A 72,089-nucleotide genomic window follows, 5' to 3' on the forward strand; every position below is an offset into this window, starting at 1 on the left:
GACTTTTGTCTTCTAGAACTCTGAGAAACTAAATTTCTGTCCTGAGCCACCAAGTTTGTGGTGATTTGTTGCAGCAGTCCTAGGAAACAAATGTACCTCTTAAATCTGCTTCAACCCCAGTCTTCAGGGAATTGCAACTCTAGTCTTCTGGCTCATGCCAAAAACCTGGGAGATTATCCTTGACTTCTTCCATATTCTTGATGACTTCTTCCATTAAATTCCATCTAATTTACCAGCAAATACTGCTCCTCTACCTTCAAAATATTCTAAGGAGTCAATTCTCATTGCTTACATTACTACAGTCATCATTCAAGCTACCATTATATCTTGCCTACCATTTATAAAAGCCTTTTATAATAAAGATATAAAGCATATCTTCCTTCTTTGATCATGAAAATCACTACACCTTATTTTCAACATTATAGCAAGAGTGGTCCTTTAAAAACCAAATCATATCCTGATATTTCTTTATTTAAATACTGGCTCTCATTTTCCATTTTACTCAGAGTAAAACCCCAAATTCATAACAGTGGCCTCTAAAACCCCAAGTCAACTTCTTTACTCTTAATCCTCTGTGAGAAATGCCTAGAATATTCTCTTAAAACTTGCAGCCCTTCCCCTTGCACACATCCAGTTCCTCTCACCCTGATTGACTTCACCCATGACAGGACACTTTCTAACTATGGAATTAACTTTTTTATTAAGCCAGTTGTCTTCCTGCATTAGAATGTAAGCACCAGGAGGGCAGAGATCTTTTATTATTTTTATCACTGCTGTATCTCAACCCCCTAGAATTGTGGTCAGCAAATTCTTTTATAAAGGGTCCTCATCCATTTGGGCTGCTATAACAAATTACATGGATGTGGCTTAACCAACGAATATATTTCCCAGTTCTGGAGGCTGGACATCTGAGATAAGGCTGCCAGCATGGTTGGGTTTTTGGCAAGGTACCTCTTCCTTATTTATAGACCACCGTCTTCTCTTTGTATCCTCAAGAAAACAAACTCTTTTGTGTCTTTTATAAGGGCAGTAATCCCATCATGAGGCTCCACCCTCATGACATAATTACCTTTCAAAAACTTCAAATACCATCATATTGGACATTAAGGTTTCAATATATGAAAGTCTATAGCAAGCATCTTGTATTTGTACAGTGTTTTAATGTTGAGCATTTTCATGTGTATTACTTCAGAGCATCCTCACAGAAACCCTCTGACATAGCTGGAGTAGGGACCTTCATAGTTTATGTGATCTCAAAGTCACTTGGCTGGAGCAGGCATATGAAAATCCTAGCTTGGGTTTCTGATCTCTTTTTATCATCATGGCCTCAATTTATTAACAGGTGATTCCATTTGAAAATAATGCTGTTCTTCTAAAAGGTGAACTATTTCAGCTTTGTTCTAGCCCATAGTTTTGCTTCACAGAGTCTATGTGCTGGTGTTAAGAATGTTCTTCCAGTTCACTGTGGGGAATTCTGGGAAATCAGCTTGTCAGTGCGGGGCAAGAAACCAGCATGATGCCTGGTGCCCCCTATCCAGTAACACTGCCCAAAAGAATAATCACTGTGGCTCCTCCATCCCTTATTTATATCCTATTTCCACAAAAAGGAAGCAAAAGTACATCATCTTGCTTCTTAATCTTCTGGACACCTGTCTAGAAAAGTGTCATCAAGACAACTTGTATGTTTTTATTTCTCAAGTATTGTTTTCTAAGTACTATTTCTTAAGATCATTTCTTCCATCCTACTTGCTTTCTTCCTTTTCCAATCAAAAGAAATGCTAATTTTTTATTGGTTTCTGTAACCACAGCAGAGAGGTCCTTTGTAATTTATGGATCATTGCTCCAGTCCAGCCTTGTTAATTTTCTGTGTCACCTAAGTCCTGGGGCCCATTAATTTTAGGATTATTTACAGTGGGATGCAGTCACTTTTTAAGTTATTAATGCAGTCTGAATGGGCCTTTGTGTACTAATTTAGATTTAGTAAATGTAGTTAGGGTGGGGAAGTAAAAGATTAAAGGGGTGCAAGGCCTAAAAGGTGGTGTCAGCCAGGAGCTATGTTGGTAATAAGATCATTTGGACATATTTTGGTAATGTGCAGGCACCAGAAATGTTTGAAGAAGGGGATGAAGGGAAAGGATAATATTGGAAATGGCAGGGGAATGATTTCCTACTGTATCTCAGCCCTGCCAGCAATGCAACTAGGGAAGAGAGGGGCTGAGTGAACACAAAATTTCAGTTGCTGAACAAAATAGGATCAAAGAAAAGGGAAGAATAATCAGAGGTAATGATGGTAATTTGTTTTTTAGTTCAGAGATAATTGACCCATGCTGAAGACATAATTATGGTACATTAAGGAGATTAAAAGAAAGACAAAGACAAAGGCATGGAGTGATGACAAACACGATTCAGAATCCTATAATTATGATGTTTTTATAACCACAATATTTTGATATTAGCCTTTCAACCCACAAAATGCAGCAACAGCAGAAAACCAAGCAGATTCCTTTTTACTTGTCCGATACGTTTTCTCTTTTCTTCTGGTTTCTTCCCTTTTTGCATGTCTAACAGCTGCCAGTACTTGAATGGTATCTGCTGGTTATAAGGATGTGGAAAAGTAGAGAGAAATGATTGTCTATTTAGATGAGAAGAGTGAGTCTGCAGTGAGAGTTCTCCACTCCAGCCTTTTCCATCCAGTTCTAGCGTGGATATTTCAGCTTAGTCTGAAATTCTAGCAGCTCTTAGCTGGGATTCCTTTCAGTTGTGAATTTCCCAGAGTGTGATTTTATGAGGTGCCTTAAGATGATTTAGGGGCTTTTGTGGACATGGTTTTTTCCCCCCATCAATTAAGGATTTGAATGAACATTAAAAATGTTATTTATCCCTTAAATCTATGCTGTTGTGGTAGTTTTTAGGATAAAATAAACAAAGTGAGTCTATTTAAGGGATAATGCCATTGGTGTAGGTCTTTGGTACAAATCCTGATAGAGGCTGAGCAATTACTGACTTTGTGAAACATTATTTTACTCCCTCCTTTCCTTCATCCTGCAGAGCTGTCTCATCATTGTCTCCTGGCAATATAATGGGAGAGAGGTAGGGTGGCAGTTCTGAAATACCATCAGAGCATGGAAATTTGGGTGCTATGCATTGACTATACTGATATTAATCCCAGCAATCTGTAATCTCCAGAAATAGACTTGAATTCTGCAACAACCTATTGCCTGCTGGCAAGTCAGCTAACAATTTAGAGAGAATGCAAAGAGAAAGCCAGAGATACCACCCAGGCTGTGTTATGGTAGGGATTCATACATTTTATCTGTTTTTGTGAGCATTTAGTGCTAGGCTGACTACAGGCGTAAGATCAGGCTTCAGTGCGGAATGAGGTGGTGTGCTTTCTAGTACCGTGTGGCTTCTTAAATAAATATGGTCTCCGTTAAGAAAAACATATAGAGCCTATTAAAAGAGATGGATTCCCCCCCCCCCCATTCAATTCTCTCCTTACCCAGCTTCACCTATTGTATACATCAAGGTACAGTTTTTCTTTGATCCAGGGCTCAACCCATCACTTGTGTAGGTACAATTCACTGCTTGCTTAGTTGAGATTAGTATTCACCAGCCTCTGTACTTTGTAACTCAATTCCAAAAAGTCTTTCCATTTACATGGAAACTGGAAGTGACATCCAAACTACCTTCTCAGAGTTGAAGAGCGTTTTCTAAGCACACAAGATAAGTGGGTTGCAAAGTCTAGAACAGAAAAAGTTTCCAGGTTGGAAAAAAAAATAAGCATAAGAAATACAGGAAAAATTGATACAAACTCTCTTATCTTTTCATGTAGACCTCAGAAATGCTGTTAATTTTTTTGTTTCAAATTATACAACCCTCACACACCTTTCTGCATGTTGTGATGGGCAGCTCTCTCTCATTTGGAGCACCCTCTGGTGCCCTGGTGTTCAGCTCACCAGCTTATTAACTATACTAAACATGACCCTGAACTGAGACAGAAACAACATCTGTGCCATACTCGGTTCAGTGTGCAGCCAACACCTGACATCTGTGTCACCATGATCAACCCATAACCTCCCTGACCTGCCTGGATTGTGATGCTCCAGTTTCAGCCCTGGGGGTGGCCTCAGACTCCTCAGCACAGTGCTTGACACTGCCTGGTACTCAGCAGGGGACGCTAATCTTCAAAGGGAAACTTATTTTCATCCTTAGGATAAAACCATGGACGGAAACCCTGTATAGAATCACACGGGCATTTGTAGAAGGAAATAATGGATCATGTAATAATTCCACTTGCCCCCTGACCTCCCAGGGTATTTTTAGTAGCTTAATGTGTGTTATTTTTCAAGTGCTTTATAACCCAAGAGAAGTGCAAGTGCCTAGCTATATTAGTCAGTTTCAGATCTGTAGGGAAAGATTTAGTATTAAACCTTTTAAGCTTGACAGCTCCATTTTAGACATGCCCAATTTACCATACTTCAGTTTTAAGCAACCTGGATTGGGATAAAGGCTGAGTTCTGTTCCTGTTTGACATCTTCTGAGCATCCACTGTCAGCTTTAACAAGCTGTGTATTGACACTATTCAATATACGTTATCTGCCAAGATGCATTCCAGCCACTTAAACAGGGGTGTACTTTTTAACTGGCAGCGAGAAGGGCTGTTACAGTGCTTACGGTGTCAAACTTTGAGCACGCAGTGTCACTCAGTGGCTGTGTAGGTATTGGGAAGATGCAAGATGCAACTTTTCAGTCTCCAGAAACTTTGCAATGAAAGGCAAAGACCCCAACATTTTAAAACCAATTTTTTCTTTCACAAGAAATCACTTGCACACAAACTATTTGTACCTATGTTTCTAGCATCTATATATGTTATGTATATTAATATTGGTATTTCTGCTATCTGTTCTTATTTTGCATCTCCTCTTACATTCAGCAGGGAAGGGTTAGTTTATATTCTTCTTGAGTCATGAGTTATTCATGAGATTGTAGCTCTTTAAAGGCAAGTGCTCTGTGTGTCACCCTGCTGAGCACACGGGATCTGCCATAGACCATCAACAGTAGTATGCTTGGCCCTCTTCCTGGGCATCCGAAAATCACGCTAGCCTTTACTCTTGCTTTGTTGTCCATAACACGGTTATGCAAGCCTTTATAAGGGTGTACATCCTTTATAGCCTTTATAGTGGGAAACCTCTAAGAAATTCAACTTTTGAGGGATAACCGTTGATTTTTGAGTGGGATGGGGTTCCTTTGGAATGTTTCCTGTTCCTATCTGAATCCCTGTTTTCACATACATTCTTTTTGGGACCACCACTTTCTTGTAATAACTGTTGTGCTTCAGGTCATTCATGCTATTCTCTACCAACAGTGAGCACATATACTAACAATTAAATTATTTGGCTTAAAATTATACCTGGAATAATGGCTCTGGAGTCTCCAGCAGGATAGAGCCAATGGCCCTCCTCTCTTCAATCCTATTGAATAATGTGTTAAAGAGCAATGGAGTATGTGGGAGATTTTATTACTGAAAACATACCAAATAGTGCAGGTAAGAGTTGCAGAATTATCTCTCCATTGTTTAGGTTGTCCAGTAGCTAACTATAAAATTACACAAATATTTTTCAGAAAGAAACAACTCTTAGGAAGAGTATATACTACAAACCAGAGGCAACCAGTTCTGTTGATCATATGGCCGAGTAATTAAGTTGACTGGTTGAATTGGGTAGGGGTTACGGGAAACTGAAGACTAATTTTTCTTTTTCTTTTTTTTTTAAATTTTTTTTTATGTCTCATTTATTTTTGAGAGACAGAGAGAGACAGTGCGAGCAGGGGAGGGTCAGAGAGAGATGGAGACACAGAATCTGAAGCAGGCTCCAGGCTCTGAGCTAGCCGTCAGCACAGAGCCCGACGCGGGGCTTGAACCCATGAAACGTGAGATCACGACCTGAGCCGAAGCTGGCGCTTAACCAACTGAGCCACCCAGGTGCCCCGAAGACTATTTATTCTAAAGGTATCTTTTGTAGATATGGGGACCTTAGGAGTTGCTCACTTCCAAGCAGTAGCTTATTTGTATTACATGGGTACAATTCACTTGTATTTTTTTACAGCTTATTTATTTTAATGGGGGTGGAAGGAGAGAGACAGAGACAGAGACAGAGAGACAGAGATGACCTGAGCTGAGATGAAGAGTTGGATGCTTACCTGACTGAGCCACCCAGTTGCTCCATACAATTCTTTTGTATTAATTTCACTTTGGATACAAGCTAAGTGGTACTCTGAGTTTATAAGAAAACCTGGCTCTGTGACATTATATCTCATTTCGAGTATGTGAAAATACAAGCTCAGAGTTGTCAGATCTTTCCCTATTTCTCTTCTCTCAACTGCAATTCTATGTGAAATGTCCCAATTTAATTTTTTGCAAGTAACTCAAATAAAAAACAAGTCTGCATAAGCCAACAAAATGTCTGCAAGCCAAATTTGTCTTATAAACAAAGATACTGCATTCCATCTGAATCCTTAAGGCACAAGAAAAACATTTTCCTAACTGCCCTAATAAGTTGAGAGATTGGTTTTTCTTCCAGTAGGGATAGTATTTCTCTTTATAATGACCGTACCTCAAGTTTTGCCTGTAGCAGTCATGGTTTATGGCTTTAATCTTGGTATCCAGTTTTCATCTAGAGTTTTTATTTTTTTTTAAGCGTAGGCTTATTGATCACTACATTAAAATAAGCACTGTGCATTTGGTTGATTTCTACTTTCAGCTTTCACCATGTCAGGTGGGCAATGCATGTGTAGTTAACAGAGTTCTTAAACACAGAGGTCATCACTGGCCCATTTTTCATATTAACTATTTCTCTTTTCTGGCCATTTCCATATGGCCAGTAACTAACAACCTATCACCTTCCTTTAAAAGATAACATTGAGTGCTTGTTGGTGAGCAAGACTGCACTTTATTAGGAGAAACTAAAGACAACTAACCCCTACTTTTCGGTAGTGATGGAAGAACTGCTTATTGCTGCTGGTTCTTCTGGCTGTTGGGTGGATTGCTGTGTTCCTGATTTGGGATATTGGATACACAAAGCATCAGGCCACTAGTTGCAGACACTAGTAAACCTGCAAAAATTAAAAGTTAGATATATGTGAAATATGTATGGAAAATAATTGTTGGAATGTGTTGCTACAGTAATTTTTGTCTTTAATTCCATATAACTCTACAACAATGTATTTAAGTTTTTCATTAGACTTAAAAATTTTTAATACATTTTTTGGCTGCAATGTGCTTAAGCAAAAGATTATATTTAATAGAGATAAAACATGAATTTGCTTCTTAGGATATTTACGAATAGGAAACTTTCATGAGACTGTTGAAAAATATTTCTTATGGGTGTTGTCATGATACTGATGAGCATGTGAAAACCAAGTGTCAGAAACAGGCTAAAGAAGCATCAGCCTCTCCTTGAAAATTTAATACTTTAAGAAGACTAACCTGTTAACAATGATTGGAAACCTACAGGTTCAGAAAGAGCACTTACATTTCATTCTGTGAAGCATGACTTTTCATTTAGATCAAATGACAGTTCTAAATTAGTTTCTTTCATTGTTGATTCCAACTTTCCCTGTGAATACACTAAAAGTAAATTAGTAGTTGTTAATAGAATAGCTTCATTAGCAGAAGAATTTTACACAGAATTAAACAATGTTTTTTCCCCCTCAGTGTTAAGTTTTTGAAGTAGAACATACATGAACTTAAATTCAATAATAGCCTCTTTTTAAATTCCAATTAATGGGATCAAAAGCATTCTAAGTTACAACATAAAGTTAAATATGTCAACATTTAAAATACTGTGTGGAGAAAATAGGAACACAGATTTTACTGGCACGCAGTGTAGTGGTAAAAATAATGTTATTAAATTATGAGGCAGACCCTGGAGCAGAAGTGTACTTGAAATTGGTTGTGCACACATAGTTTGTCACTGCATCTTAACAAAATGTGTTATTTAACCAATCAAAATGGAAGCTGTAGATATCAAAATAACATACTATGTATCCACTTAGAATAAATAAATTGCAGCTTTATTTTGTAATGAAGATATTAAAGTTTTAAATAGCATGCTTAGTATCAGATGTTTGAATTTTCAATGAACAGCATTAGAAAACAAACTAAATGTTTTATGATGGTAGTGGTATTGAGCTGCTTTTTTCTTAAAAATGTTGCATTTTGTTTAAAATCAATTGAAAATCTTGAATCAGAACATCTAACACATGCCAAAACCTGCAGCTTTTGATGTATTTGGCAAGTTTCAGAGAAGACATTGTGAAATTGACCACTCAAAAAGGAAAGAGGAGGCACCTTGGTGGCTCAGGTGGTTGAGTAGTTGAGCATCTGACTTTGGCTCAGGTCATAATTTTAGGGTCCTGAGTTCCAGCCCCAAGTCAGGCTCTGTGCTGACAGCTCAGAGTCTGCTTCAGATTCTATGTCTCCATATCACTTTGCCCCTCCCCAACTCATGCTCTGTCTCTCTCAAAAATAAAAATAAACATTTTTAAAAAATTTAAAAAGGAAAAACTGAATAAAGAAAACATTGGCCTCACCTGTGAGCTTGTTAGAAATGTAGCTCCCAACACTCAAGACCTACTAAATCATAGTCTTTGTTTTAATAAGATTCCTGAGGCATTTGTATTTACATTAAAATTTGAGAAGGACTAGTGTAAAATATTTTGTTTGGAAACTTGATAATTACATATTAGAATATTTTGACAGATGAGAAGAATACTTTGACACTGTTTTTATTGGAAAAATCTATATTCTCCACTAGGATGATGATGATATGAAATTGAAAAGGCCTAGAAAGTTGCAATATCTAAATTTGGAAAGTATACGAGATAAACAAAAAGAAATCAGATTTGATGATTGAAGAGAAGTATCTAAATGGAAGCAATAGTACAGTATTTATAAAAGTATTCTGATGTATTTACAGATCAATAAGATAGAAAGTTAGAATGGAGAATAACATACATTTATGAGAAGTTGGTTCTCAGCTTAACAGATACTTCAGTGTCTGCAGAGAGTGATGTTCTCAATTAAAAAAATTATGGTCTACAGGGAAGAGTCAGCTGAAGGTGTCAACAGTTTAAATCTCCTACATATAAAATGCGACATTGGGGATGGTGTGTGAAATTAAATTAAAAAATTAAAAAATAAGAGCATCTTCAACTTTTAGACAAATACTAGTGACAAGACAATTAGGGATTATTATGGCTAAGAAACGAATTAAATTAATCTGTGCCAAAATCTACTCATGTTATCTTTACTACTTTTGCTTACAACATCAGTCAGTGACTATAATACTGTTTTATCTGTATTTACATGAGTAGATATTTTCATTTTATTATTTAAGTGTTTGTTGATTTATTTTGAGGGAGAAGGAGAGACAGAACAGGGGAGGGAGAGAGAGAGGGAGAGAAAGAATCCCAAGTAGACTCTATGCTGTCAGCATGGAGCTAAATGTGGGGCTTGATCTCATGAACCGTGAGATCATGACCTGAGCCAAAACCAAGAGCTGGACGCTTAACTGACTGAGCCGTCCAGGTGCCCCAAGTAGATATTTTAATTTTAAGAATTAGATTTTGAAAACAATTTTGAATAAAAATATTTTAAAGGTCCAACAATATGAAACCAATTTGACAGTAAATCATTTTTAAAAATCATATAACTTTAAACTATTGAGTGTCCTGGTTTGGACAATAAATCATAATGCAAAACCTTGCTAGTTTATTTCCATTTGTTCTTTCACCTTACCCATTCCAAATTATGCCTCTGACTTATTGAGAGAAAAAAAAAAGGTGGCTTTACATTGTCTATTTTTCAAGTGTAAAAATTTGGAAAAGCATTGAAACTATCACTATTTAAGGGCTTCAGTAAATTAGTTTTCAGGCAAGGGTAATAATCCTCTCCAGTTATGAGGGGCAGAGGGAAAAGGCAATGATAGAGTAGAGCCAGGTGGTTTCAGAACTACAATGTCATATAAATTCATTTACAATACGGTTTTGTTAACTCAATGCATTTATATTGGCATTATACCTATTATACCACATTTATATGTAGTATGTCTGTCTCTACTGTCACTGCCCTGGTCCAAGCCACCATGTCACACCTGGATTACTGAAGCAGCCTTCACATAATTCATCTTCTTTTGCCCTCTTACAGTTAAATGTTACATTGCAGCCAGAGGACTTTTTGCATTTTAAGTCCACTTTACAATATCCTTCTGCTTAAAATCCTCTGATGGGTTCTGATCTTCATAAAAAGCCAAAGTCCTTACAGTACCCTTCATGTTTACTTTCATCTAGATTGTACATATAACAGTGAATTTGGTAATGTGGGAACTACCTACACCGCATTTGGTTTCCTTTCAGAGGTCCTTGATTACGGTTTCCCTTCGTGGGGATATTGCTGTTGCTACCTACCATTGTTGGGCTCCATCTCATGCTTTGCTGTCATTGATCTCTCTCACCTTGAGACTCATCCCACTCAGTCTCCACTTCTACCTGCTGCTTTTTGAGAGAGTTCAGTTTAGCCACCCTTTCCCTGGAGTTCTGTGATAATACATTTTTCTTTCCCATTTTACTACATGAGATTATTAGCCAGTCATCTGTTTCATTGGTAGGTTGATTTTTGACAAGAATCTGTCCCTGGTTAGACTTCATCTTCCTAATCTAGGACTTGCTTTTCTGGCTACCAGTGAATACTAGAGTGTACATATCTGCTTGAATATGAGAAAGAGCAAAATGTAATATGATGGCAATTTTGTTAAATCCCAAAAGTCATCCAATTTTCATTCAAAATTCAGTGTCTTTTGTTCTGACCTTTTCAGTGATTTGTATTGTGACTCATCCATGTATATATTTGAGAACTGATTCTGCTACAAAGATGGTCTTTCAGGAATAATATGGCTTATGGCAGTTTCTCCATATTTTGATATCTAAAGCTATTTTTTATATCATGCATTAGGGTACTGGAATATACACTGCATTTTCTGATGCATAATCCTTTCACTCGTTAAATATTGTGTTCCTACTAGATGCAGCAGACTGAGCTCACTTAAGATTCAGAGCTGTTATCAGGGTACTATTAGTCAAATGGCAACTTTATGCTAACTAGACAAATGCACACTTTCTGTTGGAACACCTAGCTGTGTGTAAGGTTGCATAGTTTGATGATCTGTACATGGGTAATTTCAGACCTCCACCCACTTCACTTGCTGGCCACCTTGGAGCTGTGAACAACCTGTACTACATTATATGACAGTTCTAGAGATAAAAGGCATTTCCTCTTGCATTCGGGGAGCTTTAATACCTATTGAAAATTTTCTGAAGAAATGGACCGTGGTTTGGTGATCTTTATTCCCACCCATCCCTAGAGGAAGGGCTTGAACACATAGTAAGTTCTTGATAGATACTTACAGGAATGAAATGTCCAAATCAGTAGAAATAACAGGATAGTACACTCTAGAAATTAGCAAGTGGTTTTCACCAGCTTTTATCTGGCTATTGTGGAACTTTTCATTTGGACTGAAAGGGGCATATAAAAAATAGAGAATGAGAGAGGTGAGGAAGAAGAAACAAGTATGCTTGCTTGATGAATTAAATTGTAACTGGGTTTGTGTTGTCACTACTAAAATACTATACAATCTTATTTGGAGAACACAGTAACTCTGATTGCTTTCAGAGATCTAAGTCTCCATGCATATCATAATAGCATTCTTTGAAGTATGGGTGATGATAAAGATTCTTTGATTTCAAACACCTATTCAGCTTCTTTTCACTTTTCTCTGTGGAACAGCAGTTATTCTTGTTAGCAGAGATGTCAGTGGATCCATTTGAATTTTACTGATACCCTCTTAACACTCTATTCAACCAACTCTGGACAGAATTTTGTCTGTCAATTATGTAAAAAGACATGTCACTTGAAGTAAAACCAGTATCTCAGAACAGAGACAAACTTTCTAGTCCCTGACACCTTCTCTTCTTTAGTGAAACTAAGAACAGGCCTTTGGGTAGCTTTATCACTTGTTTATCATCCTTATATTTGCAATCAAAACACACTCTTGTGCCATAATGTCAGTGACTTCCTGGTGGACATAGCTCCTGTTCAACCAGTTTTTCTCTAGTGGGCTGTGGCAGCCTTGTGAATACTCCTTGCAGGCTTCCAACTATGGAAGATGTAATTGAACAGAGCACCAGCTGCCGTGTTCTGAAATCTATTGCCACCATGTACAGATGTCATGCTTTCCATGCTTGCTTCTAGCCAATGGCTGAGCTTGGCACGGATACTAAGGCAAACCTGTTCCTCGGAGACTTGGAACTTCTCTGATGGAAAATCTTACAGAGTAGTCTAGAATACTTCTACTACCAAACCTTTTCCCTCCATCTCTTGGGGGTCAGACTTGCATCATGGCCTGATGGCTTTCCCAGCATCCCCTGTATCTCTCCCTATTTCTCTCTGAAGGCATTTCCCTAATATTCCTTGCAAATCTAATCCCATCTTGGCATATGATCCTTGGATATTCTGAACTAACACTGAACCTAACTTTTAACAGCACCTATTCACAATTATGTTTGAAAATAAGGCATTGAGTCAACAGCCTTTGTTCTACCTCATGTAGACTGTTGGCAACTCATTGAGTGATAAGCCCTGCTTTCTTAGTTTAAGATCATTTTTTAATCCATTGTTTTTTACTCCTTTAAACTCTAACTCTGAATCATAGATGTACTCTAGAAAACCACATTTACCCAGGTCTGTCTGTTGGATCATTTGTACACTGACTCTGTATATGATACCCTAAACTCATGGCTCTGTGGTGTGAGCTTCCTAACTGCAAGCTGTCACATGCTCTTAATCTTCTCTGTGTCCTTGACTGGGATGAAGCCCTATATTGACCTCAGGGCCCATAAAATTTCTACTCAATGTTAAGATTTGTTAAAGGAGCAATTAAAAACTTCTTTGATGTTTTAAAATGGAAACCTTCATGAAAACCATTATATATTAACTTTTAAATGCTTCTTATGTTCCAGGCACTGTGCTAATTGATACACATTCATTATCTCTATCAACACTCACATAAATCCTATCAGACAAATGTGATTACTGCCCCATTTTACAGATAATAGCCTAGCAGAGTCCTCATACTAATGAGTGATGAGCCATAAAGTATGACCTCTGAGTTTTCTCTGGATTTTAATTTGTGTATGGTATTTCTTCACAGTTAAAAGCACTTAGTTGTGGTAAGCCTAGTATTTCACCTATGAAGCCGGAAGCTCATAATGCTACCCACCCTTTATTCGGCTCCCTGTGTTTTTGTCATTTTACATAATTATCTTATTTAGTCCTCACAATCTTAGAAGGTAGGCATTGTTCTTGTATCAGTTGCCTATTGCTAGGCAAAACTTAGTGGTATAAAACAATAGCAGTTAATTATTTCTTATGATTCTGTAGGTGTACAGTCTCAGTGGTTCTTTGCCTGGTCTCGCTGAGAATCATTTCATGCAGTTGCTGTCCTCTGATGGCGCCAGTGGAGCAGGTGATTTCAAGAGGGTGCCAGTCACGTTTTTGTCAGCTGAAGCCGATTATGGCACTTCAGTTCTTCTATCTGTGATTTTATAACCTTTACTAGGCTAGATGGACTTTCACAGCATGATAGTCTCAGGATTCCAAGACAGTGAAGGTGGAGGTTACAAGTTGTCTTAAGGGTTAGGCGTCATATTCATAACTATTATTTCTCTCTGTTGGTGAAGGTAAGTCACAATGCCAGCCCTGATAAGGGGTGCAGCAGTGCCACCACATTCCAAAGTGGACATTCTTATATTCATAGGGAGGTCATTATGATTATAAATGTCATTTTTAAAATGAGGAAGCTAAATGGAGAAGCCAGAATAAATGTCTATATCTATATTATCTTCTCCCTGCTTCTCTTTCCACTCGCCATGCCGTAGTACCTCTTTCTCCTCAGAAGTGGTGTTAAAATTGGATGAGACCAATGGTAGTGAGGTACCCTGCAGACTTGACTGCCGTTCAAAGTTGAAGTCCTCTCAGTATTAAGTGAGTTTTTGTTCTAACGTATATTAAGTGTAGGACACTGTTTCAGGGAATGGAATTATAACAAAATAGGATTGAAACTTGAAAATAGAACCTCTACCAGTTCATTACTCTATCAAGGATGACAAATGCATAGCACATGGGATGCTGCTCCCTGTCCCTGGCAGATAACACTGATTGATCAAAGTTAACACTAAAGATGAAACCTATTTTAAATACCCAATAGGTAGTGACCCTCTCGGCAGTGGGCAGCAGTGGGCAGCCCGTCAGTCTCATAAAATACACAATAGGGAAAGGATAGTCTCTTCAATAAATGGTGCTGGGAAAACTGGATATTCACATGCAAGAAAGACAATTGGACCTATGTCTTAGACCACCCATAGCAATTAAATAGAAATGGATTAAGGAGTTTAAGAGCTGAAACAATAACAATTCTAGTATAAAACATACAGAGTAAGCATCCTGAAATTAGTCTTGAAAATGATCTTTTGGATTTAACACCAAAGCAAAAGCAACAAAAGCAAAAATAAATGAACATGATGTACCAAACTAGAAAGCTTCTGCACAGTAAAGTAAATCATCAACACAATGAAAATACAACCTGTTAAGTCAGAGAAAATATTTGCAAAGCATCTACCTGATCAGGAATTAATACCCAAAATGTATAAAGAACCCTTATAGCTCAATAGCAAAAACACAAACAATCCTTTTAAAAAATGGGCAGAGGACTTGAATAGACCTTATTTTCTTAAGAAAACCTGAAAATGACCAACAGGTCCATGGAAAGGTGGTCACTATCAGTAATCATCAGGGAAATGCAAATCAAAAGTACAATGAAATATCACCTCACATGTGTTAGAATGTCTGTTGTCATAAAGATAAAAGGTGTTGGTGAGGCTGTGGAGAAAAGAGGACCTTGGTGCATGACTGTTGCACATCTAAAATGGCACAGCCACTATGGAAAACAATAGGGAGGTTGCTCAAAAAATTAAAAATAGAACTACCTTATGATCCAGCAATTCCACTTCTAGGTATATAGCCAAAGAAAATGAAATCATTTTCTCAAAGAGATGTCTGCCCTCCCATGTTTATTGCAACATTATTCACAGTAGCCAGGATATGTACAACCTATATGCTTAGTGATGGATGAGTGGATATAGAAGATGTGATATATTACACATACACACAGGAATATTAGTCAGCCATGAGAAAGAAGGAAATGCTGCCATTTGTGATCACATGGATAAACTGAGTGCATTATGCTAAGTGAAATAATCCGTATAGAAAAAGACTAATATTGGATGGTATTAGTCTTTTGGACTTATATGTGGAACCAAAAAAAAAAAAAAAGCCAACCTCAGAAAAATAGTAGAAAACTCATGGCCAGGGACTGGGGTGTAGGGGAAATAGGGAGATGTTGGTAAAAGAATATAAGCTCTCAGCTGCTAAGACAGAGTTTCTAATGTACAACATGGTGACTGTAGTTGATAACACTTTATTGTATAATTGAAATTTGCTATGAGTAGAATTGTTGTCACCAGAACATATATGTGAGGGTGATGAGATGTGTTAATTAACTAGATAGGAGGAGGCATTTCATGATACATACATATATGAAATCATCAAAATATTCACTTTAAATATCCTGTAATTTTGTCAGTTAAACTTCAGTAAAGCTGAAAAGAAAGAAGATACCAATTTGAAGTTCTTGCATTGAATTATATCTACTTTTTTATTTTCAGATAACAACAAAAGTCATTGGTCACTTTCTTCCTAGAGGACAGAACTGCACTCTTTCAAAAACAGCCTTTTAAAATGTACGGTCCAGGGTACTTTGCAGTCAAAAGAACTCTTCTTTCTCAAATTAAGTTATCTCCTATCCTGGTGAACTGGGATGGGTCATATCCAGGGCTTCTCGACCGTTATCTCAAATGTCCTGTTCTGACTGTGCCGCCTTTTTCTCTCGGCCACTCTCACTCTTGTCATTTACTCTTTCTCTTTCTCCTTTTTCCATCTTTGTCTCTCTCAAAGGCATAATTAACACATCTTGCATTTAGAAACGAAATCCTGCAGAGTGCACTATTATACTGCGAATAATGACTGTGCCCAGAGCCGTAAGACTGCCGTTTGGAGGAAGAAGTTTAATGCTCTGCACATCTGCAATAAATAAATCAAATGAATGGTTGTTGATTTTGTTCCATGATTCCTGCAACAAATACCAATTTTGATCAAAGAGGTTGCTTAATGTTTTCTTTCCAGCAAATACCTTACTGCAGTCATGACTGCCAGCATTGGAAAGACATCCATTGTTTTCTTACAATGCAAAGGAAAACACTTCTAGTGAGTTCCAGGGATCTGTTGGTATACAATACATCTCCAAAGAACTTAAGATGCTGAGATTGTAAGGTGTCTGAAAGAAAATTAAAATTCTCATTGGTCAGGTTTACCCAGACAAAATGGACAACACTGGTGACTGTGTGAGAAACTGGATGAATCTAATCAGACAATCTAAATTATGTCATTTTTACTGATTTTTTTTTGTCCTGATGAACATGACAATTTGCCTTACTTACTACTGTTTTAAAACTGTAGAAATAGTGAATTTTGAGGACAATTTAGTCTAGTCCCCTGTTTCCAGAACACCATGTCCTATACCCAAAAACAAAACAAAACAAAACCTTAATAAGCTTTTATCATAATATCAGACCCTGGTAATTGCAGAGGCATTTCAGGATGAATAGATTACACTGCCTTTTATTATGAGTTAGTTATCCCTTTCAGGTCACATGGGTATTTCTACTTTTAGGCATCTTTAGGAAAAGAATTTTCATGACTTCTTCACATTATCCAGATGTTCCAAGAAAGCAGTTCGACTTCACTTATATTTCTATGCATCTGTAATTATTATGAGGGGATTAGCGGGGGAAAGAAACCCTTAGTTCTCAGCTTCTGCCTGAAGAAATAATTGTTATTTCCCTCTGCAACCAGGGAAAAGGTTGTACTGAACTAATGAAAAGAATCAAAATGCATTTGTTACACAATTGCTTAGGATGAAATCTGTTTGGCATAAATTCAATTAGGCATTTATTTGAGAGACACGCTTCTCCATCTGTAGCAGTAGAACTGGCCATGTCAGCGGGATCAGCTACTGGGATTCCCCTGTTAGGTTCCACCTATAACTTTTATTCATTCAACCTAAGTAGGTCTTAACACACAGTAGTGTGTGCTTATATAGTTCTACAGGTATTTGTTTGCTTTTTTCCCCCCAGCAAGATCTTAGTATTATGTACTCTTTAGAATAAATGATATGTATGATTTGTATGTCATTTTAGACTACCAGGGTATTTAAAGCAATGAATTCAAAGCACACTGCAAAGTGAAACATGAAGGAAACAAGGTGGGATTAATCTAAGTGTTCAGTATACAGAATGATCAGGAAATGCTGCCCACTGGTCAGTTTGGTCGTAGGACAGCAAGTCAGAGAATGGAAACAGTCATGTACTTCTATTTTGTAAACTTCAAAGTGCTGAGAAGTTGCTTCAAAAAAAATCTATCTCTAGTTTTTAAGTAGTATAGTGCACAATGACTAACACAGGGACACAGAAGATCTTACATACTCAAAATTGAAGCGTGGGATCAGATTAACATAGGAAAATGAGTCAAAATTCTGTCTAATATGGGAGATAATGTTATTTACCCAAGTCCCTATAGTTTTGTTGTCTTGAAGGCATTTGAGATCATAGGAAAGCCTGTCCATCACACTTGAACTCTACCTTTTGACGTATCTGCCTTCTCCAAGATGGTTGGACTACACATGCACAGGGCTTTCTTCGCTACCATTGGGGGTCTCTCGTGCATTCTTTCAGCAGCTCTGAGTCCTCTCAAATCGCTGTCTCTTTTAGGGCTTTATATGAGGATCAAGGAGTCCTCATTGGATCCTATAGGAATATTTATTTTACATACAAACCAGATAGGTGCCCTTTCCAGAGTCTTCTCTTGGCCGGTAAGTTGGGGTGATTGCTTGTGGTGTTGCATATTGGGAGTCCTTGAATAATTTGGTAGCATATTAAAGATGTAGAAGAGGTGGTGGCAGGGGATGAGATAGGTAACACTCTTGGTTTCTTCCTAAAGAAATAAGAAAGGAAGCTAATCCACCTTTTAGACTGTCGCATACCTTTCTCCTTGAGAGCTGTCTTAAACATTAATTAATCTGTATGAAAATGTTAGGCAAGGAGGCAGGTAGGAGTGTGAAGGAGCAGAGAGAGTGATTTGCTTTTATAGATAGTAAGTGAACTCACAACATGATTTAGTGTCATTCAGACTTGGATTTAAATCGTAGCTCCACTCTTCGCTTCCTTGGGCTGCTTACTCTTTTTTTTTTTTCTTTTTTCCTTCAGTGCCAGGAACCTTCTTGCTACATTTTTCTAGATGGTGGCTACTCAACCATTGGATCTCAGCTTAAATACCACCTCTTCTGAGATCCCTTCTCTGAGCCCCTGGTCTAGGTTAAATCACCCCCCTCCAATAGGGAAGGCCTCCCTTAGCACCCTTTAGTAACCTGCATCATTTGTAAATGAGGGAAAAGATTTTGTTTTTCTTTTTCATCACTGTATCCAGCATCTAGGACAGTAGTTCATATCTGATAGATTTTTCAATTAAAAGGTATTAATGAAGGGCTTAACCTTAGAGAACTTGAGTTTCTTCAACTGTGAAGTAGGTATAATGCCAGTGCTGAGAGATTTAGAATACATATGTAAAATGCTAACATGATGCTTGGCCAGCAGGAAAACTCATTTGAACTTTCAGCTTATCATTCATTTTAAGATGCAACCTTCTCCATTTTTACACCTTTGAACTTGGAATATATGTGTTACTTGAGAGGATATTATAGTTTACATTTTGTCTTTCTTCATAATGGTACATAAGATTGTATATCTTAGCTTTAATAAAATATGGTGGTTCCTCTTGGTTCCCATAGTAAATGGTTGTAAACCTTGGCACCACTTCAATTTTTTTTTTATATAAGCATAGATAGTATTTGTGTTTTAAGCACTCAGTATAAAATAGAGCCTAAAATTAAGAAGTAAGGTGGATGTACAGCATGCACATTAGAATATGCCATCTTAATGACCTCATGACCCCATTTTACAGATCAGGGAACTGAGGCACAAAGAAGGTTGATAACCCATCCAGGTTCACACAGTGAGTTGTAGAGCTGGCATTTGCTCTAAGAGTCAAATCTTTATTATCTAAGAAAGGATCTTATAAGTCAGAAGCTGATATAAATGCATAGACACTTAAAGCCTACACATAAAAAATCATAAACAAAATTGGAATATCAACAAAGTGGTGAAAAAATGCCACTCCACTTGACAGTATGTTTTGTAAAGGAGTAAAAGTGCATTTTAATGTCTGATTTGTATTGAAAAAGATGCCAATTTCGGTCTTTTTCATACTTAGAAAATAAAGGAATCAACCACTAATGACTAGTTAATACTTAAATCCTGCTTGTTCTAGAAGTTACTTATAAAGTACTTATAAGAGGACATAAAATACAGAAAGCTACTAGAGTCTAAGGATATTCAATGAAGCCAGAAACTTGTAAAAATGCAGACCAAAAAATATTGTTGTAAAATGGCCTTCTTAAAATATTAAAATTATTATAGCAATGACTTTCAAAAAAACTTTTTCCTATATAACCCTTGCATATAGTGATAGCATCTCAAAACACAATTCTGTGCATGTACTTCTATGTACTATCAATGAATGTGGAAATTTAGCTAGATACAAGGTAAACATACAAAGTTGGTAATAATTGTAAATGAAACAATATACAGACTACAGTGGATGAAAAGGAATCCTTATTTCATAATTGCAACAGAAGATTAAAAACCCAGCAATAACCTTAACCAAGACCACATGGCATCTGTATCAAGAAAATTTATTAATGCTTCCAGGGGATATTAAAGAAAGACCAAATTAAAAAAAAAAATGAAACACTGGGAAGTCCATCTAAACTGATAGGAAGTTTCAATATGATAAAGTTGTAATGTCATATTTAAATTTTTATTTATATAAAAGCTCAACTTTGTCTATGGTAGTGAAGATACAGGCATATAATATAAATATATTTTGGTTAACTTGACTAAGTGATCCCAAAGTTAAAATGAATATGTAGAAAATCACTATCTTGGAGAGGATTTTATCAACCTAAAGCCAATAAAGCAATTAAAATTCATTAATATCAATAAAATATTTAAATTCCCTTAAAACATTAATGAACAAAGTGGAGATGTCAACAAACTGGAGAAAATAGGCCAAAAAATGAACATTGTAGAACAGAGAAACTGGAGAATCACTTATGTACCAGTTCCAGTCTTTGAGGTTTGTCCTAGGAGGGTTGAATCGTGGGACTTTGAGCTCCCATGAGCTTGGAGAGAGTCTTCAGCAGAAAAGCAGAGAAATGCTAATCAAGATGGGAAGCTGTCCATGCCACTGCAGGTGGACTCAGAGGGTGAGAGTGATATGCGGCAGAGAAAAATCAGTATTTGCTATGAGGGAGAAATGTCTTGATAAAATTCAGCAGAAAATACTAGACAAAAACTATGGAGAATATCATTATGTAAAAAAAAAATGCACTTGTTAAAGACTGGAAAGAAGCAGAGCAAAACATTAGAAGTGAATATCTTGGGTTCTAGGACTGTCACATTTTGTTTATAATTGCAGTAGAAATAAGAGTTGTTATTGTTACTTTTTTTAGAACTAGGGTTGGCAAATGAATCAATCTGTTTTTGCAAAAAAAGTAAAGTTTTATTGGTCACATAGCTATACCAATTCATTTACGTGTTGTCTGGCTGATTTTGCTACAACTGGAGTTGAGTGGTTGCATCAGAGATTAAAAATGTGATATACTTATTGTCTGGCTTTTTATAGAAAAGCTTTGCCGATCCCTGCCTTAGAAAAGTATACTGAACTATACTGAACTACTAAGATAATCTGAGCACAATTTGAGGACCTACTGGAGGTATGTGGGGTAGGGGGAACCACTGTATTTATGTAATGCACATGAGATAATTTAGGTAGATACAATTAATCATCTCTTCTCAGGGAACAATGGAATTCACCTTTCCTATATTTGGATTGCTGACGTTTTAGAGCACAGACTGGAAAAATTTGAGGACATCCACCATTCTTGAAACATTTCAATCAGTGTTTGAGTTTCAAATCAATACTATCTTGAAATTATGTGAAGACAATGAAGTGGTTAATGAGAAAATTCTTTCTCAAAATTGGGTTTGAAAGCTGAATTAAATGATTTCATTAAGAAAATTGGGCCCCTAAACACTCAAAGGGAGCAGGTCTCTTTTGAGAATGGATAATTCCAGAAAGGAGGCAGAGAAAGTAGAAGGTAAATCTAGGAATATTTTGGTGCCTGAAGATAAGGAAGTGTTCAAAAAGTATTGAGAGCATGTAAAATAGATGCAAAACTACATTGTTGAGTTTCCCACTGGCTAAATTTGGGACACTTTAAGCATGAAAAATAATGGTTATGGAATATGATACAATAAAAAATATATGAACCTACAATGATAAAAAATGAGGGAGGAGAATTGAAATACCTTTTTTTAAAAGTCATTTTGAGAGAGAGAGAGAGAGAGAGAGAGAGAGAGAGAGAGAGAGAGAGAGAATGTGTGTGTGTGTGTGTGTGTGTGTGTGAGTGAGCAAGCAAGCAAGCGAGCATGAGAGAGGGGCAGAGAGAGAAGGGGAGAGAGAATCCCAACAGGCTCAGTGCTGTCAGCATGGAGCCCAAAGCAGGGCTCCAACTCACAAACTGAGATCATACCTGAGCCGAAATCATGAGTTGGATGCTTAACTGACTGAGCCAACCAAGGGCCGCTGAAATACTTTCCTTTATAGAAGAATGCCAGTTAATATATATGGAAGAAATGATAGCATTAGAATAATAATCAATTTGGTACTACTTATATGGCAGTTCAGGCCAGAATCATCAAGGATGCTAAAATTATTTGGTAACATGTTAATGAACAGGGTGTTTCATGGTCTCAAAATATCCCCCAATTGACTGCTTCTTAAATGACAGGGAAAGGACACTTTATAATGAAAAGATCTGACAGGATACCACCTTAATCAAATCGTCAAGCTTAGCCCCCATTAATAGAACAAATCAATAGTATGTGCCTTCAAATGTGATTCAGAGAAAATTACCCAACATTACCTATGTAGTATTTTTACCAAAAATGTTTAATCTCTATTTAATCATGAGGAAGTAATGAGACAGATCCAAAATATGGGACAGTCCAATAGTCAAGTGACCTAAACTATTAAAAATGTCAATATCATGAAAGCTAGTTTTAGATTTAAAAAGATTCTTTTGGTTTATGGAAAACTGGAAATATATGACCAAATGAAATGTATGACCTTTGATGAGATTCTGGATTCGATGGGGGAAAACAGATATAAAGGACATTGGGGAAAACTGAATATACATTAAATTTTTTAAATGTTTATTAATTTGAGAGAGAGAGAGTGAGGGAGGGAGAGAGAGGGACAGAGCACGAGCAGGAGGGGCAGAGAGAGGGAGACACAGGCTCCAGGCTCTGAGCTCTCATTACAGAACCTGATGCAGGACTCATACTCACGAACCATGAGATCATACCTGAGTCAAAGTCAGACATTTAACCGACTGAGCCACACAGGTGCCCTAAATACAGAATTTTTATATGACGTTTTTGAATCTGTATTAAGTTCTTGACTTTTTAATGACCTTGTGGTTATATACGAGAGTGTACTTGTTCATGGGAGATGCATGCTAAGGCATTTAGGGGTGAAATATTATATCTGTTATATTCTGCACATAGCTCAGAAAGGAGAAGACGAATAGGACAATGTAGCAGAAGAGCTAACATTCCAAATTTTTCTTTATTTAAATTCCTTATTTAAGTTGTATTTGTTTCTTAATATCTTGGAAAAATATTCTTGGAAATATTTATCACATGACTACCATGTTTAAGGACCTTTAATGGGTAGTAGATCACAAAAAGCCATAAAACATGGGATCCAGTTTTCCAGAAGGCATCTATTTGCATGGCAAATATTTTCTAAATAGTGTATTTTAGATGTTAAATAGGTATGGTAAGAGTTTAGGGGAGAAAGAAATTTCTGGGTTGAACTAATTTGATAGGTTGCAGGTAGTTGGTGAGTCCTGAAGGAAGTTGAGTTGGATGCTTAACTGACTGAGCCAACCAAGGGCTATGCCACCATTTGCTATGCTGGAAACTAAAAAATACTCACCTTCATGGTAAAATCTCTCAAACCTAAATTCGGATGAGCTCACACTGCAAAATCCCAAATGTATTGGCCATATTTCTAAAATTTTCTATTATTCTTCCTCTGGTCAGCTAAAGAAATAATGGAAAATAGTCTTCTAATCATTTGAGGTCTGGGCAGTTCTTACAAATGCAATTATTTCCTATCTAATAAGAGATACATTGCAGGTTGCTCTAATGTCTTGTTGGATCTCAGCAACATTCTATCCCTTCTGTGCTTTTCTCTTTATCAGGGGAGGCTAAAAGCCTACAAACTATATTTCTCAGAATTCCTTGCCAGCTGGCTTCTGGTTAAGTTCTTCCTAACCAGACACTTAAAGGGATATTGGAAAGTAGGAAAAAGGAAGATACAGAAAAAAAGCAGCAGGTACTCCTATGTTTGGTGATTTCTCAGAAGAATGAGCTCTTGAGGTTCTGCTCAGGTAGAGGGTTCCATGAAGTACGGTGTCAGCAGACAATCCAACAACATCAGCAGTATGGTGCTACTTGTTACGGCTTTGGTAAGGGCAGCATGGCTGCAGTAGACACTTTAGTGCCTCAGCAGCATAGCTCTGTGGACTGAGGCTCTGACAGTACCAGTGATGGCAGGCAACAGTGGAGAATGTCTTTGGACTTAATAGCGGTATCAGCAGAAGGGTGGTATCTTAGCTTTCTACCAAGTAGCAGAACCGTAGTTTGAACAACAGCAGTGGATGCTTCCAACATCAGTGACACAGCAATTAGGGGCTTTGAGTAACACAATTTTCCCATTGGTTCCTCCAGTCCTATTATACAAGAGGTTTCTGTCATTATTGATATGTGAACAAACTATTCTCATTTTTTCCTGCAGCTATTCCAACACTTGGGAAAAATGGTATTAAATACTTTCTACTTAAAATACTGGAGCCAATTCTGTTAATTTGGCTAGACACTGAGATATAGGTGTTTGAGCATTTGTATGTAACTGGGTTTAGGACTTGGAGTCCTGGGAGCAGCAGGTTTTAGGCACGATTCTGTACATTTTTCTTCACGATAGCAATAGCATTGCTGGGGATTTACCCAAGAGAGACAGAAATGCTGATGGATAGGAGCACATGTACCCCAATGTTCATAGCAGCAATGTCAACAATAGCCAAAACATGGAAAGAGCCTAAATGTCCATCACCTGATGAGTGGATCAAGAAGATGTGGTATATATTCACGATGGAGTACTACATGGCAATGAGAGGGAATGACATATGGCCCTTTGTAGGAAAGTGGGTGGACCTTGAGGGTGTCATGCTGAGCGAAGTAAGCCAGGCAGAGAATGACAGAAACCATATGTTTGTACTCATAGGTCTAGCAGGAAAACAGGAGAGACCTAATGGAGAACCAGGGGGAGCGGAGGAGGGAGAGAGAGTTGGGGAGAGGGATGCGAAACTTGAGAGACTATTGAATGCTGAGAATGAACTGAGAGTTGAAGGGGAAGGGGGAGGGGGGAAAAGAGGTGGTGGTGATGGTGGAGGGCACTTGAGGGGAAGAGCACTGGGTGTTGTATGGAAAACAATTTGACAATAAAATATTATGGAAAAAAATATTTTTAAGACCTTGAAATTTGGTTAACTCATTTAGATAATTTTCTGATGTGTTTTCTGCTGTGGCAATGGTATTGACTATCAAGAAAGCATGGAGGAAACATTAGCAGTGGGTGTGGGTTGGTTAGATGACACCTATGTACCTTTGGGGTTTCTCCTGATAACATTTATATGGCACCTCCAAAGTGCCGACACTGAACTATAGGACTTCACATTTTTTATCTCAATAGTCTACTTCTTTCCCCCCAAAACTAAAAATAAAACCCCTGGTCCTGTGGGTATTATCATTTCTTCCACGGAGATAAGAAATTATTGATACCTCGAGCACTGTTTAAGTCAAAATCCCTGGCCGCTATCATTATTAGAGTATCTTAGGGTACCTACTAAAAATCAGGGTCCAGGAGCCGACTGTATACCTAGTTATCAGTAATCTCTGAGTTGCACCTTGGAAGTACCTGCTTGTTAACAAGCATCCAAGGTGATTCTTATAACCCCCCTAAAATCTGAGAAGCTCTATGAGAGAGAATTAGTAAGTTACTCCAGGTCAGAGGAGGAGAGATCCCATGTGAACTTGGTCTGACTTGAAATCCCATATTTTTCTCACCCCATTTATGTAGTCCCACCTTCTCACAGAAGGAATGATTTAGCAAAGGTGAGATCCCAAATGCTGTAAACTTAATGTTTTACATTTGATGATCTTTAAGGTATTTAAAAAACTTTAAGGTATTTTCACCCAATTTGCCCATTTACCAAAGCTCATGGTTTGATCAAATAGACTTTTTTGTTCACATTTTTTGTTCAGATTTAGTCTGAGTGCTGTCTCATCTTTCTCTTCTCTCGGCAAGTTTTGAAATAACTCAAATTATCCATCATAAAACACATTCCCAGACTGTACCCCATGTCAATTTGCCACACTTATTACTTCTGAAATGAAAGGCAATTTGCCTTCTATCTTCTCTATTTTTCCAATAGCCTGCTTGTCATTTGTTGCTTTGACTTTTCTGCTATTATTTCATCTAACTTAGCAATCTTGTTCATCAGACATTTATTGACAGCCTATGTTGTTCACACTGTCCTAGGCCCTGTGGGAAACACAAACTCTGCCTCTAGGGGGCAAGTTCTCCAAAGCTTGTGTTGGTGGAAACCTGTATCCCTGTCATGCTGCTTTTGGAATGAAGTTGATACAAATCATCCTCTCACCTTTAAAATTATCTAAATTGACAACCAATGGCTCATCTTTTTCTCAGTTAAGACATTAGTAAAAATGTCACCAAATCTGCTAGGCAAGGAAGTTGAAGTTTCCTGTGTTAACTGTAATTGATGTCAAAGATGTGATAAAGATCTCGTCCCCTGACACAGTCCCCAAGACTGGGACCACAAGCTGATCCGTTTATCTTTCTAGTGTCTTCAGGTAAGCACAATGTTTTCAGAATTTGAAATTGTCTACCACAGAAAAGTCTCATTTTAAAGGAAGAGATCACCGCAGTGCCATGCCTTACAGACCTTACAGAGCTGTGGCAATGATTAAGTGAAGTTTTGCATCTAAGATGCTCAGGACAGTTTCTAGCTGGAAGTAAGAGCACTGTAAGTGTGAGCTACTTTAAAATTGAGGGCTGAGCGGATAGGAAGCATTTTCAAAATGTGGAAACAAGCTTATAAAACATTTAATAAATGTTTCAACACATTTATGGGAATGTGCATGTGGGAGAGAATAAAAATAAGACCTGGTTTTAACTTAATATCAAGCTACTTGCTATCTAGATTTGTATAAATATATACATAAATATATATGGTATAATTTAAAATTTTTTAATGTTTTATTTATTTTTGAGAGAGAGAGAAAGAGACAGTAAGAGCAGGGGAAAGACAGAGAGGGAGAGACAGGATCCGAAGACAGGCTCCAGGTTCTGATGTAGCTATAAGCACAGAGCCTGATGCAGGGCTCAAACCCACACAGTGAGATCATGACCTGATCTGAAGTTGGACGCTCAACCAACTGAGCCATCCAGGTACCCCTATATGGTATTATTTTTAATGATTATAAATAAAGACTCAAGTTCTGGGATGTGTTCAAATGATGATGATAAAGACATGATTAATATAACACAATATTTTTTTATGTGGCTTTATGGTTTAACATGCTTTTACAAACACTTTCACATCTAATTCTTATAATAATTTGGTGGGGCGGGTATTCTTAGGGATAATTGAGAATTGATTTGTCCATGGTTCTAAGCTCTTAGGAGGCAGAGCTAGTATATAAACCTAGGTTATTTTATATTTTGTTATTTCTCCTATATTCCAAGGTTGAATTTGGATAAGTGATATGAGAGAAGTGTAAACTATCCCTTGGCTTTTAAGGGACAGTTCTGCGAAGAAGATGGAGACCATCTGTCTGGATTAAAAAGGCTTCTTAATACACATGCACAGAAGCCATCTTTGTTCTTTGGGTTTTTATGTGATACAACAAAGCATTCTCCACTGCCTGTTAATACACCAACATAAAATTCTTAACCCGTATTCAAGTGTGATTGATGATTATATGATACTATTATGAAAATAATAAGTTAATTTCATTAATTAGTTGATAATATCTCAACTCAGTCCTACTAATTGGAAAATTAGCTTGAAAATGTTGGTAAAAAATACAGCAATATAGTCATGTTGTTTTGGACCTAGTTAAAAGAATTAAATATTTAAATCGCTATATTTTCTAATTAAGCATCTTCCTAGGATACCCTTAGAGAAAACACTGAGAGGAGGAAAATGCTCTCTGGTTTTTAAGCCAATAGTATTTAAACTGTGTTGTCTTTGAGGAAGGGAGGGAGGGGTGTGGGGGGGAGCAGGGCAGGGAGAAGGAGATGAAGAGAGGGAGAGAAAGAAATTTTAGTTTTAAAATTCATAATCAATGATGCCAGCATGATATAGATGCTTAAGGCTGAGTTTCTGGAGAAAACCATAAAACTAAATAATAGTGCCATTGGTTTTATTTTAAAATGATAAAGAACCTCTGTGCAAATATTGTTGAGAATGGGTGGCATTTTTTTCCTTCTCTCTTGAATCTGAAACAGTAAAAGAATCAAACTGTAATCTCTCTTCACAATAAAATTAAGAAATAGCTACAAATTCACTAACTCGGAAGAGCATTTGCCAATAATGGATGTAACAGCTAAAAACTGATATGTGATTCAAATGTAAACTCAAAGTGATATGGTCCAGCCATGGAGTAGGATCACAATCTAGCAGCCAGAAACCATTAAGAATTCAGTGGTACACTTCCTCCAGAAAGCCTAGCTTCTGCATTTGTAATCTGAATTCTCTAATCCTCTCTATCCTCTTAGAACTCAGTCCTACAGTTAACCCACCCTCTTTCCTGCTTCATGTATCCCCCTCCGTAATGGAATCAAGTCAGTGAGCATATGAACGAGTTAGTGCCAACATCCTAACATGTCCTTGATCCTGTAATTCTCTCTAACTGCACTTCATTTCTTGACTGTCTTTCCCCAAAAATGTTTTAGTTTTCCCCCTGACCTCAGCTTTACTGAGGTATAATTGACATACAACATTGTATAAGTTTAAGCTGTAGGCAATGATGTGATATCTGTATATATTGTGAAATGTTTACCACAATAAGATTAATTAGCTTATCCTTCACCACACATAATTACCATTCTGTTGTTATGGTGGCGACACTAAAGCTAACTTACAAGTACATAAAAAAGTATCAATTATAGTAACCATGCTGTACCCAGTAGTTATTCATCTTATAATGAAATATTTATACCATTTGACCAACATTGCTCCTTTTCCCCATTTTTCATCATCTGGAAATTACCATTCTGCCCTCTGCTTCTGGGAGTTCGGGTTTTCTAGATTTTATATGTAAATGAGATTATACAGTATTTGTCTTTTTTTCAGTTTGACTTATTTTCACTTAGCATTATGCTCTCAAAGTTTATCCATGTTGTTTCTAATAGCAGATTTTCTTTTTTTGTGGCTGAATACTGTTCCAAGATATATCTGTATTTATGTCTGTCTTTGTCCATTCACCCATCAGTAGGTACTTAGTTTGTTTCCATGTTTTGCTTAATATAAACAATGCTGCAGTGAACCTATGTCCTTAAGGTAATGATTTCATTTTCCTTGGAAATGTACCCAGAGGTGAAATCCCTGGATCATTTTGGTAGTTCTATTTTTTTTTATTATTTTAATGTTTATTTTTGAGAGACAGAGAGCATGAGCATGGGAGGGGCAGAGAGGGAGGGAGACAGAATCAGAAGCAGGCTCCAGGCTCCAAGCTGTCCACACAGAGCCCATCGCAGGGCTTAAACCTGCAAAACCATGAGCTCATGACTTGAGCTAAAGTCAGACTCTTAATCAACTGAGCCACCCAGGCACCCTTGGTAGTCTTATTTTTAATTTAAAAAAATCCCTACTGGTTTTTGTGTGGCTACACCAATTTACATTCCCTGCCCCCTCCCCTAGCAGTGCACCAGGGTTTCCTTTATTCCACAGCCTTGCCAGCATTTGCTGTCTTTGATTTTTTTAATTATTATTATAGTCATTCTAACAAGTGTGGTGATAGTTTATTGGTTTTTTGATTTGCATTTCCCTGGTGACTTGGTGTTGATCACATTTTCATGTATCTGCAGGTCATTTGTATGTCATCTTTGGAAAAATATCTACTGAAGTCTGCTCATTTTTTAATTGGATTTTTTTCTCTTGCTATTGAATTATGTGAGTCTCATATATTTTAGATATTAATCTCTTATCAGGTAGATAGTTTGCAAATATGTTTTCCCATTTTGTAGGTTGCCTTTTCATTTTGTTGATTCTTTTGCTTTGCAGAGTGTTTTAGTTTGATGCAGTCCCACTGGTTGATTTTTGCTTTTGCTGCTTATGTTTTTGATGTCGTACCCAAAAAAATCATTGCTAAGACCAGTGTCATGTAGCTTTTCCTGTTTTGTTTTTTCCAAAAATAGCAATGGTTTCATGTCTTAGATTTATGTCTTTAATCTAATTTTAGTTTATTTTTTATGAGTTGTATAAGATAGGGGTCCAGTTTCCTTCTTTTGCATAGGAATATCCAGTTTTCTCATTACCATTGATCAAAGAGACTATCCTTTCCCCATTGAATATTACTGTTTCCCTTGTCAAATGTTAATTGACTGTATATGTGTGGATTTATTGCTGGGTTCTTGATGCTGTCCTGTTGGTTTATATGTTTTTATGCCAGGACCATCCTATTTTGATTACTACAGCTTTGTAATATAGTTTGAATCAGGACGTGTGATGCCTCCAGCTCTGTTTTCTTGAGATTGCTTTGGTTATTGAAGTATTTTTATTCCATATGAATTTTATGATTGTTTGAAATGTTTGAAAAATGCCATTGGAATTTGGATGGAGATGGAATTGAATATAGATGGCTTTAGGTAGTACAGACATTTTAACAACATTAACCTTCTGATCCATAAACACAAGCTATCGTTCCATTGACATATTTTCTTCAGTTTCTTTCATCAATGTCCTGTGGTTGTTGATGTGTAGATCTTTGACTTCCTTTGGCTAAATTTATTTCTGAGTATTTTATTGCTTTTGATATTCTTGTACATGGGATTGTGATTATTTGTCTATATTTCCTTTTCCAATAGTTCATTTTTAGTGTATAGAAAATTGACTGATTTTTATTTGTTGACTTTATGTTCTCAAACGGTACTAAATTAATTTATTAGGTCTAAATGGATTTTTGGTGACTACTATAATTTTCTATTCAGTATTCAGTATTCAGACAATTTTACATCTTCCTAATTTGGATGCTTTTATTTCTTTTTCTTTCCTAATTGCTCTAAGGCTTCTAGTACTGTATTTAATAGGAGTGGTGAGAGTGGGCAATTTTGTCTTATCTTAGGGAAAGCTTTCAAACTTTCACTGTTGGGTATGATGTTAGCTGTGGGCTTGTCATATGTGACTTTTATACTGTAGAGATTTGTTCCTTCTATGTCCAAATTTTTGAAAGTTTATGTCATGAAGATATGTGGAAATTTGGTAAATGCTTTTCTGGATCTATTGAGATGATCATATGATTTTTGTCTTTTATTCTGTGAATGTGGTGTATCCCATTTGTGGATTCATAAACATTGAAACATCATTACATCTAGGGATAAATCCCATTTGATCATGCTGTATGATCCTTTGAATTTGGATTGCTAGTATTGAAAATGTCTGTGTCTGTATTCCTCCATGATATTGGCCTTTAGCTTTCCTTTCTTCTAGTGCCCTTATCTGGCTACAGCATTAGAGTAATGCTGGCCTCTTTAGTTTTGGGGGAGAATTTGAGAAGGAGTGGCAATAAATCTTCTTTAGTGTATTTTGTAGAATTCACCTGAAAAGCCATCTGGTTCCTGACTTTCATTTGTTTATATGTTCACTGGATTGGTCCCATGAGAGAGCAGGAAACATGATGCAGGAAGAAGGTCAGCAGTAGGACTGAAGACTTCTAAGACGAGAGGGGGTTAGAGGGATTCAGATTACAAATGGGGGAACTAGACTTTTCTGAGGAAAAAAACAACAATTCAGTACTGAATTAATTCTTAATTATTTCTGGCCCCTAGACTAGCACTACTCTCAAGTTGGACCACATGGGTTTGAGCTTGTATACCATCTGGCCTCCTGCCTTTGTCTCCAGCCTCACCCTGTGGATTACTAGGCCCTCATACATCCCCTCCCTCAATCTTTCTGGGCTGAGACATTCCTTATACTGGTCTGTTCCTCAGATGAGGCAGATTATATCTGGTCTTAGGGTTCATGTCCCCTGGACAGAATACCTCTTCCTGGCTTTTCAAAGGCAAGTTCTATATAATCCTTTCGGATGCAGTTGAAATGTTGCTTTTTCCAAGAGGACCTCATTGACCATCTCACCTGCCCCATGTCTCATTATTTCCATATTAGATTCTTGCTTATTTCGTTTTTAGAATTTACCAGACTGAAGTTAATCTTGTTTATATGTTGGCTTCTTTATTGACTATCTCTCCACCAACTGGGATGTAAACTAGAGAAAGGAAACCTGATGTATTGGTTTACTGCTATGTCCTCATGACCTGGAAAAGTGTCTAACATATTGAAGATGCTCAGTAGATTATTTGACAAGCAAATAAATGGATGAACAACACAGCCTTTGTGGCACTTTGTAAAATCACTTCTGCTGATTTCTCTCCTCCTCCCATTTTTTCCCCCATCTCCTACCACCTTTTCAGTCTGGCTGGTCTGTTTTCATAGTTGCTCATCACACAAGTATAGAAAGTGATCTGGCAAGAAACAGACTTTACTCAGAGTACAGAAAAAGAGAACGTGTGCTTGAGAAGAAGTATAAGCATCTAGATATTAATCATTTGACTTCTTCATAGACTTATATTTTTAAAAATCTAAACAAGGGCAAAAAATTTCTAAATACTAGTGAACTTGTCCTAAAAGTCATAAACAACGAGTCCCTTGTTAAAAATAAAGATGATCGGAGTGGGAGCCTGCCTAGAGAGAAGTAAGAAACACATTCTTAGGAGCCCAGTTTGATACTGTTAGTAATGCATGCCATATTTCCTTTTCCTGAGACAGCCTCCCTCCCCAAGGCTGAGATTGAGATCTTGTTGGAGATGGTAAGGCTGTGGCCCAATGGATTGGGACAAAGATTGAGGTGCCCAGTCACATGACTGGGGTGAAGCAGCACTCTGCTTTTGAAGTCCTCTTCTGATTCAGCTGGGCAAAAATTGATAATATAAACTACACAGAGGACCTGGGATCTTTGATCTTAAATCCAAAGGTGGGAATTCTGGAAATTAAGGTATCCCTCTAAGGGAAAGGACACTATTCTAAGCTCCCCCCTCACACTAACAATATTTTTAGCAAATAATAGGACCAGATAAAAATACATTTATGAATAAACAGTAATGTGTAAAGAATATGGGAATCTATATCATTACTACAAACTGTCAGAAGAGCTGTATACCTATACATAAATCTGTCAATCTTCCTTTCTTTGTCTTTTTCTTTCTTTCCTTCTCCCCCCACCCCGTCCCTTGTCCCTCTCTCTCTCTCTCTCTCTCTCTCTCTCTCTCTCTCTCTCTCTCTCTCTCTCTCTCTCTCCTTACTATAAACAGTAAAGAGGGAAGGACTGACAAAGCCATGAGAAATGAGGGGTATAAACATTTAATCAGAGTAGGTAATTTAATCTTTAGATGATATGGTAGGAAGAATAATGACATCCCTCTTTCCAAGAAATCCACGTCCTATCCCAGGAACCTGTGAATATATTACCTCATATGGCAAAGGGACTTTGCAGGTGGGATTAAGCTAAGGATCATGAGATACAGAGATTGTACTGAGTTACCCAGGTAGGCACAAGTAATCACAAGGTTCCTTACGTGAAGGAAGAAGAAGCATTAGAGAAAATACGGAAAGGTGGAAGCAGAGGTCAGAGAAGAAGGAAGAGGCTAAGCTGCTGGCTTTGAAGATGGAGGAAGGGCCATGAGCAAAGGAAAATAGGTGATCTCTAGAAGCAGGAAAAGATATGGAAACAATTTCTTCTCCAGAGTCCTCAGAAGGAATACAGCCCTGCCGACCCACGCTAGACTTCTGACCTCCAGAATAAGAAAATTTGTGCCATTGTAAGGCACTAAGCTTATGGTAGCTTGTTACAGAAGCAATAGGGAACTAATACAGATGACTTATTTATTTGGAAAGCCCACAATTATCAACTTAAAGTCTCTTAGAGATGAAAAAAATTCACAAGCGTTTGTACCTATAAATCAATATGTGGAAAACAGTAGTTTTTTTTTAATATGCCAACAGTAGTCACTTAGCAAATATAATGAAAGAACAGATCTGATTTACTACATCCACAGAAAATATAAACTTCCTTAGAATTAACATAGCCTAGAAATGGGATACTTCAGTGGTTCTTAATTTTGTCTGTATATTATAATCTGGGAGAATTAAAAATGCTGGTGCTCAGCCCTGATATTGGTCTGTTCTTAAGAGCTTCCCAGGGATTTCAGCAGGTAGCCAGATTTGAGAACCACTGGTAAACTCTATTTTGAGTTGGAGCTGGAGAATGCATGGGGTTATAGTCACTTCAGATAAGATGATCAAGCCCACACTTGAAGGTTGAGCATCTTGTAGAGAAGATGCTCACAGCAGTGAAAGGAGAATTCAATAGGCACTTTGCAGGGAGCACTGAAAAGATTTGGCAAAAAATTAAATGGAAAAGGAAGGCGGCTAATTCGGTGATTATTCAAAAGCTTCAAAACTGGCAGAATTTGATGTCATAGACTAATACAAACAGGTGTGTAAGGGAATAGATATCCATATTGAAGAAAAGATGTTGGCATGTAGAAATGGAAGAGATGGTGAGGAAAATGTGTGCATTCTTTAAGCAATTGACAACAGGCATTTGAGATCTCAGGAAAATTGGCATAACTAGAGACAAAAATTTAGGTATCATCAGCCCATAGATTAAGAAGTAAGAGGGAGAAAAATAGCTTCAGAGAAAAGCCTGTGAGAAAAGTAAGAGGGAACAGTGACCAAAAGAGAACAATAAGTAAATATAATAGGAGGTGTGCTACTATTACATAGAATTGCTACAACCAAGAGGAAATATAATTTTGGAAAGAGGTGTTCTACAGGTTCAAAAACAAAATTAAAGCAAATAAAAAAGAAGAAACAAGGTTAGAGAAAAGTCATTGGATTTGGCACTAGCAAAGCTATAAGGTAATTACCTGGAAAACCAAGTTAAGTGGCATTAGGTATAGAAAAGAAAGTGAAGGGGCACTTGGGTGGCTCAGTTGGTTAAGCAGCTGACTTCAGCTCAGATCATGATCTCACAGTCTGTGGGTTCGAGCTGCGCTTTGGGCTCTGTGCTGACAGCTCAGAGCCTGGAGCCTGCTTCAGATTCTGTGTCTCCCTCTCTCTCTGCCCCTCCCTGCTCCAGCTCTGTGTGTGTGTCTCTCTCTCTCAAAAATAAACATTTAAAAAAATTAAAAATAGAAAAAAAATGAAATCCATTATTGAAAGTACAAAGCATCTTCGGAATGATGGGTTTAGTCAATTGAATCTAAGAAATGGATGGCATTTCCTCTCTGACCAATTATATTCAATAAATATGTATTGAGCATGAAACACAATATGGAAAATACTGAGTTTGGAAAAGCATTATTTATGTTGCCTTAACGTGTTTATGATTTGGAACATGATTCTGTTGCTTTGATGGATATTTTGGTGGCTTTGTAGGCCACTGGTCACTTTGAATATTGTCAGTGAAAAAGTGCTGGCACATGCCAAAAGCCCAAGTAGAATAAGAATTCTCTTTCATCTGTTGCATCTGCAAACTGCCTCAAAACATGCAATATTGATTGATAGAACAACTTTTTGGCCATACTTTAAAAAATGCACTTTGTTTTTGAAGATGTTTCTGTGGGTATGTCTAATAGATTTACACTCTTGGTGGATAAAATTAGGGCTAGAAAGAATAGATGACTAGAATAAAATAGCATTTGGGAAGAGAAAGATCAGATTCTAGGACCTTTTAACGGACTTAAAAATGATGCTTCTATTTTGGTAGTATATAAAGAAACCTATACTCAGAGATCTCAAAATCTGTAATGGCGCAAACCCCCAAAAAGTTTTTCTGACTCATGAAGAAAATATAATAGGTTTGATCAGGGGGAGTCTGTCCTTCTTGTGACTCAGGGACCCAGGCTCCTTCCAGATCTCTGGTTCTTCAGTTCCTATGACCAGTTTCTCTTCTGCATTCAGTTGATGGAAGAAGAAACAGAGTAGTAAGGAGCCACACCCATTTCCAAAAAGCATCTGGAAAGTGATATAAATCATTTTTTTTAATCCACATTCCTTTAATGAGAATTATTTAATGGCCACCCATTGATGCAAGGTGGACTGTGTGGGAAAATGGATTTTATGAACAACACACATTTAAAAATCAATTTAATTCAGCATATTAATAGTAATTCTGAATTGATATATCTAGAAACTAGTTGCTAAGGGAGATGGCTGCTTGATCGCTAAGCCCCTTTGATTGTTTGATTTCATTTTGCAAATATACTGTAACCTGATGTTTTTTTAGTGGTACTTCCCACCTAGTATGTAATTTATTGATATGCACACTTTCTCATTGTCTGTAGAATACAGTGTACAAACATAGTAACATAAATTCTGCAAGTGTCACATCACTGCTGTGATTATTTGTAATGTTCTCACCTTTTCCTGCCTTGTCAGTGCTTTAACATGCAAGAGAGATATTTTTGAGGAAGAACTTTTGCTTAAGCAGTTTTATTAACAATAATAAAATACATCTCTCTGCAGACTTGTTTTGGGTGGGGCAGAGACAGCATCGATTTTCTGTAGCTAGAAAAATGCAGGTCTCAAGGACAAGTGGCAGAGACCAAAGCTTAGGCCACAGAGCAAGCCGCTGTGTTTATACGGTCATTGGCCCAGGGTGCTTGGCTCTGCAGTTTGTGTTGTAACATGGTAGATGCCAATTTTAATAAAGAAAAGGAAGACAAGCAGTGCTAAAATGCAAATATCTGAAGCATCCTCATGAAGTTGAGCTGATTAAATTGCTTATTATGCGGAAGACTCCAACAGAAGTAAGAAAGAATCAAGAATTTGTTGCCCAAAGCAGGTCTGATCATAGACTTACACCCTCCAGGTGGAATATATATCTTGAGTGCTTTTTCCAAGCAAGAGTAGAGATTGCTGTTTTTTCCCCCTGCATAATAATAACTGCAGAATGAAGGTGATGGGCTCATGGGTGCTCCCCATGGGTCAAAAATTCATTCTTTCTCTTTTTATTGCATCCATGCTGATGTATTTAATTTCACATAATGAATTGAGATGAAAGGAAAATAGAAATTGTGATAAAAATAATTTGGTATTTCATGAGAGTCTTTATTTTCAGAGAATTGTAGTCTCACAGGATCCCTGAACTTCATTGCCTCTCTCTCTGTCAGAGAATGTGACTGAAGCCTGGAAAAGGAAATATACTGTGAACATGCTTTGACTTACTAGATACCTTGTCCATAAAGTGAAAATACTTGTGGAGAAGGCTCTTAGAGGAGGATTATGATAGTTTCGATGAGCAGTATTGAATTCCCAGCTTTAAAGTAGAATCTGAGGCCAGCTATACTATGGTTCTCTTTTTTTGCTAAAAAATTTTTAATGTTCCTTAACATTCTGCATTTCATTGTGCTTTAGAGTACATACCAGTCATCAACTTATGGCCTTGTGGTTTGGATCCACTTAAAAAAAAAACTTAAAAAAAAAAAAGGTTTTTAAGTTCCAGTAAGCTAACATACAGTGTAATATTAGTTTCAGGTGTACAATATAACGATTCAACACTTCCATACATACCTAGTACTCATCACAACAAATGCACTTCTTAATCTCCGTCACCTATTTCAGTTATCCCCCTCCCCCGCCACCTCCCTTCTGGTAACCATCAATTCTCTATAGTTAAGAGTCTGTTTCTTGCTTTGCCTCTCTTTTTTCTCTTTGCTCATTTGTTTTATTAAATTCCACACATGAGTGAACCCATATAGTGTCTTTCTCTAATTTACTTCGATTAGCATAATACTCCCTAGCTTCATGTTTTTGCAGATGGCAAGATTTCATTCTTTTTATATGGCTGAGTAATATTCCATTGTATGTATGTGCCAAATCTACTTTTCTTTGTACTTCCTATTTCTGGAATTGAGTAGAAACCTTTCTCTGTGGCCGGCGGGAATAATGGTAGCTGGGTTTTGCCAGTAGAGGGCGCTGGAGGGCCGCTGCAAGTGGACGGGCTTGAGGACCAGGCCTTCCTGATTCTAGTGTTTTTCTTACAGCAGGCTATCACTCCCATAATGGTGAGTGGTTTCCCAGTGAATCTCACTCCCCCCCCCTCCCACGACCAGAGTGAGTGGCTTCCCAGGGAGTACCCCAGCAGCCATTCCCTCCTTGCTAACCTCCACCATTGACACCTCAGTTTTCTCCAGTCGATGGGACAGCCTTACCCTCTTCAAAGAGATCTGAATCTCAGCCCTGGGAAGGAGTGAGGCTCTTTCCCAGTTTGTTTCTCTCCTGAATACTTACTCTCAGCTCTAGAAGTGGTAGTTGTTTCCTGTATTTGCTATTCATATATTGTTTAGATTTCTCTTTACCCCTTTTGACAGTTAATCCCTTTTTCACCAGATAATAGTGTTTTATGTTAATTTTTTCTCTCCAGATTGCTAATGTAGTTTCTGTCTCCTGGATGGACTGTGACAGATATAGAGAGCTTCTAGAATTTTCTTTTGTGACAAGGTTGTCTGAGCGGAAATCTTAGGATCGCTTAGGATATTGGGAAAAGCACATATGGTCAGTTCTGTACTCTGCCCCTGTCGCCAGATGCCAGGAGTGCCTGGGTCTTGTTGGCAGGACCTTTTGATACTAGTGAATGGGTGTTATGTATTTTTTTAGACATTAAAAATCTATCTTGAAGTTCGGGCACCAGGCTGGCTCAGTCAGAGGAGCATGTGACTCTTGATCTCTGGGCTGCGAGTTCAGTTGGAGCCCTGTGTGGGATGTAGAAATTATGTAAATAAATAAAACTTTGAAAAACCTATTGTGAGGAAGTCACAACACTGGATGGGACCCCATGGGAAACCCTTTATTTCTAGATTTGCAGTTCTCTACTCTTTTGGCAAATGCCCGGCTGCTTTATATAGAATGTGGCATAGAGGCAGGAAGAAAGTGAACAGGGGAATGAGAAAGATGTAGTGAATATATTATGTTCATTCCGTCTGACTTGAGCTTATTCATTCCATTATCTACCTTTATTAAACTGGTGGAGACTACTAAGAATCTGAAATAGAGTGTTCTTTGTCTTCACTGTTTATTCTCCTGACAACTAGGTGACCCAAGTCATCTGTCCTCGAGAAATATTGTATCTAAAATGTACATTAGAATTACAACAAATATAGTATCTGAAATGTATATTTCAGAGTGATTTTTGTAAATGACGTGACATAGGTATTTATTGTCTCTTCAGGATAATGCAAACAAAAAACAGTCAAACGCCAAGGGATGAATTTACTAATACAGGAGACAGTATGAAGAAATTCTAGAACTAAATGAAGTACCATTCCAGCTATCTATGTCTGTTATAAAAAATTGCCCCAAAATTTAGCAACTAATTCTGTAACAACCACTAATCATCTTAACGGTTTCTGAGGGTCAGGGGTTTGGGAGAAGCTCAGTTGGGTGTTTCTGGCTTGGGGTTTCTTCTGAGGTTGCAGTTAAGATGTTGGCTCTAAAGACTTGCCTGGGCTTAAAGGATCGGATTCCAAGACGGCTCACTTACATGGCTGGCAAGTTGGTGTTGACTGTGGACAGGAGGCCACAGTTGCTCATTAACCAGACCCCTCTTAAGAGCTACCGGACTGGACTGTCCTCACAACATGGTGATTGGCTCCCTCCAGAATGAGCAATCCAAGAGACAGTAGAAACAAAGTCTTTGGAATTCTCTATTGTGACTTATACTTGAATCTGGAATTCTGGAATCACTCAGAACAACCCAGATAAAACGTAGAAGAGGGCTGCGCTAGGGCATTAACAGGAGGTGCATATCACCAGAGACCATGTTGGAGGCTGGCTACCACTAGGGCTGAAAGAAGAGATGAACAAATTAGGAAAACTACTGTCTTTCTGAAGACCAGTACTCTTAAAAATACCACTTCTCCCTGTGGAACTTGCATGGGATTCTCTCTCTCGGCCCCTCCCTGACTTGCATTTTCTCTCTCAAAATAAATAAACTTACGAAAAAGGAAAACGTTTTCTAAAAAATTGGGAGGTACCTGGGTGTCTCAGTCAGTTAAGTGTCTGACTTCAGCTTAGGTCATGAACTCACAGTTCATGGGTTCAAGGCCCACATCAGGTCCTGTGCTGGCAATGCGAGCCTGCTTGGGATTTTCTCCCTCCCCCTCCTCTCCCTCCTTGATTTGCATTTTCTCTCTCTCAATATAAATAAATAAACTTAAAAATGTTTTTAAAAATACTAATTCTCCCTATATTAATGTGTAAATTTAATACTATTTCAGTCAAATAGTAAATACATTACTTTCCAGTCAAGGATTTTGACAATTGCCCTCATTAATTAACTTGGAAAAATAATTGTCATTAACATTGGATGTACGAATATTGGTTTCTGTCATTGGTAGGACAGTTTGAGAAGACAATTGTAATAAGGACAACCCCACCTTGCATGAAAATTACACACAGGAAAGTTATGAGTGATCTATGTTTTAGTTGTGGAAGGCCAAAAAGCAGAAACCATCAAAGAATAGATTGCAAGATCTTACCATATCACTTTTTTTAAAACCTGCATGGCAAAATCATCATAGCAAGATTAAAAACATAATTGAAAAATTGGAAAAAATAACAGTATAAGTAAGGTTACTATTGTTAGTAAAAATGCTTATAAGTCACTAAGAAAATATTAATATCTTAATGGAAAAATTGGTTAAAAAAAGTATTTCTCATACAGCCACAGACAAAAATGCTGCAGATCAAGAAAAATGGGATAAAATATTTACTCCTCTTTATTATCAAAGAAATATAAATTTAAATTATGATAAAGTGTTTTAAAAGTGTTTTATTTTTTTTAAAGTAAAGATTAAGACTAAAAATTAAAAATGATTAATGCTCAGTGTTGACATGGATTTTGGGAGGTCAGCACTCTATATACACATTTTTTCAGGACCAGTTGTAATTATTCAGTTTTTTGGAAGGCACTATGTGCATGTCCTTTCAATGATCAGTTTTACTTCTATTACTTACACATTAATTTTAAGGAACTAAGTCATTATGTGTAGGATTCTTATTATTGAAATGTCAAACAAGACAAAGTAGGTATCTGTGAACTGATGTAAAAGTACTCATAATATATTGTTTATAGGCTGGGGAGGGGCACAGGCAGTTTACAAAATACTTTTGGGGAAAAAAATATACATTCCAAGTCTCTGCCTCCATTTCTTCTTAGAGTCACTTTCTACTAATGTTTTAGGAAGGAGAGTTTTGTCTTGGACTCACTCCTGGGGTGTCCATCCTGCTTTTCTACTGTTACTGCCCCGTGCCGCCTTTCCGGTCAGCTTTTAAATTTTATTTTCATTTGGGGATCATAATATTCCTCCCATATGATACTGTTCCCATCACCTGCTGGCCTCAACAGAGAAGTAATACAGGAAAGAACTGATTGTCCTACACTAAAAAACTCAAAAAAGATGACTATAAGTCAAAGTCAAGAAAGGGATTAGTATACAGTTGCCATTTTGTGTGTTGAACAGAAAGAGGCATTTGCTTGTTCACAGACTGGCCTGAAATACCTTTCCTGTGGGAGAGTGGAGATTGGTGAGGAAACTGGCCAGCAGAGGACTCCATCTTTTACGTGAGGGCCCTCCAGCTTCCATGGGTGGTTTGGTTCCAGCATATCTTCTCCTCCTGCTGAAGCCTCCTTTGACTCTTGGCAAGGATGTCATTAGTAGAGGGGAGACAACTTGGTCTGACAGATTTTAGAGTTAACGGCGCTGTTAAAATAGCTGTCAGAGTAAACCCTGCCAGAATTCATGGCACTCATGAAACAAAGAGAGTAATTTGTTCAAAATCTTATTATCCCAGGAGCATGTGTATTAGAAAAAGGAAAATGAGGTGCTGCTTAATGTTCCTTGTAACTAAGTATATCTCTTCCCCTAATTCTAACTCATGGCTATAAGAAAGGAGTTGACTTTCAATTGAAATGGACAGCTGGGTATTCTTTGGGGGAAAATAAATCATATATATATATATATATATATATATATATATATATATATATATATATGTGCGTGTATATGTGTGTACATATGTATGTGCATGTGTGTATATATGTGTGTGTGTGTGTGTGTATATAGTATCCTCAGTTTTTCCTTAGCACATACCATACAAATATGTTCAGATAACACCATGATGTTCTTGTGAAATTGAGCCAATTCCAGTCTTGGCTTTGGAGTTAGACTAGATATGGCTCAGTGGTTAGGGACATACTGCCTACTTAGGGTGCACCGATGAAAAGGCAAATCACAATAGAGGATGCTGTTGGGTAATGCTTTTGAGTCACTGGAGCTGTTTTATGATAAATATTGTATTCAGCAGTATGTATTATGCATGCTTTTTGCAAAATGTCTGCAAACTAATCTCTAACAAGCACAGATGACAGGAAATACTTAATGCAGGGCATTGGCAGCTTGTAGACATGCAGAAATCCAGTGCAGGCAGAAGCTCTCTTATAGACAGAGAATGAAGGGCTTCACAAATGAGATAATAATAATCTTCTGTGCCAAGTGAATTTTCATTTATCCAGGGACTTAGAATGCTTCCCAAAGTTATCCTGATCGTCCGTGTTTAAATGAAGCAGGGAGAGAGGTTAAGTGATTTTCTGTAGTCTTCTAGCAAATCTAATGTAGGTGTGTCCTGATATTATATGCACAAAACTCCCCATTAGGCATCTGGCAGATTTGAAATAGTCCAGATCTAACCCAGAGTTAATCCAGATCTTAGAGACCAAACATTTTATCAGGTCTGAGTCTATAGACAAAGGGAAGCCAAATACTGACCAGGAAGGATTCAGGGCCATATACCCTTCAGGGCTCTGGAAACTATGACAAAATGAAAAACTATCATTGACTCAGAGGGTTAGATGGGACCCTAGGGATTGTCTCCCTTGACCCCCCTCTTGTTTTAAAGATGAAGAAATGGAAATCTCATAAGCCATGATGATAAAGTGACTTACCTCATAATCATGCCATGAGCTAGTGCAGAACCAAGAAACACACCAGACCAGATCTCTCTTGGGTGTTTATAGGAGTTAATGAGATTTGATTGTTTTTCAGCCATTTCCTGGAAATAGAGGAATGAGGTATCAAAACTTCATTCTTCAGATTTTCTTCAAGTATTCTTTCAGCCCTACCCTTTATTCCCTTCTGGGATTCCAATGACACACATACTGGATATTTCCAAATGTTACTGTCCTGCAGGTTTCTGAGGCTGTACTCACCCCCTGCCCCCTGCCTTCACCTCCCAGTTTTCTCTGTATTATGATTGGGTCTGGTTTTTTTTTTTTTTTGGATGTATCTTGCGATTATGGATTCTACTCTCTGTCATATCTACTATTTGGTGCATTCCCTGTGTTTTTAAAAACTTTGTTATCATGTTTTTAGTTGTATAGTTTCCTTTTGTTCCTGTTTTTTTTTTTTCACTGAGATTTGCTGTTTTTTAAATTTGCTTCAGGAGAATTTGTAATTGATTCTTAAAGCATTTTTTACGATAGCTGCTTTATAGTTCTGGGCACATCATTCTCACATCTGATTTATCTTGGCCTTGGCATCAGTTGATTGTCTTTTCTGAGCCAAGTTGTGATTTTCCTGATTTGCGGTATGATGAGTTTTTAATCTACTATATTCTGGACACCTTGCCTGTTACATCAGGACACTCTGGGTTCTGTTTAAATCTTGTACTTTAGCAGGTGGTCACCCTGTTTAAGGTGTAGCATGCATGGCTTGGCTAACTCTTCTGGAGGGTGGCTCCAATAAGAATTTAATACGCAGTCTCTACTCTGTGTTTTTGGCCTCCTGTTGTTCCCTGCTGGTGCTGCCTGAGGGGGTGGAGGGCAGAAGGAGCTTCCCGAGTCAGGACCACCTCACGTCCCTTAGTTGGAAACGGGCCTGTGGACAAAACAAGGTTCATCACCCGTGATGCATGCTCTCCAGGTGTTGTCCAGAGACTCCCACGTGATCCCAGAAGAGGAACCAGCCCACCTGGGCCACCTCCTGTTGCTAAGTCGGTGGCTGAGAAACAGCAGGCCTGGTTGCTTCCTCCTGCTGGGCTGTAGAAGGGCGTAGGGTGTGTTAAGAATATCGGTTGCTGTGTTGCTCCTTCAGTCCTGGCAAACAGGTTTGTCTTCCTCGAAACACCCTTCAGAGCTCTCCTCTAATCACCTCTGGCTTTAATTCCAGGGATTCTAGTGGTACTTCCTAGGGGAGGAATAGGGAAAAGAGAGTATAATCATGTCTGGATTATACTCCCTCTGATTTCACTTTTAGTTTCATTTTGTTCTCACTGTGTGTGCGTGTGTGGGAGAGAGAGAGAGAGAGAGAGAGAATGAATATATTAGCAACTGAAAGAAGAGAGAAGCCTGGTGAAGCGTGGGGTCTCAAACAATGATACTGCCCTAATGGCCTTGACTCTGTCAGATCCTCCGTGAACCACGTAACATTTGCTGCAGTGAGCCCAGGAGGTTCAGCTAAATCACTCTTTTAGAAGTATGGGTTGTGGAGGAAGGGATGACAGTCTTGGAAGGAAACATCTCTTTGTGAGAATGTGGTATGATTTCAGATACTTTTGAACCTAGACATTGAAGCAGCTCGAAAATGAGACCATGGTGTGTGTGTGTGTCACCCGAACTCTGCTTATCTTATATGAAGACTTCTGGTAATTTTACAAATGGTTTTGCAGCAATTTCATGATCATGTATGATATAAATTTTTTTTAATGTAGGTCCAGTGGGAAGTCAGACCTAGAGATGGGTCCATAGAGCATTTCATCCAAAAATCTAATTACTTTTTGGAACAATCTCAAATTTATAAAGGAGTGGCAAGTATAGTATCAAGAAGTTCCTTTTTCTTCAAACCATTTGAGAGCAAACTGCCATCACTTCCAAATACTTGAACGTGTATTTCCTATTAACAAGGACACTTTTCTATAGAACTAAAATATAATCATTAAAATAAGGAATTTAACATTGGTACATTGCTACCATTACATTTCCAAATGTTTTTTTCAAATTTTGCCAGTAGTCCTAATAGTGTCTTTTCAGGAAAAAGGATACAGTACAAAATAATGCACTGCACTTAGATGTCATCACTCTTTCACTTCCGGTGGAGCAGTTCCTCAGTCTTCTCTTAAGTTTTAAGATCTTGACTCTTCCAAGAAGCTCAGATAGGGCCAGCTTCTGGGTGTGTGACCTGTCTAGTCATGTGGGGACCCACACTTAGAAAGGCTCCATACTTGGTTTTATGCTTTGATGTTACTTCTTGAAATTTTTAATAAATTTTCTTAGTTTATTTTTATTTATTTATTTATAGATAGTGAGCCCAAGTTGGGGAGGGGGAGAGAGAGGAAGAGAGAATCCCAAGCAGGCTCTGCACTATCAGCACAGAGCCTGATGTGGGGCTGAAACTAATAAATTGTGAGATCATGACCTGAGCCAAAATCAAGAATCAGCTGCTCAACCGACTGAGTCAACCAGGCACCTTGAAAATTCCATTTTAATGCTTGAAAAGTTAATCATATTTCCATCCTCTTAGATCTTTAAAACAATTGAGGTTTGTTTTTCTTCATTTTCTATTTCTTAGAGGAAATCTGGCCAAAGACATTTCAGGTTGGTTTCTGAGTTCTACTTCACAAATTACAAAGTAGGGAAGTTCCATCATCAAATCAGGGTTCAATGATAAATCCAGAAAGTTTCAGTGAATTAAAAATAATGTGTAGGTATATATCTTAGACTAAATGGTTAACCAAGTTTCTGATATCTATTCAGAATTATTGAGCATGTTGATTACACTTTACAGGCTCAGTACTATTCTTAGTAAGATATAGGAGTGCCACATTACTTTCTTCTCCATTGGGACATGCTGTCTACTTCCCTGCCTCATCTCTGTAAATTGTCTAATCCCAAGAAAGGTGTTATAATTTGACTCTCTAGCTTACCTTAAGGGGTCATCACGTTGGATCTCATCATTGTAGTTTCCATGACCTCAGCAGTCCAAGACTACCATCCTCACTTTCACCCTGTTCATCTCCAGTCTGACCTAATCCTCCCCCTTCCTTTAATCCACAGAGTCCCCAGTAAACCCATCAGTAAAACCCCTGAGACCCTCAATCGGTGGTATGAATACTTCATGGGTTTTCTTATTCTAATTGAAACTTTGCTATGCCTAAGGACCTTGCTTCTCTGCTATCCTACTGTTTGAGGGGGGGTATTTTTTTTCTTTATCCTGTGTTCCTTGGAGCTTGGAAGAGGGGATAGGTGTTTCCCTTATGTCTCATTTAGTAGATTGCTTTTCCATTCCCATACTGCTCCTAAATCCTGTTACTTTTTTCTAGTCAAGTCTGTTTTTAACTTTCCTGCTTTCTAAAGTGGCTGTTTCACACCATTACTCAAATTTTTCTTCTCTCCTCACTATTAACTTGACCTTGTTGATGTCACTGATAAGATAAAAGGAGTCATAAGGAACTACCTCATCTAATGTATTTTTCCTCTTCCCTGTTAAGATGGCTACACTTTTATTGGCTGCCTGTTCTATTTAAGACTGATCCTTCCACTTATGTGCTAGATGACATTCTTTATCATTCAAGGGCTTTAATCCTGCACTTATTCATTCCCTTTTATTCCCTGAATTTTAACCCCCTGCCCCCCACAACATGCACTTACTTCATCTTCTGTGATAGGTCGTCTCTAAGATGATCACCCTTTGATTCCTGTCTTCTGGTATTCAGACCTTAGTGTAGTCCCTTTCTATGTTGAACAGGAGCTTGTCTGTATGATCAATAGCCAAGGTGATACTGAAATTAGATTATAAAAGACACTGAAGTTTCTGTCTCTCTCCTCATTCACTCTGGAGGAAGCTTGCTGTCATTGATACTGAATGTCACCCCGTAAGGAACTGATGACATCTCTGGTCAACAGCAGTGTGTGTAAGCTGGAAGTGGATCCTCTATACCAATCAAACCTTCAGATGACTGTAATCATAACCAACATTTTTACTGCAACCTCATGAGTGGGAACTACCCAGATAAATGGCTCTCAGGTTCCTATCTCGTAGAAACAGTAAGGGAATAAATGCATTGCTTTAAGCTGCCAAACTTTGAGATAATTTGCTATGTGACAATAGATGGCTAATATACCACACAAGCATACTTGAATATCTCCCTTCCTAACTGGGCCCTTCCTTCCTTCTGTGTATCCCTTCAGCTCCTGCCCTGACCCCCTATTCTGCTTGCCGTGCCTCACTTTCCTGTAGTTTCTCAGTTCACTCCACTCAGATTTCTCCTGTTAAGTCTTCTGAAGACTTCAGTGTTATATCCAATGGCCAGTTTATATTTCAATTGTGATAATACAGTTGGCCTCTTCTTGACAGTGTTTAACTTGAAGAATTTTCTTTGCTTGGCTTCCAGAACAAGATTCCCTAGCTTTTCTCCAGTGTTACTTGACATTCAAACCCAGGTCTACTGTTCACTCCTCCGCCTTCCCATCCTGAAGAGTGGTCATGCCCCTGGAGTTGTGTGTTCTCCTTTTTTTTTTTTTAAATCTTTTAATTCCCTAATTGATCTTTTAATTCACACCATACGAAATCATATTTGTAAAGTCATATAATGGATAGTTAAAATTTTCCCTGAATGTGACAAATAGTGTTGAATTTTTTTTTTGTTTCTATTTGGGGAACAAATATGGCTGTTTACCAGGACTAAATGTAACTTCTCATTTTTCTCAGAATTCTTTCTGAATGCTAATTACATGTGTACCCATCCATAATTGCCAGGCTAACAATAATATAGATATTTATATATATTTCAAGCTTTCCTTTATCTTGAGAGTCCTGGTTTGAAGGAAGTTTCTATCCAGACTCTGGAATGTTGATTGTGATTCCATATGAGTAACTGCTTGTAAGTTTGAGGCTAGAGATTTACTTTGACTTCATAGGCAAAAGAATTAGTCTGAACTCCTCTGATTCCATGAGGCAACATCTGCTCTCAGATACACATGTAAACACATGACTCACAGCTACTCTACTTGTTAGAAGGACAGTGTAGTGGCACACAGGAGAAGTTGGAGGTGACAAGGGAATAGGTACCTAGAGGGGTGTTGACTCTTTCAATGCTGGCCTTTGTTGTCTCTGATGAATTCCATGCTGCTCTACAAAACTAAAGAACAGCTTTAGAGCAACTGAAACGGAATACAAAATAGAGTGGAAGGTGAATCATTTATATGTTCATAAGGCTTTCTACTTTTTAATGTTTATTTTTTGAGAGACACATACACAAACACAACACAAGCAGGAGAGGGGCAGACACACACACACACACACACACACACACACACACACACACACACACACAGAATCAGAAGCAGGGTCCAGACTCTGAACTGTCAGCACAGAGCCTGATGCAGGGTTTGAACCCAGGAACCATGAGATCATGACCTGAGCCAAAGTTGGATGCCTAACTGACTGAGCCACCCAGGAGCTTTCACTTCTGAAGCAAGCTTATATGGATTCATATGGTGGGAACCATAAATCCTTTTATTTTATGGCTACTCACCCCTTCCTCCAGTCATTTTTCACACATTGGATTTCTCTTGAAGCCAGTGCAGAAGCACTGCTATGCCTTTAAAAGAAACACACAAAGGTATGTAAATTCAAAATTCCATGGTATTAACAATACCATCTGACTGCTCACAAGAAAGCAGCTGTTACACAGGTTAAAATATTATACAATATGTTTTGAATTAAAATTTGGCATTAATTTTAATGAATGAATTAATGTTTTTAACAACCGTTCAAAAGGCCTAGAATGAGAATATATAAAAGTTTTTATTACTGGAGAATGCATAATTGGGTAACAGTGCATGTCCTTAACTGTCTTAGCCACATCAGTGCTCTATAAACTGCATTTCTACCCCACGTGACCCATTAAAAGGAATAAAATTTGTCTTGTCTCTGTTAGGACTAGTATTTAATTGAGAGTAAAGTTAAAGTGGAACATTCTGCTATGATAAATCTAAATATTACATGGAAAACAATAAAAATTTGTGGGGTGTATTTTATCTTATTTAAATCATGCTTAGTCTTATCCAACATGAAATCACTTAAGAGTCATTTTAGTAGTCTGTATTTGGGTTTGTTTATATATTTAAAAAAATTTTTTTTACATTTTTATTATTGAGAGAGACAGAGACAGAGCATGAACATGGGAGGGGCAGAGTGAGGGGGATATGCAGAATCTAAAGGAGGCTCCAGGCGCTGAGCTGTCAGCACAGAACCTAGCGTGGGACTCAAACTCACAAACCGTGAGATCATGACCTGAGCCAAAGTCAGATACCCAACTGACTAAACCACTCAGGTGCTGCTGGGTTTGTTTATATTTGATGAAATTTAATTCAATTCATTAAGCTTTCTGGAGCCTTGTATATTTTGTCTATGAAATGAGCTGGGTGGGAAGTTCATGGTGACCTATACCTTTCCACGTATAAAATTCTCATATTTTAAAGAAACACTTGCATAAAACATAGTAGGCATGATGCAGTGGGCTTGTTGCTGGTGGGGACATGCTGATGTGGGATATAGATATGTTAGCGTGGCGTCTGCTCTCAAGGGTCTCACACTGGCTTCAGAAACAATTTACTACTATAATATAGAGGTAAGCAAATATGTTAGAGTTACAAGTCACATGCTGAAGGATGATTCAGGAGAAAAGAATCCTGACCAACATCCTGGACTGGGCTGCATGTCAAGGTGACGGTGGCATCTGAGATGGGTCTGAAGGGTTTTGGTAGGTCAAGAGTGCAATGAGGAAAAAAAAAACGTTTTATCTGGAGCACACAAAATCAAGTAGAGATGGAATAGCAAGGAACATGTGCAGAAAATTCAGAGAATACTTTTAGTTTGATTGGAATGCAAGATACATGCAAAGAAGTAAGTTTGAAATATGGCTTGAGACCCTGTTCTGGGAAAAACTTAATAGCTGAATTCAGAGTGTGGAGGAGAGCTCTTAAAGTTTTTTTTTTTTTTAATAGAAAATTCAAATGAATCGGAAGATTATTCTGGCTAGGATTTGGAGAGATGATATTGGTAAGGAAAGAGAAAAATGACAAGTGGGAGGAGCCAGAGTAATAAAGCATTCATTCATTAAAAATATTTACTGAGTAAATGCTCACTGCCTTAATGTCTGTTCCTTATTGAATATATTAGAGACAAAGATGTATTGATTAATTTTTAAAATATCCATTTAACTTTGAGAGGGAAAATAGAAGATGTCTTTAATGCGCACGTTTTGAAAACAAGCCTTTTAAAAATTTTTTTTAAAAATATTTATTTTATTATTTTTGAGAGAGAGAGTGTGAGTGAGGAAGGGGCAGAGAGAGAGAGAGAGAGAGAGAGAGAGAGAGAGAGAGAGACAGAATCCAAAGCAGGCTCCATGGAGACTCTGAGCTGTCAGCACAGAGTCCGATGCAGGGCTCAAACTCAGAACTGTGAGATTCTGACCTAACGCTTAACCCAGGCACCCCTTAATATTTGAAATCGAAGAGGGCTGGGCTCTGGGTAAGTAATAATAAAACTGAAGATAAAGTCCATCCAAATAAAGAAGGAATGTTTTATAAAAGATTTTAGTGGCTGATGGTTCTAATATCTTTATGAATAAGAGCTTTTTGTTACTTGGCTTATCTGCATGCTTCAGACTATTATAGGGAATATAAAACTCCTAGTTATGACTCTAAAGCGGATTTCCCAGAGTGGTCTGTGGTGCCAGGCACAGATTTCGCAAATTAAGGTCCGTGAGTTGATGAATGAGCATCTCTGGAATGAGTGGCTTTACACTGCCAGATGAAACAAGAAACAAAACAAATAACACAGAAATAGTGTTTTTCTATCTGGCTATGAAATAAACAAGGCTTGATGAACTGAATTCCTGAGAGAGAGAGCACGCACAGTCATTTAGAGATAAGCGGAGAAGGTGCCTCATGGGCTATCTCCAGGTGATCTGACGTTACATAAAATTTCGCAGGGATGAGGAGAAACCAGGTGAGACTGTAAACGATACTGTGGTGGAGTACACTGGAATCTGTACATAATCAGACGAATTCTAAACGTTACATTCCTTTGCTATGCCCTCCTCCCACCAAAACGTTTGCCAAGCGTGTGTGGAGGAAGGTCTAGAAAGCAGATTAATTTCTTTTCTTTTTTTTTTTTTACAGAAACGTGCACATTCTCAAATTATTTAGATTTTGTGACTCTCTTCATTTGGATTAAATGATGAACCAAAACTATCTTAAAAATGTGGCCCAATTAGACTTCCATTCCAAATACTGCCAAGATCAAAAGGATTGATTTTTGATAGTGTTGCAGCAAGTTAGAGGTTGGGCTAATGGAGTGAGTGAGCTCAGACTGATTAAAACTGCAGCCCCTCCCCAAATTCGAGTGATGGAAATGCTCAACCTTCTGCTGTAGCTTTCAGACATAGGAAAAGAACAAAACAAAAGGCGCTCTTGTCACTGTGCTTTTATATACAGTGTCCAGAATACAATAAAAATTACACGGTATGTGAATAAAGTAAGCCTGGACCACACATGAAATAGCTAAATCAGAATCTGTGGAATTGCCATTTGGAAGAGAATGCTTAAATGGAGGAGGTTGCATGTGATAGAAAAGAAGGAAAATAATAAAGGTGAAAGAAACAAGATTGTCATGAATGCTGGGAAGGTGAAATGAGGAAAGAGGAGAAATGTTGCATAAGAGACAAAGCCAAGTATAAACTAAGATAAAATCCTGTTGGTTTATTTCATAAAAAAGTCTTCTGGTTTTTTTTAATTAAAAAATTTTAATGTTTTATTGTTGAGAGAGAGCAAGAGAGCATGAGTGGGGAAGGGTTAGCCAGAGAGGGAGACAGAATTTGAAGGAGGCGCAGCAGGCCTGAAGCAGGTTCCAGGCTCCAAGCTGTCAGCACAGAGAACAACGTGGGGCTCAAACCTACAAACCCCAAGATCATGACCTGAGCCAAGTTCCGATGCTTAACTGATGCCCCAATAATCTCCTCTTTTGTAAACCAGAAGTCAAGTTTATAAAAACTTAGGATTCAATCTTTGGAAGTTTTAATTTGCCCTTGAGAATTTATAAGAGTAGCTTGATATTTCAAAGATTGCTTGTCTTAAAATGGCCTTCATTTCTCTGAGTTAGGCCATCTCTAAAGACCATAGGAACTTTGCCATGCCTAGAAGATTAGCAATTTCTAATAAAAAAAAGAGAAGACACAAATTATTCCTTGTGACTAATTGTACTTATCAAGCTATTATAATCAGAAAGCTAATGTGGTAGGCTACAAGGAATGGAGAATTAACCAGATGCTCATTGATAATTTAGAAGTGAAAATTCTACATGAAAAAGCAATGAATATCTCCTCTGTTATCCTATTTAAACAGATGTTCTGCCTAATCTGCATTCACTTTTCTTACTATCTTATCTTTGACCTTTCCTTTGAAGGTACTCATGGAAGAGAATGTCAGCATTTACCTACCTGCTGTGCCTCCATCTGTCTAAGCAGCGCATGATACACACAAATTATGTTTTCTTTGTATGACTTTGAATGACAGAAGCATAGCCAAGACTTCATAGACATAGAGCGATCAGATATTATCTTTTTAGTCCCAGGATAAACTATAACATCGTCTTACATCTGGATGGTTTATGCAAGGAACAGGTGCTATCAGACACTTCAAACTAGAAATCCTGATTTCCAGATTCCTCAGAGGTTTCTCAAAACAGATTTTTTTTTTTTTGGCCTAAACATTTGGCCATTTTGTCATTAATTTTCTCTGCCTGAACAGGTGGGCTGTGATAGAAGAGCAACAGTAATTATTTGTGATACGGCTTCGTTATTGTAATTGTCCAGTCAACCAAGTCCTCATATTTGCAGTCTCAGATGTCCATTGATGATTTGGGGTTAAAAGCTCAATCTGAAAAGAGCTTTGGCTATTGGGGATTTGTTTCATTGTTGAAATAGCTTGGTAATTTTCCAAGTGGACATGGACTGAACAGATAAAAGTATCTTTGATAAGGTGTCTTTCTATATCTCATAAATAAAGACATATTACTTGCCCATTGGGAGCTCTAGATGCCAGTTTTTTAGCTGGCATAGAAGAAGAGACATTGCAGCACTAGATTATTTAAACCAGAGACCTTAAAAAGTCAAGAGTCTACCCCCAAGTTAAAGTTTATATGTAGGGGCTCTGGGCAAGGGCATATAATAACATTATGGGAATATTTCCAAGATGATCTAATGATATAGTTCATGGCAGAAAAGAGCTTAAGTTCTTAGCATATACCTAATTTCTGACAGGTATGTTGGGGTTGTAGACTTCCTTCATCAAGAAAAAGGACAAACTTTGGGTTGACGTTGGTATTATTTGTGTACAATTTAGGCATACTATTCCTCAAGACTTATCCATTTGCTGAAATACAATGAAATAATTCCTGATGTCTATATGTCTGAATATCTTTCTCCATAAAATCTGGCATAGACAGCATAAAGCGTATATTTATTATCTATTTGTACATGACAAGTTCTACCACAGCTTAGTGCCTTAAAACAATAAACATGTATTCTCTCACAGATTCCAAATCAGGAACCCAGGAATGGTTTAGATGAATGATATTTCATAAGGCTTTCTCCAGAGGTGAGCAGGGGACTGTTCTCTGAAGACATGACTTTCACGGGGGGTGGGGAGGTTCACTTCTAAGATGGAAATTTTAGAACTGAAAAACATGAAAGAACATGAAATAAAAAATCACTAGATGGACTCAGTAGCAGATGGGAGAGGGCAGAGATTGGTAAAATTGTCTTGTTTTTTTTAAAGCCTAACCCAATTCTAATTTAAAGAAACTGACTTCAAATATAATGATGTAGGCAGGTTGAATATAAAAGAATGGAAAAAGATACACAATGCAAACACTAATCAAAAGAAAGCTGATATGGCCATACTAATATACTGCAAAGTAGATTTCAGAGCACAGAGATTATTGGGATAAAGAAGGACATCAAATAATAATAAAAACTCAGTTTCATAAGAGGATACAATAATTTTAAATATGAGTACCAAACAACAGAATTTCAAAATTCATTAAGCCAAAATGATGGAACAAAGGAAAAATTCACAAATCTACAATTATAGTTGAGGACTTCAATATCCCTGTGTTAATCAGTGGTAGAAACATTTGACGGAAAATCAGGGATCCAGAAGAGCTCAACAGTGAACAACAGGATCTAATTAACATTTATAGCACATGCTATCCAACAACATCAGAATACATGTTCTTTTCAGGTACCCATTGAACATTTCACCAAGTTAGACCATGTCCTGGGCCATTAAAAAAAAAGCCATCGTAAATTTAAAGAAGTGAAATAATTTTTTTAAAAACGCTTTTCTACCATAATGGAATCAAACTAGAAATCTATACCAGAAGGAAAACTGGAAAACCCTAAACATCTGGAAATTAAAAGGCATAGTTCTAAATATTCCATGGGTCAAACAGAAAGTCTCAAGGGATATGAAATCAATATATTTGGAGTGGACCCAAGAATTTGCTCTTCTTACAAGTTTCCAGTTGATGTTGCTGGTTCAGGGCAGGGGTAGGAACAGAGCAGTGGTGGACTACGTTTTGAAAACCACTGATGTGAAGCATTAGAAACACAGAGTTCCTCTCCCAAAAGTACTTAAATTGTGCTTACAGTCCAGCAATGGCAGCTCAAGCTCTCCTCTTCTTGGAATAATAGGAACTTATGTGCCACCTACTTGTAAATTAAGCTTAATCAGAGACAAATTTATATTTATACCCCATGATACCAATGAGGATGTATGTATGTGTGCGTGTCCTTTTGCGTGGTATCCTTGCTGCTGGACACACACATCTGCTCAGCCCCTAGAGACCTTCCGTCTCCTGTTTAGAGAGCGTATTTGCACGACAGTACATAGACTATATAGTGTAATATTTGCCGTCACTTGATATGTGTGAACTGGGAAAACCAAGTCCTCATGCAGTTGTGCCTTTTTGTAAGCAAAAAAGAAAAAGAACAGTGAGAGAGAGGCCTCTTTGCTAACATTACAAGCAAATATACAGTTTTCCAAAAGAGTTTTATGTACTTGTAAAATTTAATACAGATCTACAGATGATACAGATTAATTCAATAATGTGGTCCTATGTGTGTCAGACATTGGATTTAAAATATACATTATGGTCTATGATAGTTATACTATATTTGCAAGTTCTGTAATGCTTTTACTTTAAATTTTTTGATCCAAGAAAAGTAGTAATTTTGTTAGTCATGCTTGCCAGTTAGCTGGGTTAAGTCCGTTATTAACTGCTGGTAAAAACAAAAAACAAAACAAAAACACTGTAGTTTAATTTTTAAATAATTTTTATAGTTTTTAGAATACCTACAAGAATAATACCTACAAGAATAAAAAAATTCTTGCAAGGACTGAAGTCTTTTATTAATGAATCATTGTCACCAACACTAGAGCTACGTTAAAATTTTGTTAATGTTTATGAGAGATAGCACAGAAGAAGGAGGCGCAGAGAGAGAGGGAGACTGTAAAGATAGGGAGACACAGAATCTGAAGCAGGCTCCAGGCTCTGAGCTGTCAGCACAGAGCCTGATGAGGGGCTTGAACCCACGAACCATGAAATCATAACCTGAGGCAAAGTTGGATTCTTAACTGACTCACCTCAGTGCCCCTAGAGCTACACTAAAAGAAACAAAAATCAAATTAAGCGGAAATTTAGAGGTTTTTTTTTTTAACCACACCTTGCTTTCTCTTGTCATATTTAATTAGAAATCTTAAACTTTTCCTTTTTATGAAAGTTTTAGGGCCTCCAGCCCCCTTGTCCCTGATAACCCAAATAAGTGCAGAAAAATGCAGGCCTATGGGTCAGAACCATTTAAATTCTTACTTGTACCTATTTGTTAAGAACAAATGGGGGTCCAGCTATGTCCAGGAATAGAACCAAGGCTGGTGGCTGCCAAAACAGGATGCTGAGAACATCTTCTACAAAGTCTTGACAGTTAATTTTAATGACTATAGTAACTAATTGACTCCATTAACTGACTCTCTCTACTAAACTAATAGTTTAATTAATGTTGATCACCTATTAGGTTTACTCTTTAAGAAGCACAAATACACACACATACAGTCACACACATGCTGTTTTTTTTCCCCCGCTTTAAGATCTGCAGTCCACTTCATTACACATTAAGATTAATTTCTAGCTTTATGACAGAAGGGGTTAGTTTCTACTTGTTAGGAATGAATTCATTTTTTTCCCCCTGGATTATTGGAATGATGGAGTGAATATAGGTGTTTATTTTTCCTGTAGCTATCACGTTTGAAGCACCCAGGCCATGGCAGTCAATAATTTAGGTATAGGATCCCAATTACCATGGAGTCCTTTGGTCATACAAGCCATGCAGGGTACATCAACTTGCTTAGTCCTCAGCACCTATGACATGGACTTTCCGACAGTCTATTGAAGTCTGTAACCTAGTGTCCAGGCTAAGATTAAATGATGAGGTTTTCTGAAACGTTGATGGGTAGAAGGAATGGAGTTGGGACTTTCATTTTAAAGACTGAGGATGCTTTTTTTTAAATCACTAAAGAAAGAGGCTTAACGTTGTTTAAATAAGCTTTTTATTTTCAGATAGTCTAGAGTTGCAGAAAAATTGTAATGATAGTATAGACAGTTCCCATATATTCCACAGCCAGTTTGCTTCATATTTATATATTACATTTATATGGCACATTATTTACAATTAATGAACCAGTGTTGGTACGTTATTCTTATCTGGAGCCCATATTTTATTCAGATTTCCTCAGTTGTTACCCAATTTTCTGTCCCAGGAACTCATCAAGAAAACTATGTTCTATTTAATTGTCATATCTCCTCAGGATCTTCTTGGCTGTCATACTTTTCAGATTTTCCTTAGTTTTGATAACCTTGGGTTTTGAGAAGTAGTCAGATGGTTTGTAGCAGGTCCCTCAGTTGGAATTTGATGTTTTCCTCATGATCAGATTGGCATTATGAGTTTTGGGGAGGAATAATCACAGAGGTAATGTGCCATTCTTATCACATATTAAGGGGACATACTATCAATGTAGCTTATCACTGCTGACATTAACCTTGATCAAGCCTGCATGAGGTTGCATTTAACAAGTGTCTCCACTGTAAAGTTATTCTCCCCTCACCCTTTTCTATACCATACTCTTATGAAGCCACTCACTGTGCAAAGCCCACATGGAAATAATGGAAAGTTAGGCTTCATCTTTTTAAAGAAAGATATGTATGTGCATAAGTTATGTGGAATGTCTCTGCATGGAAGATTTTTCTATTGTCCTCCATTTATTTATATATTCAATCATTCATTATGGGCTGATAGGTACTTATTTTATATTTTATGTTAGAATCCAATACTGCTTTATTATTTAGTACTTCAATGCTCAAATTATTCTGCTTTAGCAATTGAGAACTCTTTCATTTGTCTCTTGTGTCCCTTTGACATAATTCCTATCACTGTGCACGTGTGTGTGTGTGTGTGTGTGAGTGCGCATGTGCATGCACGCACATGCATGTATTTAATTCAGTAATTCTTTACATTTTGGCACTACAGGCTCATTTTGTATATTTTCTGCTCCAGTGCTAGAATCAACTACTTCTCTAAAGAGTCTTGGGTTATTCTCTTTGGAGATGGCATTAGAAATCAAGGTCTGGAGGAGCTTCTGGATGGCTCCGTTGGTGAAGCGTCCAACTTTAGCTCAAGTCATTATCTTGAGGTGGGTTCAAGCTTTGCATTGGGCTCTGTGCTGACAGCTAAGAACATTGACCCTACTTCGGATTCTGTGACCTCCTCTCTTTATGCCCTGCTCAAGCTCTCTGTCTGTCTCTCAAAAATTAAACATTTAAAGAACAAAAAAAAATCAAGGTCTGGATTCTAGGTGTTCTTGTTGCTACCAGGGAGTCATTGTTTGTAGGTCCTCTTAGCTCACAGGGAAAGGAAATATGTATGTATGTATACAAGCTAGTATATGTACACATATCTATAAATATTTTATACGTAGCCATCTGTATCTATATGAAACTAAATATGAGTTCATGTTGATGTCTCAATCTCCACATCTTTAACATGTGGATTATTCTTGCCTTTTCCCCTTGTTTATCTGTAATCTCCACTCCAGCACTGATAAATCTGATTCCATCTGCCATTCATTTGCTTCATCATTTAATTCAAGTGTATGTGTATAGTGGTTTCAGAATTGCTAATCCATACCTCCATGGGAACCATGTTTATCAACTGGAATACAGTGCTTCTATTCTATGTATAGGTCCCTTCCCCCCTCCCCCCCAAGTCTTACGGACTACACTCATTTCTTAACTAATTAATCTATCAGATACTGATTGATACAGTGGTGTTGAAGTTTCCAACTATAATAGTGAATTTTTCTATTTTTCACTTCTATTATTTATTTTGATATTCCTTCGTTACAAGGCTGCCCGCTTATGTTTTTTACATCTGCTTCGAGAATTGACCTCTGTATTATATAATGCCCTTTTTTTTTTTTAATCTATGATGATTTTCCTTGTTCTAAAGTCTGCTTAGTCAGCACTCACTCATCTTATGGTAGTGTTTGCATGGTAAATCTTTCTCCAACATTTTTCATTTAATGTACTTGAGTCACTATCAGAATATAGATTTCTTATTGATAACATATTGATCTTTTTTTAAAAAATTCAGTCTTACAGTCTTTTTTAATTGGTGTGTGGTGTGTTTTGACTATTTGCATTTAAAGAGATTTTTGATGCAGTTGGATATATCCACCATAGCTGTTTTGTATTCATTGTATCTATTGTTTGTCCCCCCCGCTGACTTCTCTGGTTTCAGTTAAACATTTTATATGACTTTATCTTATGGCTATTCTCTCTTAGTGTGTCAGTTACACTTTTAAAAACATTTTTTAATGGTTCTAAAGCTTACAATAGACATTTTAAACAAACCTAAGTCCGCTTCTCTATAAACTCTTGTTTCTCTATGCTGCACATTATAAACAAAAGAGAAAGTATGACTGAATGGCACATTCCCTTTAAGAGATTACCGTCCTTGAACCTCAAATCACTCTTGCTTCCAGCTTCTTACCCTTGGAAAGTTGGATTTGGTATAACAGTTCATCCGGAATGGTCCTTCAGTTTGTTTCTTCACTGACTTCTGCACTCTTCAAGCATTTTCACATTTGCTTCTGATTCTTAAGGGGAACAAGTCTCTTTCTTAAAACACACTTTTCAAAACCACATTTAAGGTAATTAGGATAATGCATGCGGAGAGCTTCTGATTTGCTGGGCATGTGCTGTTCTTGATCTGGGTAAGCATTACATAGAATGTGTTCACATTGCAATAATTCACTTATGATTTATGTGCTTTTCTGTACATGTGTTAAATTGAATTTAAAAGGTTATAAAGTAAAAATATAATACAGAAGAGTAAATTTTTAAGCAGAAATTTATACTGTTTATTTTACACATGTGGGTGACAATTATGATATAAAATAATACACTCTTAGATGCCTTACTGATATTTCTGTTTTAAGAAGGCTATAGGTCTTTAAAAATCTCTTGTATTGTAGTTCATAATGGAATTCCCTAAACACATTTCATATTGTCTTGTTCTGGTTTTTCAGACTCTGCAAGCTTGTTCTTCTCACAGCTGTGTTACTTGACCTTGCTTCCTGATGGCACTCTGTGAAAGTCTTTTGAACTAATTCCTAAGCAGGAGGGATTTAAGGAGATTTAACCTAACCTTCTGGGATTCAGATTCTGGTTACTCTTGCTGTTTTACTCCAGCTCTGATCATGTGTCCCGGTTTTGAAAGCTTTACTTCTGTCTTGTCTATCTAACTCCCGATGTTGTGACCTGTCACTTCCACTGTTCTTGGAAAGATGGGCACCCTGCCTGTCTCTGCTCCACTTCCCCCATTTCCTCAGCTACTGACATCATTTATCTAAACCCTGGTCTGGTTTTTGAGCTCTTACTGCCACCTAACATGCCCTCTTGATCCAGCAGTTAATCTTAGTAGGTTTCAAGATGGTATCTGTATGTATTTTACCTGATACCTTCCCTGCCAACTTTCCTGCAGGTATCTTTTGTCAGTTTTCATTGTCCCTAATACCAATTGCTCTTCTCTATTTCTACCTGCTGTGTGTTTCCATATGGCCTTTTCCTGACATATCCATCCATTCGTTGGGCTTCCTCCAGGGCCCCATCTGGGCACAGAACTTATGAATAGAGGATATTAGAAATGGAGGAGAGCTCAGAGTAGACGTATACAAACTTTTCCTTGTATAAAGGAGGAGACCGAGGTTCAAATAAGTTAAGTATATGGTTGGGTGATATTTTCAGATATTATTCTAACAGGGACAGTATTTTTATAATCCTTCTAGAAACTTTTTTCTTTTATGGTAATCTGGTTTCAGGTTCAAGAACGTGCCTAGATGTGTGGACCTGAAAGCAGCTGTGTGCTTTCCAGCAAGATGCAAAGAACACAGCCCAAATGCCCGAGCCTCCAAGGGGTTGTAGAAACTTCCAGGAAACTGGTGGTTTGGTAGAAGCCAAATTTAGGAACCTCAGTTCTGGAGGCTTTGGCAGGTGCCATGGGTTTTAGCAGCTAGTGCCAGTAGATGCTCAGATGATGAGATGGGGCGAGCCACACCCAAGTGGACACTGCATTAGATGCCTAGTGACCATGCAGGGTTTGAAATGTCTCAGGAACGTCAGCAAAGACTCGGGGAGCAGCATATAGAAAAGAGTGCTCCCCACTAACTACCAGGTTATAATAAGCCTCTCACTGCCACATTGAGAAGAAAAAGGAGGCAGACGATAGTCCTTGAAAAATAAAAATGGCCCTGATAGGAAATTTGAACTTTGAACAAATTTTAATTAAGTAAACATTAGATTTTTAAAAAAAATTTCTGAGAGACAGTGTGAGCAGGAGAGGGGCAGAGGGAGACACAAAATAGGAAGTAGGCTCCAGGCTTGTAACTGTCAGCACAGGGCCCGACATGGAGCTGGAACTCACGGACTCTGAGATCATGACCTGAACCGAAGTCGGATGCTTAACTGACTAAGCCACTCAGGCGCCCCTGAATGAACATTTCAGTCAATAGATACAGAATGGAGAAAACTGAATTACTCTTAAAGAGTTTAACGTTATTTTTCCTTTGTAACCAAAATGGAAATTCAAGAGCAAAATCTAAGCAATTCCAAGAAATTAAACTTGCGACTTTGTGGATGTCAGCTTTGAAGATTTTCACAGGCTGAAGAGAACAGTGTCTGAAGCCATGGGGACTTGAGGAGAGCCCATAGCCCCAGGGAGACTGCAGAGGAGGCGAGGACCCAAGCAACTTTGCAATGAAACAAAACAAAAACAAAAACTGTGTTTCAAGACTGGGTCGAGATGCCCAGAACTGAATGGCTTATACAACAGGGACAATTTCTCAGAACAGGGCTAGGCTGGACAGCCTGCCAGGGACACAGTTCTCAGAACTGCTGTTCCAGACCCACGAACTGTGGCATAGTTTAGGTGTAACCAAGGATTGTTTGAGATTGTCTCCCACCAGCCTAGTGAGAGAAGAGGTTAGGATCAAAATTAAGTTTGATGTAGATAAAATGTAAAAAAAAAGAGATTTAATGTCTCTCTGCCTGTAGATAGAAATTTATACCTGTGAAGATTGCCTAGACATGACAGCTCTCCTGCACTGCCAGAACTCCTGTCTTCTCCCAGACAACCAAGCTAGAACCAGATAGTCTGACTTCCAGGCTAGTATTTTCCTATTACCCACCAATATCTCTCTTTCAACTTCTGTTTCCTCTGATGGTTTTTTTGTTTAATTGAAATTTCTTGTAAAAGTAGGTAAGAATTAGGAATATAAAGGTGTATTTCAGAACCATTTTAATCAAAATTTTTATTTGGTCTTGGTTAATAGTGGCTTTTGCAGATGGGCGTGATGGTCAGAGATGTGGACGTTACTTTGGATGTATAAACTGGGTGTGTAAATCACTCTCAGCTAATACCTTTCTACTGAGTTCCTGTCAGAGAGGTTCTGCCCAGCCCAGAGCTCCGCACAAATCTCCCCCTTCCCAGGGGATATGCATAATTTGATGAAGATTTAGTAAAACAAAAGACTTGAAATTATTATGGAGCTGGACCATATGTTATACCATGTTTGTGAAATTTTCATTTTCTGGTGTTTCATTTATGCATATCTTTGCTGAAATCGACAGAGATTCTATAGATTTCTATATACCCCGTACTCTGAATCTTAAGAAAAAAAATTTTTTTAATGCTTCTTTATCTCTACATTTTGCCTTCCTTAAGTTTGAATTGCCAAGTTTCCATTTGGAAACTGATGCTTTCTTGTTCAAGCTCTAAACCTATGGGAGCAAATCCAGAGAAAGGTGGAAAATCAAAATGGAGTCCCAGAATTAAAAAAAAAAAAAAAAACAGTCCAGTGGAATCAAGTCGGGTAGAAGTCCATCTGAGTTGCTAGCACAATGTGCCTCTGATTCCTCTCAGATGCAGGAACATACCTGAGTGGAAATGTGAACACTAATTGCTGATATCCTGCTATTTTCTTGATTCCTGGAGACCTTTGATGAAAATAAAATTATACATGTCTCTCAGGAATAGAATCCATCTGGTTTGAGGAAAATGACATTATCCCTCAGCGACATAAAAGATCTTTTTATGCCACAACTGCTGAAAAACTTGGGCAGAATACTTCTAACCAGACTCCAGAGGAAAGGGGCATGTTTCACAAGTAAACCTTTTGTCGTCTTTTCTTGTTGAGCCCTGGGCCGAATGCTTCCAGGCTTATGGTGAGTGCACCTGTTGGACTTCAAGGATCTCACCCTACATCATGTATAAGTAGATGACTGCACATCACATGATCTCTAGGAGAAACCATTAGTTGATCCTGAGAAGAAAAATGCAAAGTTGAGTTTTCCTTGTCAGGATTTGTAATAAATGTCTCATCTTCAAAGAAATAGGTATGTGTTTATCAGAGTCCATTGGGGGGACTTTTTCAAAATATGGCCCACCTCAGTGTTTGGTCAGAATCTCTGGAGGGGAGGGACCAGCAGGTATAGATCCTCTTTGGAAAAAGGACAACAGAAACAGAAGCGACATTGGAACCATCTCCTTATTTTCTGTCACTTTCGTCTGAGGTTTTATACTTACCTCTGGTATCCACATCTTTGTGGTTTCATTTAATTTTTTCAACAATTGTGTAAAGCAGGGAGAATAGATTGCTTGAGGATTTTATTAGTCTTTTTTTCTGGTCTACTTAAACTCTGGTTTCATTCCTAGTCTGTGCTTCACACTTAAGAATTGTTTTTCTAACATGTGCATCTCATCAACTCAATTATTTTCTTTTCAATGGCTCCCCATTACCTTTAGCATAAATTTCACCATCAAAGGACATAAAATGTCAGTGATAATCTGGCCTGTGTGAACCTGCCTAGCCTTATCACTGGCCCTCTCTGCATCATATGTGAAGCTTCAACACTGACTTCCCGTTTGCCCCCCACATGCCAGTCCATCTCACAAATTCAGACTACAGAGGGTCTCCCTCCAGCCTCTATTATGGTGAATCTTTACTCAGTTACATTTTTTGCTCAATGAATATTTTGGTTCCAGCAGACAGATTTCTTTTGTCTGTATTTCCCATTTTGGTACTCCACACCCTGTAACCTTAGTATTTTTTATGTTTGTTTCCTACTACACTGCAATTGTTCGGGGTAGGAACTGTGCCTTTTAATCTTTGTATCCCATGCTGAGAACAGAGCCTGGAATATGAATGGAAGGATCAGTAAAGGAATTCCTATTTGAGCGACAGCGGTAGCCACAGAGACCAGGTCTGTGTGGGCATTACCCAGCTTGGAGCGGGCACAGCCTCACAGCACCTGTCTTTCTCCTGGGGGCTCCCATGTTGCCACACAATGAAGAGATAGAGGGGTGGTGGGCTGCTCCCTCCACATGCGTGGAACCTGGATGGAGGTGTGGGGAGGTTAGTATGCACAGAACAAACATTTGACCAGTGGAGGATGGGAGCGAGTGGAGAAAAGGCTGAGAGGACAGCCTTGTGATGCAGAATTTCTGATGAGCACTTGGATCATGGTCGCACCAAACCAAGGAATCTATTGCACTTGATGACAGAGCAACTCAGTAACAGCTCCTTGTTTATTCTCTCCTCTCTTCAAACCCTTGTCTCTCCTTCCCCAATTCAGCAGTGCACATCCCAGTCCAAGAGCGGATACAAGCTGTGGATGCAGGCTTTTCTTTCTGGGAACCCAGGCTTACACAGTTATATATCTAGTGATTGGTAAGGAAGGAACTTAGTTAATACATCATGACGGTTTGTTAAAAGAATGAACAAAATGTAACAAATTTGTAAGCAAGTGTTTACATTTTAACATAATTGTTCTTGTTCCTCCATTTTATTGAATAATGAACAATAATATCAGTACATTTATCCATAATGCCCTCTTATAAAAAGAAGGGATAAATAAATTTTATTATTCCATTCAACTAGTGCTCAAGCATATCTTAACAGAGAATAGCTGGGTTTTTTTTTTAAGTTTTTGCTAGGTTAAACTTCACATTGGAGCCGTTGAGTGCAGTCATTTTTTTTTTCAGTTTTTATCTAGATAATCAGTATTGGAATATTTCCCACCATCTAGATGATTTCTTAAGGGCAGGCAACATTAATTATACTTTTTTAATACTATATTGTCAAACTGGTTTCCATACAACACCCAGTGCTCTTCCCCACAAGTGCCCTCCTCCATCACCACCACCTCTTTGCCCCCCTCCCCCTACCCCTTCAACCCTCAGTTCATTTTCAGCATTCAGTAGTCTCTCAAATTTTGTGTCCCTCTCTCTCCCCAACTCTCTTTCCCTCTTCCCCTCCCCCTGGTCCTCCATTAGGTTTCTCCTGTTTTCCTGTTAAACCTGAGTGCAAACATATGGTATGGACCTTGAGGGTGTCATGCTAAGCTAAATAAAACAGGCAGAGAAGGACAGATACCATATAATTATACTTTTTAATTCAGATTTCAGTTTTGGATCAAGTCTTTGGTGTTAGGAAGACACTGCTGAGTTGAAGTGTTGGTAAGTCCCACTCACATTGTGATTCAGGAGCTTTCCGCAGTTGGAGTCCCACAGAGCCAAGCTTAAGGTCTTGAACACAGTAGGCGTTCCATAATTATTGGCTGATGGGAATAGGTATAGTGTGTTTTTTAACTAGTCTAATCCTTCTCTCTCAGGTTACATTGTATAACGGAAGATAGGAAGCTAGATGTTACTTATTTAATCGTATCTAAGTAAAGACCTAAACAGAATTACTCAAATTTATAACAACATTGTCCCTAAGCCCCAAATGCTAAATGTAGTCTTCTGCTGACTGACTGATGGATTACCTGTGTGAGTCACTTTGATTTGACAGTTTGCTCTTACGTCAACACCCATCGCCTCAGACACAGTTGTATCCTCAGCTAATGTGTGTTATTCATAGCTGCTTTCTACTCAAGGTTTATTGGCCTGGTACTGCTCAGATTATAATGAACACAGAGTCACCTGAGGATCTGTTTAAGAACAGATTCCGATTTCTCAGTCCTGATCGAGACTCCAGGTCCTGCCTGCATGTTAATGAGCTGCCGCGTGATGCCACAGCTTCCAGTTCTTGGGCCACACGTCGTTGAGTAGCGAGGATTTAGCATAGAGATTGAAAAACAAAACAACCGCCACCAGACTCTGGAGTCAGAAACCCCCAACACCTACCCGGGGAAAGATTTAGCAATTGGATTAAGCTCTTTGGCTCAGACGAGTTTGTGTTATCTAATGGCAGCTGTCTCTTCATCCCTATTAAAATACAGTCATGTTAATTTGGGTGTCTGGTGGTAGGGAAGCTCAGGCCTCCAAAAATGCATGACTTCTCTGCAACAACCTTTAGTCCTTCACCATCACTCACTTTGGGCAGGCAGATGTTTTCATTTGCTTCCAGGTACATGCCCTGAGGTTGTGTAGACCCTCTATGAAGGGTGGGTAGAATGGAGATTACGAAAAACCGGAAAGTTAATAGAGGTTATCAGTACAACTGATAAAAATGAGATTGAAATGGTTTCACGATTTCCATTATGCCAAAAGGGTAGAAAAGCTCAGCTATTATTTTATTTCCTGCTGCGATCTGAAATAGAAAGGTTAAAAGTAGCCTTAACTAAATCAGGATAATTTTGTTTTGCCCCTGGGAATATTGGAAAAAATACAATCAACGTGTTTTGATTTCATGTTTGAAATATGCCAGGCACGGAAAATTAGGCAAATCACACACTCTGCGATGTTTGTCCATTGAATTACAGGCTAACACTTGCGATCTGTCTGTGGTTATGGAAAGCACCAGGGGTGTGTGCCAGTTTCCCACAGGATATGTTTTATAAGGTGCCGTTACTCTCCATTCTCACAGTGGTCTGTGCTTGAACTCTTGGGTCTTTTGAGGTGTCCAGTGGTTTGCTATTGGTTCATTTTCAAGAGAGAGCAGTGATCCAGTGAGATAGCTGAGGGATGATCCCTGGAACACTGTGTCAGTTCCTCTTTATGGCAGGCCGGATCCACGAGCACATTTCATGAATGGCACAGTCCATGGATGGCAGCTTAGGGTTCTGTTTGCTCTTGTACAAATTACTTCCTGCTGCAACTTATAAATTTGCAGACATATACATGTGTTCTTTTGCTAGTTTCTGGTGATATTTTAAAGTTTTGTTCATTGCACTGATGAATTTCTTTCATCTGGAACTTTGAAAATGGACAGATCAAAACTGAGCTTTGATATCTGTGTTAAAAAAATATTGCATGTGCTTTATGCCTGAGTTCACATATTTTCTAATTAAGAAAAATCACTTGATGAAGATTTATATAGAATATAAAAGGGTACCCCATTACATCTTGCTATTCAACACTACTCACAAAATCCTTTCTAAATTTTTTGGCAAAAAAAACTTTTAGTATAAGGAAGAAAACTTACCTACATTTCTCACCAAGCTACGTGTCCTCTCTCTCCCTTCTCCATTCTCCAAATATGTAGAAAGGGCATTTGAGCACACAGTAAAAAGAAGCCATATACAAGAAGCCAGAAGAGCACTCTCACCGGATACTGAACCCTGGCAGAATTTTGATCTATCTAGTCTCCAGAACTACGAGAAAATAAGTTTCTGTTGTTTAGGCGACACAGTCTGTGGTATTTAGCTGTACCTTGGTCAGCTGTATGGCAGACTGAGCGGACTAATACACCGCCCTATTCTTCTGTCTGGAAATGAGCAACCTGCTCTCCATACAGAATCTTTTGTGTTAGTGGGGAGAGGAACACAACTTTTAGAGAGGTGTGGTGGGTTTAAGGTCAAGTTCTTGGCAGAAAAGTGGCATTGATACTGTTAGCAGTTGTATTCGCAGTAAATTCTGGTCCCAACCAGCAGTGCAAACTGTGGCATCTGGAACTGGGGGGAGACAAGGACAGTGGAGCCAGTTCTGCAGTAAGATTGCAGCCATCATTCCTGACAGCTTAGCCAGGAATCGGATTCTCCGGCCTTCTCGACAGTCATGTGGGCTGCCTACCATCCTTTTCATATCACTTTTCTGTCTCATCACGGTGGTCCATTTTGTTCCCTGGGATGTGTAGAGAGGTCCTAAGTGAATATGTGAATATAAAAAGGACAAATCTATGCTACTGAGAATGTAAGAATTGAGTTTTGCTTGATAAGTGATTCCACCCAGGTATTGGCACAGAATGCTCAACAGAGATGTGTCCCAGGAAATGACGACACACTGAAAAGATGCATAAATGCAAACTGTATAGAAATAATTTAATAATAGTTGCACACATAGAAGACACAGACTTACATGTTTGAACTTTCTCAGTACTATAAAAACCCTCTATCTTCTAGTTCTCAAAATAGTTCTGAATTAAATAGCATGAACATTATTAAGGATCCATTGAAAGGTTAGAGATTAAGTAGTAAATTTGAAAAGTTATATGATTCTCATTGGATAGGAAACAGAACTCATGCCCCCTGAACATACACGATATGTTCTATGTTCATAGATTTCCTCTCCTTCCCATTAGTTGGTTTTACTTTGAAGGTTTATGGAGCCTTCTAGGAATCACCATTAATTTTTATAGTCATAGAAACACTAGTTCCTCACTTTCATTTCTACCATTTTATACTGTTCACCATTTCCAAAACTAGGATCACTTTAGAAGAAATCTTCTAACGATTTCTCAGCTTAATTCTTAATTCTGCTTATGGTTAACTTGATAATCCCTTGCAATTATTAGCATGTTTGCATTTAGTGTAAATGCTATCCTTTGCAAGTGTTATTTTTTTAATGTTTGCTTATTTTGAGAGAGAGGGAGAAACAGCACAAGTCAGGGAGGGGCAGAGAGAGAGACAGACAGACAGACAGAGAAAGAGAGGCAGAGACAGAAAGACCCAGAATCCAAAGTAGGCTCCAGGCTCCCAGATGTCAGCACAGAGCCTGATGGATCACTGGACTCAAGAACCACGAGATCATGACCTGAGCCAAAGTCAGGCATTTAAAAGACTGAGCTACCCAGGTGCCCCTGCGAGTGTTATTAAAAGCTCCAGTATGATGATAATTTTTGGAGAGTTGAAATTATTTCCATGCTTTCTCTGGCTAAATGAGCTAATATTCACAAAAATATTGCCTCAATGATACTTTATAACATTTGAGGGGACCTTGTGTTTTTTTAGCTTACAGTGTATCAACTTTAATTGCTTTGCTAGTATATGAGATTCTAATGATCACCGTTTTTAAAAATTATGTCTATATAACTTTAAAGATCATAGAAAATAATTTGACAGTTATTATATGATAGTAAGCCCCTTTATTTATGAAAATTCAGGTAAAGTAGCAGGTAGATGAGGTATTGGCTTGATTTCTTTCTTTCACACTCCATTCAAATCTACCACTAAATCCTGTGGCTTTCTGTGTTAAATATGTTGTGGTCTTCCAAGGACACAAGACATTCAGAGCAGAATGTTTTGAGGGAGTATTTAATAAAAGGGCTTTTATACAAGGGTGTGGGCAGGTTGCTTGAGAACCCCAAGAGATTTATATAGTCCAGTACCCGGGGATGAACACCAACCCCAGCGTTGAAGAGGCAAGGAAGGAACAGTTCCTGGAACCTAGGAGGAGAAGTTCTGGAGAAGGGGCTACTTTAGAGGCTCTTCTGGTGGATGGATGCAGTCATTGGCCAGGGAGGGAAGCAGGGGGAATAGATAGCTCACCATCAGCTCCTCTCCCCCTTGCAACCTGGTACCAGGGTGGAACCTGTAGAGGCAATTCAAACAAGTCTGTCATTAAAGAGTCGAGACCCATCAGGTGAGGTGAAGGGACTATATCTGGCATGACATCCAAATCTGATTACTTGCCATAGCCTTCAGGGAAACCCTCTTAGATCAAGCAGTTCTCATAGTCTTCCTGGACTGTCCCATGTTTTCATTGCCTTTTCAGTGGATCTCCTCCTCACGCTATTGCACGTCCTCCACAAGTAGCCAGAGCAACTCCTAAATCCACAAAGGACCCTTCTCAAACCTCTCCACTGTGATCTGATCTTTCCCACTTTCTCACTAATTCCTGGTCATGTAATGGTCCCCGTTGTCTCCACAACAGCAACCATCTAAGGAACAATCAAGATCCTCACAGCTCAGTTTCTGGATTCCTCTCCTCTGGTCATCTAAACCAGTCCTTTCTATAACTATTTGCTGGCCTCATCAGTACCAATAATAGTGATCCCTTCATACCTTACTTTAAACATTACACTCCTCTGTTATCACCTATTATCTTTTAAATTCCTCCCCTCTAGTGCCCCATCCTCAATAACATTTTACTCATGCCTAAAATCCCTGGGTCATCTATCTCTTCGCCGTCTCTCACTCCTCCAATACTCACATACTCATGGCACCTTCTTACCGAGACATTGTAGTCACTCCCTTCCTAAACCTGATGAACCCCAAGCCGCCATGTGTTGTGCCCCTGCACAGACTGGAGCCCCTCTGGAGAAAGCATGCACCCATTCTAATAGTCGTCCTTGAAATTGATGATTGTGGCCTCATGTGGGCCCTTAATGCTGCTTACCTGTCAGACTATTACTCCTTGATCTACTCAGTCCCCTGCTGCTTGAAACACCTCTTATACTCATTCTCTTCTCTCCTGAAATCCTCCAAAAACTTTTGATATGTTCTTATTCTCAGCTAAAGACCTTGTTTCATATTTCACTGAGAAAATAGAAGTACTCAGAAGAGAAATTACCCAGCTTCCACCACCACAGTTCACCTTGCCTGCATCGTATCCTTTGCCTTCTGTCCTGGTTCTACAGATGACAGCCCCAAGTTACTGGCCAAGGATAATTTCTCTATTTCTGCATACCATTTGGCCATTCTTTTTTAGTCTCCCTTACCAGTTTCAGTTAATTTCTTTGTTCTCTATTATAGTGTCCAGAGCTATAATCTTCAGATCTCTTCTTTTTCTTTATTTTATGCTTTATTCAGAGTGAAAAATTCAGTAGGAAAAAAAGTATTTAAAAAATTTGTCTTGGGGTGCCTGGGTGGTTCAGTTGGTTAAGCCTCTGACTTCGGCTCAGGTCAGATCTCACATTCGTGGGTTCGAGTCCAGTGTCAGGCTCTGTGCTGACAGCTAGCTCAGAGCCTGGAACCTGCTCCTGGTTCTGTGTCTTCTTCTCTCTGCCCCTCCCCCTCTCATGCTCTGTCTCTCTCTGTATCAAAAATAAATAAAACATTAAAAAATTTTAAAAAACTTGTCTATTTAATCTAACTACCTAAATAACAGACTAATAGAAGAAAAGTTCTCCATTATTCAGTGATTGTTGTATTTATATAGAACAATTAGATTAATGTGGGCAAAAAAAGGATCTTTTTCTTTTTATTTTAGTGATTTTACACCTTTATGTTTGTTTTCTCTCCTTTTGTAAATATATAAAAGTATTTTAGGTAAACCTTTTTTTTCATTTTTTTAATCAAAATATATAGATTTTTTTTTAAGGAATAGAATCTAGTGATTCATCACTTACATATAACACAGAGTGATCATCCCAACCAGGGTCTTCCTTGATGCCTGTCACCTTTTTAGCCCACCTAACCAGCAGCCCTCAGTTTGTTCTCTATATCTAGGAGTCTCTAATAGTTTGTCTTCTTCTGTTTTTATATTATTTTTGCTTCCTTCCCTTGTGTTCATCTGTTTTATATCTTAGATTCTTCATATAAGTGAAATCATATGATATTTGTTTTTATCTGACTTCCTTTGCTTAGCATAATAAACTCTAGTTCCATCCATGTTGTCACAAATGGCAAGATATTATTTTTTTTATTGCTGAATAATATTCCATTGTATATATACCACATCTTCTTTATCCATTCATTTGTCAATGGACATTTGGGCTCTTTCCATATTTGGCTTTTGTCAGTAGCACTGTTATAAATATTGGGGCTCATGTGCCCCTTTGAATCAGCATTTTTGTAACCTTTGGGTAAATACCTAGTAGTGTAATTGCGGGGTCATAGGGTAGTTTTATTTTTAATTTTTTTGAAGGAACGCCATACTGTTTTCCAGAGTGGCTGCACCAGTTTGCATTCCCAACTTCCTTTTCTCCTTTTCCATACTTCCCACTTAATTTCACCAAATTTCTTGGGTTTTAATATTATCTACATATGCATGACTCTTAAATTTGTATTTCCAGCTCATACCTTTCCTCCGGACATCAGATTTATATATATCCAACTATCCCTCTGAAGATATATGTTATAGACTGAATGTGGCCCCTGAAATTCATATATTAAAGTCCTAACCCCCTTTTACCTGTTCCAACTGTTGGAGTATGTCTGTAGAATTCTAAGATTGAGAGAATTATTTGAAAGCCACAGCTATTATCAGCAAAGGATTTTTAGCCAGGTGAGGATGGCAGCTTAGTCTCCTAGAATTCTCAAACCTAACAGATATTAAAGTGCTTATACTATAAAAATAAACTTGGGTGCTTTTTTTTTTTAAATTTTTTTTTAATGTTTTATTTAGTTTTTTGATACAGAGAGA

The 72,089-nt window shown here is 38.0% G+C and overlaps 1 long non-coding RNA gene across 3 annotated transcripts; it reads right to left on the reverse strand.

The window, feature by feature from the left end:
* Nucleotides 1-15,790: 15,790 nt before the first annotated feature.
* LOC115282298 lies at nt 15,791-39,495 on the reverse strand. Of its 3 annotated transcripts, none has more exons than XR_003904578.1 (4): nt 39,376-39,495; nt 17,866-18,217; nt 16,359-16,502; nt 15,791-16,249 (listed from the first exon to the last, which is right to left on the reverse strand). It is a non-coding gene; the product is annotated as an uncharacterized LOC115282298 (long non-coding RNA). The 3 variants fall into 3 exon arrangements; XR_003904579.1 differs by lacking the exon at nt 17,866-18,217 and adding an exon at nt 31,375-31,488; XR_003904580.1 differs by lacking the exon at nt 17,866-18,217.
* Between the last annotated feature and the right edge of the window lie 32,594 nt (nt 39,496-72,089).

This window comes from Suricata suricatta, chromosome 17 (assembly GCF_006229205.1).
Source record: "Suricata suricatta isolate VVHF042 chromosome 17, meerkat_22Aug2017_6uvM2_HiC, whole genome shotgun sequence".
Taxonomy (NCBI): domain Eukaryota; kingdom Metazoa; phylum Chordata; class Mammalia; order Carnivora; family Herpestidae; genus Suricata; species Suricata suricatta.